The sequence below is a fragment of the Primulina tabacum genome, chromosome 4, assembly GCF_025594145.1.
Source record: "Primulina tabacum isolate GXHZ01 chromosome 4, ASM2559414v2, whole genome shotgun sequence".
NCBI classification, from domain to species: Eukaryota; Viridiplantae; Streptophyta; class Magnoliopsida; order Lamiales; family Gesneriaceae; genus Primulina; species Primulina tabacum.
Genome location: NC_134553.1, coordinates 15,990,476 through 16,062,564, shown reverse-complemented (window position 1 = coordinate 16,062,564; position 72,089 = coordinate 15,990,476). Strand labels below are relative to the sequence as shown.

The following is a 72,089-nucleotide window of genomic DNA, read 5'->3' as shown; positions in this document are numbered from 1 at the left end:
CTCTTGACCCTGATCATGTCCCACCTGTTGTCATGCACACATACAAAACAAGACAACAGCCGGATAACTCCGGTAAGAATAAATCCCAGTATAAATAATGTATACATGCAGTTAACTGAAGTACCATAAAAGCATGAATTATATCTTATCACATGTAGCATAATCAAACAACATGTATCAATACCAGTCTGTAAATAAAACATGAATCGTAATCTACGAACCATAAATCAATACGGATCTGTAAATCAAGTTCTAGTCTCGATATCTAAGACTCAACTCATCTCTCATTCTAATCTAGGGATCCCGATCTAATTTAGACTTTGGTATGCTGTATCGAATGTCTACAATAGACGTCGATCTACATCTAAGCTCATCGATACACCGTAAGTCTAGAGTCTACGCGGTTCTGACAAAGACTCGGCGATTCTGCCCTAGCTAGGCTGATCTGCCCTAGATTCAAACTCTTGCTCTGCTATAATTCAATAGACTACACATATCAATCTGATAATCTGCAAATATCAATGCAATAAAGTAAAGTATGTGATTTTGGGAAACTCAAGTCAAACCTAACTCGAGTTGTGCAATCCCGAATCAACATTTATTTATACCTTTCTCTTCACGATCTGATGAAGAGAAAGTCTCGTATTCCAATCTGTCCATACCCAGTCTGGCAATGACAATCGCATAAATACAATATCAGTATACCATTCAATTCAATACCTGTTCTGATCAATATTCAAATCGAATACATAATCTGATCCATATCTGAACAAGGCACAATCTAATTCATATCAATGATATCACGATACAATCGAAATCATTACTGAATCTGATCAATCTCAATCAATACTGAATCTGATCAATATCAATCTACTGATGTTTCGACGGCATAACAATACAGTCACGATAACCCCGTCTATTTCAACACCACCGATATAATACCAGAATTCATAACCAGTATCAGTACAACTCATAATCTGAATAATAACACAACTTTGATATAGAATCTCAACTAATTCAACTCTGAAATTCATAACAATTTCATAAACAATCTATTCTTTAATCTGACTTCGATTCTATGATGGCTAACATGTCAAGAATATCATATATGAATTTCATTTAATTCTGACCACATCATAATTTCAGAACATGTCTAAACGTAACAAAACTTACGTCTAGTTGTAGCCTGCATTGCTAGGAACTCGGTACCGAAGTCGGATTCAAAATCAGACGGACGGATTTTGCACAAAAGGCGTAAGGATTTTTGGCAATTTCCTCGACTCTCTCTTTCGATTTCTTCTTAAGATTAATGTTTGTATGTATATATATATATATATACACGTCGCTCATACAAACCAAGTGGCAATCTTACGTTTTGCATGCCACGCGCATATGCGCGCCCAAAATCCGCGCATATGCGCCGGAAGCACTGTCCGGCTCCTAGACTACTCGCGCATATGCGCGCACTGACATCGCGCATATGCGCGAGACCTACTGTCTCCGCATATATCCTGCACATCGCCTCGCGCATATGCGCGAGACCTACTGTCTCCGCATATATCCTGCACATCGCCTCGCGCATATGCGCGACTCATCTCCGCGCATATGCGCGAGACTCTCTGGAGTCACTCGCATAGGCTTCGCGCATATGCGCAACATCTTCCGCGCATATGCGCGAGGTCTTCTGCCTGTTTGGCGCATGTGCACGCATCCGGTCGCGCATGTGCGCCGATGCTACTGTCCTCGCACATCCATTTTCACACGCGATCTCATTTCGTGTCTCGGTTAGCCCTTTCGTAATTATCTCGATTAAAAATCACTAATCGTATTAATTATTGCCAAATCATTTCAGATTAATCTCAGATTACGTTAATCAAATTCTCGGGCCTTACACCTACTGCCGGTTGCGAGAAGCTCACGAAGTCACGCATGAAGTCCGTAAGTTTTAAAGTTTAAAAATTCTTTCATGTAGTAATCTTCAACGTCATGATTTCAACATGTACATGTTTAAGTTCGATTTATGTATATCTTATGATATGGATATTATGTTCATGCTTGTTGGTTTACGTGTTGGGTAAATTTGGAACATTATGCCTTCTAGACGTATGATTGCACGTGGAGCAGGTGTAGAGGACAGAGAGGCTCGGGATGGGGAGAGGGCCACTCCTCCTCGCCCATCTCCAGATATGCAGGCACAGATGCTTGCAAGAATGACACAGTTCTTCGCATAGTTTGCGGGGAACAACACTGGAGTAGATACGGGAGCGAGGTCCAGTCCAGAGGCAGTGTATGAGAGGTTCATGAGGATGGATCCAAAGGAGTTCTCGGGGACTACTGACCCGATGATAGCTGAGAGATGGATTATATCCATCGAAGTGATATTCACATTTATGGAGCTGCAGGATGCAGACAGAATCAGATGTGCCACCGTTCTGTTGACAGGGGACGCCAGGCTGTGATGGGAGAGTACATCTGTGGCAATAAATGTGCAGACCCTTACTTAAGAGGGCTTCAAGAAAGTGTTTTACTCCAAGTACTTCACTGAAGAAGTACGCTCCAGCCTGACCTGCGAGTTTATGACTTTGCGACAAGGAGACAACAGTACATCAGAATTTGTAAAGAAGTTTGAGAAGGGGTGTCACTTCGTGCCCCTAATTGTGAATGATGCCCGGGAGAAGCTGAGGCATTTCATTGATGGTTTACGGCCGATCTTGTGCCGTGATTTTAGAGTTGCTGGTCCTACCACTTATGCTATTGTAGTGTCGAGGGCCTTGGCGGTAGAGCAGGACCAGAGAGATATTGATAACGACAGACAGGGCAAGAGGCCCTATCAGGCACCCCAGCAGGATCACTCATAGCAACAGCAGTTCAAGAGACCTTTTCAGGGACATCAGGGAAAGAGGTCATTTCAAGGACCGGCGAAAAGCAAAAGGTCATATTCCGCAAAATAAGGCTCCTCAGAAGCCTGGTGAGTGTTCGCCATGCATGCAGAGGAGGCGAACCCAGACACGACTATACTGACTAGTAATCTATCTAACTCAACACCGTATTATTTTTGCCTTTCATGCTTCAAAATGTACTTGGGAATAATAGTATGTTGTTTCGTATTTTGGAGACTTTTGATAGAGATTTCCAACTATGCATGATGTTAAGATTAGTATTTTGGGGTATAAAGTTTATGTGTTGTGCTAATATCCCTTAGAAAATATCTTCATAAAGAGAGTAGTCATGAAAGTCTTGTTAGATTTCGGGGCCACTCACTCTTTTAACTCAGAGATATTCGCTAATTATTTGGACGTCCAGTCCATTGGACTTGACGTGAGCTACTCCGTGACAACCCCATCAGGGGAGGAGTTATCAGCTACTAGCGTGATCAGAGATATCGATCTTGAACTACAAGGCCACATGGTTTACACCAATCGATTGTATTGTCAATGCCAGAGTTTGATATTATCTTGGAGGTGGAATGGCTGATGAAGAACATAGTTCTAATTGACTTTCAGAGAAGATCAGTGTTGGTTAGACCGTTGGGCATGGAGCAATTTCTTTTTGAGCCGGACAGGTAGAGAAGTTTTTCTCGCATGATCTCTTGCATGCAGGCACAGAGACTTATACATAAGGGGTGTCAGGGAATTCTTGGTCAGTATTATTTCAACACCTGACACACCCACCCCGTCGATATTTGATGTACTAGTTGTCAGAGATTTTCCTGATGTTTTGCCCGACGACATCACAGGCCTTCCACCAGAGAGAGAGGTGGAGTTCGCCATCGACCTTGTGCCAGGCACTGTGCCAATCTCTAAGGCACCATACCGTTTGGCTCCAGCGGAGATGTTAGAGCTCAAACAGCAAATTCAGGAGATCCTAGACAAAGAATTCATCCACCCTAGTTTCTCACCATGGCACACACCGGTGTTCTTCGTAAAGAAGAAAGATGGAAGCATGAGGTTGTGTATCGATTACCGAGAATTGAACAAGGTAGCGATCAAGAACAAATACTCATTACCAAGGATCGAGGACTTATTCGATCAGTTACATGGAGCTACAATGTTCTCTAAGATAGATCTACGTTCTGGGTATCACCAACTAAAGGTAAAGAATGCAGATGTTCATAAGACACATTCAGAACTAGATATGGACATTACGAGTTCTTAATGATGCCATTTGGACTGACGAATGCTCCAGTGATTTTTATGGACCTAATGAATTGATTATTTCAGTCCTACCTAGATCAGTTCATCATAGTATTCATTGACGACATTCTTATGTACTTGAAGAGTCATGAGGAACACAGTCGACATTTGGGTACAGTTTTGCAAGTCTTGCAGATTCACAAGTTGTTTGCAAAATTCAGTAAGTGTGAATTCTGGTTGGAGAAAGTAGTATTTTTGGGACATATCATATCTAGCAATGGCATTGAAGTGGATCCAGATAAGGTGGCCGCAGTAAAATCGTAACATCCCAAAAATTTGAATGTCCACATGAACCACATGCGTGTAAATTATTAAATTTCTTTGGTATTTTATTAAATTGTTTTAAAACATTAAATGCATGTTTAGTTCATTAATTTGTGTTTTAATTCATGGCTTATTTAAATTTTTATACATTAAGGTTTTAAGTTGAATTTCACGCTCGAACGAGTAACGGAGACTGAGGATAATTAAAGAAAAATATTTTTATTGAATAATTATTTTTATTTATTTAATATGAGGTGTTTTTAAGTATGATTTTTGAAAATATACCTTGGTTGGGTATTTTTACCTTCGGGTTATATTTTTAGCTGGCACGCAATTTTCATCGTTACAGGGAAATTTTTGAGGGGTCGGTCAATATTTTCAAAGATGTACCTAAACGAAATATTTTTCGGAAATGATTTTGGCTTGATGGGTTTGTTTGTATGCTTAATGGGCCTAAAACCTTTTTAACTCATTTAAATATTATTATTGGCTCATTAGTATACAATTATATTAATCTAATCACTACACTAATCATACCCTAAACCCCTCCACAAGCTCACGGCCGCCCCTCCCTCTTGCAGCAGCACTTTTTAAAAGTTCTCCATCAGCAACCACCGAAATCCCCCTAATTTTCAAGAAGAATCCTTCCCCGCCTCTCCAATGCTCGGTCTACGTCTCGTTTGTTTGGTTTTTCGTGCGTTTTAACGCAAAGGCATGCCTGATATCTCTTTTTCTCATCATTCACATCATTTATATGCTGAAATATTTGTAGATGCATGAAAAATTATTTATATATCTTGAGGTTTTGTTTTATGCAAGGATTTGATAGGAAAATGCAACTTTTTTCTTCATTCTCACGTGTTCTACCGTTTGTGCGAGGGGGCTGCCAATTTTTGTGTTTCTAAGGGCTGTACACAATGGTGAGAGGGTGTCAATAGGCTGGAGTCGATGGTTGGATGGGTTAAGTCGAGGGTCGATCGTTTTTTTTTTGTTGAAGTTTGTCACCAAAACCCGTCACCCTCGAAAATTTTGAATTATGAGACTTATAGGTTGGTTTTCTGGAAATGCGTTCAACATATGATTTGTAGCACTTTGTGTTATATTTGATTCGATAGCACATTCGTATTTTCTGATAAAAAATGAGGGAGATGATTTTTATCGTAAAGCCGGGCAAGTTGTGAAATTTCTGTGTCACCAAAACCCGTCACCCTCGGTTATTTTGAATTTTGCAACTTATAGGATGATTTTCTTGAAATATGTTCAACATATGATTTGTAGAACTCTGTGTTATCTTCGATTTGATAACAAATTCGTAATTTTCTGATAATAAGTGAGAGAGATATGATTTTATCGTAAAATCGCACAAGCTATGAAATTTTTGTGCATACGCTGGATATTTCAAGCAACCTTTGGGCTTGTTTCCTGGGTCATAAGTGGTCTGAAATGGGTTTTTTATAGGCCGATCATCTAGGTTTAAGTCATGGTTTAAGTTGAAATAGTTTTGGTTAAGTTTCGAGTTGATTCAGGCTAAAACCAGGACTCCGGTCCAAGTTTTAAAACGAATCGGTTAAGTTTTGAAACGAGCTCAAATTTACGTCTAAGAAATTTTTTTTAATATATTTTGGGATGTTTTAAGGTGTTTGGTAAGTTTCGGTTCGAAATGTCGAGGTCCAGGGGTAAAACGGTCTTTTTGGGATTCCAGAGGAAAAATGGTCATTTTGCACCGGAATCGAGATTTTAGTCCTGGCAGCGTCCTAAGCACAAATTTATCATGCTTTTAAATGTTTATGCATCATGTACACAATGTTTATGAAATTATGAAAAATACATTGCATGCTTGATTTTAAGAAAATTTACGTATATGCATGATTTTGATAAGTGATAAAAATGATGATGTTTTTGAAGGATAGGAATCAGTTTTGACTGATGATATATGTATATGATAATATGATTGGAGATATCGTGAGGGAAAAGGCACCGGAGGGAGCCTGTTTACGGGAAAAGGCCTCAGAGGGAGCCCGACGATCGTATTTCCATTGTCATGATATGGTAGGCCATGGCTCAGTTGACAGGTGAGAATGTCGCTGATGTCCCTGCCGCCCGGTACCGTGGTTATACGTAGATAGATCCATTGAATAGAGCTGATACGAAAGTCACAACTAATGAACTGAATTCACCAAAGGAAATGATGTATAATGATGAACGATGATAATGATCAACTGTTGGAAAATTAATTTCGGTTATTTGACAAACTGAGCATCTAACTAATCTAGAAGAATGATAGAAACTGATCTAAAATATGAAAACTATCGGTTGCCAGTAACTGACAGATAATACGCAGATTTTTAAAGGCAACTGAACTACGCAGACAACTGACTAATCAGTTGTAACTGATCAGTTACTACAAACAGTTGCGAGCTTATCAACTACAATCAATCAGCTGATCCCTCAGCTTTACATGTCATCAGTTATGTAATAAGACATTCAACGGACAAAAGCTGACTGCAACAAGTAGTGAGATCGCAGCATTTTAGAAAAGCTGCAGTGTACGACTGTCAGAAGAATGTTGACGTGGCAAGCAACAGATAGAAATGTTCAAATTGTATTTATATTACCGTTGGAGGGAAGCTTATAAATAGCAGAGAAGAGCAGCTGAAGAAGAACTCTGAACTTTTGAATGCTTTAACTCTGAATGACTATCGATTTTCTATTCAGTTACTCTGCTGAAATCCTTGCAAACATCAAAGCTCACGCATATTGTATACATTCATAGCTTTCAGGCTATACCTCGAGTTTTCAAACACAAACTATAATACTCGATCTTGAATAGATCAATTGTGTTAGATTATTTCAGTTCTATTGAGTACTGTAAACAAGTTTGTAACTAAGAGTTTCAGTTTGGCATTGTTAAGTCTAAAACTGAAGTGGGTCTGTACAACTGCTTGTATCGATCAAAGTCTTTTAGTGTATATCATATCCTTGAGATAGAAGGGGTGACGTAGGAGTATTTGAAATCTCCAAACATCCATAAAATCTTGTGTCATCGTATTTCAGTTTATATTCTATTTATCAGTCAGTTTGTTTCCGCACACTGTTTTTTAACTGATTGATATTGATTTACAAGATTCACGAGTATCACTTTATCACTAAACTGACTCATTAGTCGAAAAGGTTTTGAAAATCGTAAGTTTTTATTCAACTCCTCCCTTCTAAACACTTTTCCACCTTTAACTGATCCTATCAAGTGATATCAGAGCCATTGAATCTTGTTTCTAAATATTTCTATATACAAACTGATCAACATGTCTTCATTCAACAAAATTCCAATGTTCTCCAAAGAAGATTTTGATGCTTGAAAAATCAAAATGCAGACTCATCTAGCTGCACAAGACGATGAAATGTGGTACGTTATCACAGACGGACCCATGAAGATATTGAAGGCAAACACAGCTGTTGCCATAACTGATGGGACACCACATCGTACTGAAAAATCCCGAGATGAATGGACAGCTGAAGACAAGAGAAAAGCCAACTTGGAGAACGTGGCTAAAGACATCTTATACCAAACAATGGATAAATTCACTTTCAGCAAGATAAAAATGTGCAAAACTGCAAAAGAAATTTGGGAGAAGCTGATTCAGCTCTGTGAAGGCAATGAGCAAACCAAAGAGAACAAGCTATATGTTTTTGTTCAAAATTGACAATATCAAGATGAAGAGTGGAGAATCCATGCATGAATATGATGAAAGAATGACCAGCATAGTAAACGAACTGAATGCACTCGGAAAGGTGTATTCAAATAAATGGGTGATACTGAAAATTGTCAGAGGTCTTCCCAAGGAATGGGACATTAAGATCATGGCAATGCGATAGTAAAAGGACTTGAACAAGGTCAAAATTCATGATTTATTTGCTGACTTAAAATCCTACGAGTTTGAGTTGCAAATCAGATAAGGGGAACCTTCTACATCAGCTACTACAACTGCCTTAACTGCTGTCAAACTGGAACCAACTGGTTCAGTTGACAAATATGTTGATCAGTTAAGTAATGACACTGTCATTATTCGTCAAAAAGTTTGGAAGATTCACGAGAAGAAATCAAGAAAATTTCCAAAGACAATATCAGAAAAATCACTTCAAAGAAAAACCTAACGCTTGCTACAACTGTGGCAAAACTGATCATTTCATTGCTGACTGCCCCAAGTCTAAGAAGGATAGTCGAGGCTTAACTGAAAATGGAAATAAATCCTATGAGCACAAGAGAAGATCGAAAGATGACAGGAAATCTTACAGAAAGAAGCATGAGGTGCTTCTAGCTGAGGAAAGCAAGTCAAAATGGGCAGAATCTGACAGTGAAGATTCAGAATCTAAGAGCTTGAGCTGCTCCAGTGATGATGATGAAGAATTCAAGTGTCTAATGGCTGATGACACAGAACTAGAGTCAACTAGTCAACAAGTGACAGGTGCAAATAAAGAATCAACCTGGTATTTGGACAGTGGATGCTCGCGTCATATGACAAGGGTTGCAAGTTTGTTATCCCAACTGATCAAATACACTGGTCCAAATATCAGTTTTGGGGACAACTCCAAATGTAAAACTGTGGGTAAGGGTAAGCTTATCCATTATAACTTTACTATTAAAGATGTTTTACAAGTTGACAATTTGAAGTATAACTTGATTAGCATCAGTCAGTTATGCGACAATAAATTCTCAGTTCAGTTTGACAGACACACTTGTTCAGTTAGAGACTCAACTGATGAGGTCATCCTAACTGGCAATCGTTGTGAGAATACTTATAAAGTCAATTGGACTGAACAACCTTATGCATCAGTTTGTCTTAAAGCTTCCAAATCTTCTGAAAACTGGTTGTGGCATAAGAGATTGAACTACCTAAACTTTAAATTTATTGCCTATCTGAGTAACCATGATCTTGTAACTAGTTTGCCAAAAATAGATTTTTCAAAAGATAAAATTTGTTCAGCATGTCAGTTTGGTAAGCAAGTAAGATCTTCATTTAAAAACAAGGGGTGTAAATTATCTTCCCGATGCTTAGAACTGCTACATATGGATCTTTTTGGTCCTATACCAGTCATGAGTTTAGGGCGAATAAATACATTCTAGTAGTTGTGGATGATTTTTCAATATTTACTTGGGTAATTTTTCTCAAATCCAAAGACCAAACTGCTGCACAACTGATTAAACTTTTCAAAAGACTATTAAATTAAAAATCAGTTGGGATTGATCGAATAAGGTCTGATCGAGGGACTGAATTCATCAATCAAAATCTTTCATAATTTTAGAAAATACTGGAATCAAGCATGAACTCTCAACAGCAAGAACTACTCAGCAAAATTGTGTAGCTGAGAGAAGAAATCGGAACCGTAAAAAAGCTGCTAGAACAAAGCTTGCTGATTCTGGTATTTCTCAAAGGTTTTGGCTAGAAGTAGTAAACATTGCATGTTACACTAAGAACAGATCAATTATTAATAAGAATCATTTGAAAACGCCATATTAGATTTGGCATGGACGCAAAAGTGTGGTTTCTTATTTCAAAATATTCGGCTGCAGATGTTTATTCTTGATAATGGAAAAAATCATTTAAAAGCTTTTGATGCTAAATCTGCAGAGAGAATATTTCTGGGATATTCTTCAGTTAGTAAAGCTTACAGAGTTTTTAACAAATGTACTTTGAATGTAGAAGATTCTATTCATATTGTATTTGATGAGTCTGTGCTAACTGATAAGCTAACTGATTCAGTTGAGCTAGTTGATCGCTTTACAGATATCAGTTTGGAGGATGATAATGAAGAAGAGAATCATATTAATTGAAATATTCTTCAAACACCAGAACCAGAAGTGCTGGATCAATCAGTTGAACAAGAAATTGTTCCTGATAATCAGTTGGTGGAGCAAAATGATAACAATCAGTTACCAACTGATACATATTCAGTTGCCAACTGAAGCAGTTGCTGAGATGGATACAACAAATACTGAATACAGATGGAAGAAATCACATCCACAAGAATTGATGATAGGTAATCCATCTGATCCGGTAAGAACTCGGATTCAAATGTTTAATTTATCTGTTCATTCTGCTTTCGTTTCCCATCTGGAACCTAAGAAAACTGATGAAGCTCTTGCTGATCCTAACCGGATAAATGCAATGCAAGAAGAGCTAAATCAGTTTACCCATAACAATGTCTGAAACTTAGTTCCAAGACCAGTTTCTAAAACTATTATAGGTACAGTGGGTATACAGAAACAAACTGAACGAAGATGGTTCAGTTGTGCGCAACAAAGCAAGACTTGTAGCACAAGGATATATGCAAGAAGAAGGAATAGATTACGATGAAACTTATGCACCAGTTGCAAGTCTGGAAGAAATCAGAATGTTCCTTGCCTATGCATCTTTCAAGAACTTTAAAGTCTACCAGATGGACGTGAAGAGTGCATTTCTGAATGGTCAGTTGCAGGAAGAAGTATATGTTGAACAACCACCAGATTTTGTTAATCACTTTGTTCCTGATCATGCCTATCATTTGAACAAAGCCTTGTATGGTCTTAAACAAGCTCCAAGAGCTTGGTATGAAACTCTTTCAAAATTCCTTGCTGATCATGATTTTACTGTTGATCAGTTGATAAGACTCTGTTCAAATTAACAAAGAATGATCATATTTTACTTGTGAAAATATATGTTGATGATATTATAATTGGGTCAACTAACACCAAATTATGTGAGAAATTTGCCAAGCTAATGCAAGAAAAATTCGAGATAAGTATGATGGGTGAACTGACATTTTTCCTCGGTCTGCAAGTGAAGCAACTGGATATTGGTATCTTTATCAGTCAGACCAAATATACAAAGGAATTGCTCAAGAAATTTGGCATGGAAACATGCTCAGCTGCAAATACTCTCACGAGTTCATCAATCAAACTAGAAAATGATCAACGGGGAATATCAGTTGAGACGACACTTTACAGAGGTTTAATAGGTTCATTACTGTGCCTAACTAATAGTAGTCCTGATATTATATTTATTGTTTGCATGTGTGCTAGATTTCATGCAGATCCTAAGCAATCGTACTTTTTAGCTGACAAACATATTTTAAATATTTTAAAGGCACACAAAATGTGGGCTTATGGTATGCTAAGAATTCCTCTTTCAATTTAGTTGGATATTCAGATGCAGATTATGCAGGATGTAAGCTATATCGTAAGAGCATCAGTGGATCATGTCAATTTCTAGGAGACAGGACTGATATCATGGTTCAGCAAGAAGCAAACATCCATAGCAACTTCCACAACTGAAGCAGAATATCTTGCTGCTGGAAGCTGCTGTGCAAAAATGATCTGGATTCAGCAACAACTGAAGGACTATGGAGTCATTGCAAAAGAATCACCAATATTTTGTAATAGTACAAACACGATTGCAATTACATACAATCCAGTTCTTCACTCCAGGACCAAGCATATTGATGTCAGGCATCACTTCATCAGCGATCATACTCTGAAGAAAGAAATAAGGCTGGAATATATATCAACTGAACAACAAGCAGCTGACATCTTCACCAAACCATTACAAGAGACTAAGTTTTCTCATTTTTTAAATATTCTTAATTTAATTGATTTATATTAATTATATCAATCCTTAATAATGATATGTCGGTTGTTATTCTTATTCAGTTAGTCAAATATAAGTTAATAATTGTTCAGTTAGTCATTGTCAGTTAGTTAATTATTTGTCAACTGATATCAGTCCATATGCAGATAAGGAATGAACATTGAATTGAAACAACAAGTTTATTGATAAAATCTAAACCAGGTTACACGATTCATCTCATGTTCAGTGGCATCTTGCCAAAAGGACAACCAATTAGTCAATTCATGACTGTTAATTCTCCTGAAGCCTTCTGAAGAAGAAATACTCTCCAGCACATTCCACTTCTTCATAAGCATCAGATGAATAAGAACATCATCAGTGACAAGCTCTGAAGTATGGTTGACTTCAACACGCCTCTTATACTTTCTTGCAATTGCTCTCTGCTTGGCCATAGCAACTAATCCATCACGTTGAAACGTTTGGAGCTAGTGTACCTTGGTCCAAGTGGACATCACCTTTGAAAAGACGAATTTCTCAAGAGACTTCATTAGTTTCTCTAAACGACGAGGTGTCAGTGCAGGATGAGGGACGTTGGAACTACTTGAACTATCCATCAGTGCTTAATTTTTATTATAGAATGACAATGATCTTATTTATAGATAGTTCTTAAAGAGACAGGAAGAAGACGAAGAAACATCAGTTACCAGAATGGACTTAACTGATTCAGACTAAGTTTTCTCTACTGTTTCTTTTATTTATAAGCATTTATTGCGGGGAATATCGAATATGAACGGTTAACTGAGAAGACAATAGTCAGTTGGTCTTTAACTTAAATGATTCAGCTTATAACTGATCACTTTGTTGCAGACCTAAATGATCTTCTCCAATAAGTTAACTGATAAATCTATAAATATTCCATAATAAGTGATGTGACTGATTATTACGCATTTAATGTACGTCTTTCAATGAATAGTGTTTTAAAACGTGGTCCTACGTAGCCCATTCGAATTCTACACACGCTTTTATCACACGTACACACGATTTCATTCAATTTATCTTGGACTGACACGAGTCCAAAAATTTGAACAGTCACATACAAACGTACTTATCCCCGCCTCATTTCAGTTTTTTTTCTTTACGCGCATTTCAATCTCCAGAGCAAATCAATACACTGAGATTTCTTTCTCGCAGATAATCAATCCTTCAGAAATGGCAAACCAAGTTCCAGCATATTTGTTGAACGATATTGCTGTTGATTTTGATTCAGTCATGTCTGTTCAAGACGAGGCTATCAAAAGTGTGTATCAATGTAGAGGCTGCTGGACTGACTTTCTTCCCAAGAAATCTATCCTAAAGAGATTCAGGATCTCTACGCCAACGGTTTTATCTCTGCTGACGGCAACATCATTTCCACCGTCAATAACCATTTGCTGATGATCGACGAAGACTCCTTCAACAACCTCTTTCAGCTGCCAACTGATGGGTTAGCAAATATTTCTGAGGTAAAATCGTCTGATGTTGAGGAGATGCAAACTCTCCTGTCTGCCGATGGTCGAAAAATCAAAGTCTCCAATCCTAAGAAGGAAGTCAAGCCAAAAATATAGTTACTGGCGGATATAGTGGCCAAAGGGCTTCTAGCCAAAGCAGTATCTTTTGCTGCCCTCACGTTGGAGAAATTTCAAGTCATGACTGGAAAAAGACTGAACTGGAAAGGTATCATCTTCAATATTCTGAAGAACATGTTTCAGTCTACAAAACAGTCGAAGGGTTTTGCTGTGCAGCTCATCTATCTGCTGAAGAGCAAGAGCTTAGTGGGTGACTCATCTGAGAGGTCATCCAAATTCAAAATCTTCAATGCCAGGAGTGTTCAGCTGCCGAAACTCAAGCTAGACATCTCTCCTGAGCAGTTTGTCAAGGTGAAAAAAGAGATTGGGACGCAGAGGGCTCCCAAATCAGTTAAGAAAGCCAAACTGACACTTCAGAAAAAGGCAATCAAACCTAAACTGATTGTCAGTGAAACTGATTCTGAAAATACTCCTTCTCCCAAGATCGCCAAAAAGCCCAGAACTCAGAAAACAAAACCTTCAATCGTTGTGGGCACCATCCCAACTGAGAGGATGATGCAATTTGGAGCTGAACAGCCGATCAAGGCTACTCCACTGAGAGCAATACCGGTTGGATCTTCAACTGATGATTAGTTACCTTCACCTGCTGCTCCTCTCAAGAAGACTATCACCGAATCTGGTGAAAAGAAGAAATCTTTTGGAGTTAAAGCTCCACTCATCACTATCTCTGGGCCCAATTTATTTGCCAATTGCCAGACCTAAAGGGATAGTGATCAGAGAACAAATTGATACAACTAGGTCAGGACTGAGCATTCCTCATGTTCTAACTGACTCAAAGGGCAAAGAAAATATTACAGAAGAGCCCGGACCAACAAACACCATTAAAATCCATATTGACCTCATCTAGAAAGAGGTCAAGGACTTTTCTGAGGCTAAGCTCAAAACTTATGATGAATGGGTAAAGTTTAGAACTATCGTGTTTGCCAGACAACTGCAAAGAAATCAAGTTTTGAAGAAATTTATTGCCCTGGAAACCATTGTTCTAAAATTGGTCAAAGCAGCTTCAATGGCTCAAGCATTGCAGAGGAAGAAATATTTCTTTGATCAAGTACGGGCAAAGAAGCTAAAACAAATGGTTCTTCAGCTACGCCAAAACTTTGATCCCACCCGTCCAACTTCCTTTAATGACAAAGCAGTTTATGACCAGCTGGACACAGATCTCTACAGATGGAAATTAAGCATTGGGAACTACATCAAGTACTAATCATTCCAGAAGATTCCCAAGATCGTTCATCAGACGAGGAAACTAAACAGTCAGTTCAACCGGAAAAGCCATCCGAGGAACCAGCTGCTAAATCTGCTGAGCAAGTAACTGCTCCTTCTTCAAAGGATGCACAATCGTCAACTGATGATCCTCATTCCTCAACTATAGGATCTCAACTTTACATTGATGATGAATTATCATTTGCAAACATTGATGAAGTTATTAAATCAGTTGCCGCTGATATTCAACAGACTACTACAGAAGCAGTTAAAAAATTATTCGCAACTAACGAGCCAGCTTCACAAGCTACGTTTCAACCAATTGAAGAGCCAGTTTAGTTGACTGCCACAAATGAACAGACAGTTTTTACAAGAACTGAAGAAGCAGTTCAGTCATCCACCATGACTGAACAAACATTATCTGAAGACGTGACAGCTGTACAGCCTACCCTAATTTCAGCTGAGCAACCAGCTCAAGTAACAGCTAAATATTTCAGCTGATCAACCACCTGAAGAACCTTCAGACTCTACTGGTGTTCCGAATTCTTCTTCTTCTCCACAGCTTCAACAGGAAGTTATACCAGAAGATACCTCAGAAATGGTCAATCCTGTAACTGAAACAACTGACGGGGCCCTGGTGATCTTCAATCAAGAAAATACGGAGCAGGAACCAGAAACTTCTAGAGCCATGTCTCCTGGCATATCAATAGAAACTGAATCTTTATTTGAAGAAATTTTAGCTATTCAGACCAACCTCGTCGGTGCATTTCTTATATCAAGTCAACCCAATTTTCGCACACTATGAGGTTCGACTCGATAAGGGAAAATACCAAGGGAAGACTGCAGCAAATCCAAAAGGACGTAACTTCATTATTTTTCCAAATTGAAGAACTTCGAAAAGACAGAGTGTCAGCTGAAGCTCATTTCAAAACTCAAGCCTTGGTCACAAGAAGTCTTGATTTTCTGGAAAGCACCGTCTCCAAGAGAATGGATTTACTGCAAGATATCCCGATGAATGCAGTTTCAAACCTCTCCTGAGATGTGCGGGTCTTATCCAAAAAGGTTGATGAGTTTGACAAAAAGGGGGAAGAACAAGAAGAAGGAAAAGATCAGCCAGAGACATCTTCAAAGTTGATCAAGAAGAAATAGAAGAGTATTTTTGGCAGATTTTTTTTGAAGATTATTCAGTTAAAAGATTCTTTATTCTTTGTATGAATCTGTACATTGAAAAAGTTATTTTATCTACAATGAGTTTAGTTGATCGGTTTCAGTTCTTACTTTTTAAGTTTTATCAAACACCTAAAAGGGGAAAATTGTTGGAAACTGAATTTCGGTTGTTTGACAAATTGAGCGTCTAACTCTAGAAGAATGATAGAAACTGATCTAAAATATGCAAACTATCGGTTGCCAGTAACTGAAGGATAATACGCAGATTTTCAAAGGCAACTGAACCAGCAAATGAACTACGCAGACAACTGACTGATCAGTTGGAACTGATCAGTTACTACAAACAGTTGTGAGCTTATCAACTACAATCAATTAGCTGATCCCTCAGTTGTACACGTCATCAGTTAAGGAATAAGACATTCAACCAACAAAATCTGACCGCAACAAGTAGTGGGATCGCAGCATTTCAGAAAAGCTGCAGTGTACGACTGTCAAAAGAATGTTGACGTGACAAGAAATGGATAGCAAGGTTCAAATTGTATTTAATATTACCATTGGAGGGAAACCTATAAATAACAGAGAAGAGCAGCTGAAAAAGAACTCTTGAACTTTTGAATCCTTAAAACTCTGAATGACCATCGATTTTCTATTCAGTTACTTTGCTGAAATCCTTGCAAACATCAAAGCTCACGCATATTGTATACATTCATAGCTTTCGGGCTATACCTCGAGCTTTCAAACACAAATTGTAATACTCAATCTTGAAGAGATCATTTGTGTTAGATTAATTCAGTTCTATTGAGTACTGTAAACAATTTTATAACTAAGAGTTTCAATTTGGCAGTTTTAAGTCTAATAAACTGAAGTGGGTCTGTACAACTGCTTGTATCGATCAAAGTCTTTTAGTGTATATCATATCCTTGAGATAGAAGGGGTGAGTAGGAGTATTTTAAATCTCCAAACATCCATAAAATCTTATGTCCTCGTATTTCAGTTTATATTATATCAATCATTCAGTTTGTTTCCACACACTATTTGTTAACTGATTGATATTGACTTACAAGATTCTCGAGTATCAGTTTAGTTATCACTAAACTGACTCATCAGTCGAAAAGGTTTTGAAAATCGTAAGTGTTTATTCAACCCCCCCTTCTAAACACTTTTCCACCTTTAACCGATCCTATCATCAGCTGTTTTGACATTTAATGATTTCATATGGCACGTCCGCATTTACGCTTTTTAAGCTTACGAAAGGTATGTTGATTACAGTATTTTTTACTGCTGTATGCCATGTACATGTACTTGCTATTAACGTTACAGGTGTGTTGAGTTTTTAGACTCACTAGGTGTGAATGATGCAGGTGAGCTTATTGATGTGGAGGCTTGAGGTGATAATGACTGAACGGACGGGGCTGGTGGCGCACGTTAACCCGAAGACCTTGTATTCTTCCGCAATAGTATGGTTTTATGGGAACACGTTTAAACAGTTTTTAATTGATTGATGAAATTATTTTGTTGAGGGTTTTTGTCAGATTTTTATATGATGTACGTTTTATATTTTAAACGGTAAATTGTTTAGGTTGGTTACTCATTTCATAATTTTAACAGTAGTTATTTTATTCAGCAGTGGGATGATTTTACAAAATGTATGTTTTCAAATTTTATAGTTTTAAAAAAATGTTCAGTAGAATTTTAAAATAAGTAGACGTTTCGAAAAAAATGGATTGAGCCGAAGAACGCGTCAGATATCCGCAGTTTCCTAGGTTTGGCAGGCTACTACAAGAAATTTATTCAGGGATTTTTCTCGATTGCGGTGCCACTCACTTCATTGACTAAGAAAAATGCTAAATTTGTATGGAGTGAGGAATGTAAGAAGAGTTTCGATACTTTGAAGCAAGCTATTATCACAACGCCAATTTTAGCTATGCCATCAGGATAAGGCAATTTTGTGTTATACATCGATGCTTCTAAGCTCGATTTAGGCGCAGTATTGATGCAGCATTGTCGGGTTATAGCATATGCCTCTAGACAATTGAAAGTGCATGAGAAGAACTATCCGACTCATGATCTCGAGTTAGCTGCCGTTGTCTTTGCGTTGAAGATATGGAGACATTATTTGTACGACGAGAAATGTCAGATATTCACTGATCACAAGAGTCTCAAGTACTTCTTCACGCAGAAAGAGCTGAACATGAGACAAAGACGGTGTTGTAGTTAGTAAAAGACTACAATTGCGAAATTATCTACCATCTAAGGAAAGCTAATGTTGTGGCAGATGCTTTGAGCATTAAAGTAGCAGTCATAGCACAGCTGTCAGCACAGAGATCTCTTCTGTCAAAGATACAGAGGTTTGGCCTAGAAGTTTATCTTAAGGTCAGAGCCCCCAAGTTGTCTAATCTGACAGTTCAGTGTTCTTTGATAGACCGAATCCGTAGAAGTCAGCCTTCAGATGAACAGTTACAGAAATGGAGACAGAAGGATGAAGCCAATGGCAGTGTACTCTACACAGTATCCGATGGTATTGTGAGGTACAGAAGAAGGATGTTGGTGTCTAGTGTTGATTCGATCAGACAGGATATTTTGACATAGGCACATACCTCCCCGCATTACATCCATCCAGGGGGTACCAAGATGTATAAGGACTTACAGATGTTGTATTGGTGGCCAGGGATGAAGCGGGACATTCGCCGATTTATATATGAATGTCTCACTTGTCAGCAGGTGAAAGCAGAGCATCAGAGGCCAACAGGGATGCTTAAGCCACTCCCTATTCCCGAGCGGAAATTTTTCGTTGTTGGATTGTCGAGGTCAGTCAGAGGATCTAATGTCATTCGGGTTATAGTGGATCAACTCACTAAATCGGCACACTTCTTACCGATGAAGATGACTTTCTCCATGACTCAGTATGCAGAGCTCTATATCCAGGAGATAGTCCGATTGCACGTGATCCAAGTCTCTATTGTGTCTGACATGGACCCAAGGTTCACATCGTCCTTTTGGAAGCGTTTATATTCAGCTATGGGGACGAAGCTGCTATTTAGTACGGCATTCCACCCTCTGAAATATTGTCAGTCTTAGCGAGTGATTCAGATATTGGAAGATTTATTGCGAGCATGTGTGATATATTTCCATGGGAATTGGGAATCGAAACTACCCCTAGTGGAGTTTATCTACAACAACAGTTTTCAATCATCTATAGGTATGACTCCCTACGAAGCACTGTATGGAAGGAAGTGCAGATCGCCGATTCATTGGGATGAAGTCGGTGAGAGATCAGAACTTGGCCCAGAGATTGTTCAGCAGACTGCAGACGTAGTGGTCAAGATCCAAGACAGGATGAAGACCGCACAAAGTCGCCAAAAGAGTTATGCTGACAAGAGAAGAAGGGATCTCAAATTTGCCGTGAGAGATCACGTATTCGTGAATATATCACCCATGAAGGGTGTTATGAGGTTTGGAAGAGAGGCAAGCTGAGTCCGAGATTCATTGGGCCATTTGAAATTCTCGACAGAGTTGGGAAACTTTCTTATCGTGTAGCTCTACTGCCGAATCTAGCTAGAGTACAAAATGTATTCCACATTTTGATGCTGAGGAAGTATATGACAAATCCTTCGCATGTTTTGAGTTCTGAACCGTTGCAGCTTGCTCCAGATCTCTCATATGAAGAAAGACCTGTCCGAGTTCTAGACAGACAGGAGCAGAGACTTCGGAATAAAGTGACCAAGTTGGTGAAAGTCCAATGGCTGAATCAATCAGTGGAGGAGGCTACTTGGGAGGCCAAAGCAGATATGAGAAGTCGCTACCCAGAGTTGTTTGGTAAGATTTAATTTTGAGGACGATATTTATTTAAGTGGGGGAGGAATTGTGGAGCCTAAAATTAGTACACGTAAACCCATGCATTTATTTAATTGGTAAATTATTTATTTAATTTTAAAAAAAGATTTTTAACGGTGCATGATTTATGATTCGCACTATTTTAAATTATTACATGTTTATTTGATGCACGTCAAAATGTTTTCTGGAGTTTTATGTTTCAGGCGAATATTCGATACCGGATCGGGAAAAGAAATTAATGACGATTTAGGCGATTTATGAATAATATATTATATTATTTCAAGTCAAGAAAATTGATATTTTAAATGATTTATGAAATTTTAGCATTTTAAAACCTAATTTTTTATTTATTAGGTAATTTTAAGATTTTAAACTTTTCCAATACTAATTTGATCATTTGGAGTTTTTAATCTTAAGGATTTGATGCTTAACTATTTTTATTAAATCTTTGAGTTAGATTAGTAATATTTTATCACTAATTATATAACTAAGCATTTTATTAACTCCTAATTAACTCCCTAATTATCCCACTCACACACACACACCCATCGACACACACATACTCTTTGTATTCTTTTTTCTTAAGGATCTAGGGTTCTTAGAGTTACACCAGCAGCCACCCCTTTCTATTGCAAATTTTTGGAGATTTAAGCCCTTTTTTCGAGCAAGAATCGTGTAGAAAGCGTCTTCCGGTCATCTCCCGTAATCCATTGCGTCGATATTCGTTATCTTCGTGCGTTATAACGCAAAGGAATGTATATTCTTTCATTATCTGTATCGATCTTTTCATAGTAAATATTTTTATGCATATTGTATGTAAAATCCGGTTATGTTATGCAAAGTTCAAGCAATGCTGTTTGGAACGATTTTGAAACAGTTTTTAGATATCAAAAACCGAATCTGCTGTCATTTCAAATCCTGCGAATTTTCAGTTGGTTTTCTGGAAAAACTTTCAACATATAAAACGTAGTACTCTTTGATACCTTTGATTTGATAGTAAATTATGGACAAGAGACGAGTGAGTTATGATCATTTTCGTGTGACTGCTCTAACTGTGTGGTTATCAAAATGCGTTCTTCATGTTTTCTTGAGGTTTATTGGTTGCATGATTTGTTGGGAAGCGCCGGGTGATCACTGCTGCGTTTAGGTATGTCGTGTGTTGTGAACAAACGTTTTTGGTGTTTTCGTTCGGGTCAGTAAGGGTTTGATTACAATAGAAGTGGTAAAGAAGCGAATGGGTAGAAAATGACCATTTTTGGGTTTGAGTCGCGCAGGGTTAGCGCCGCAGCACTGTATCTGGAGCGCTGGAGCGCTTGAGGTTCGTGGGATGTAGTGCCTAGGTGCTCAACCAGAGCTGCAGCGCTACTCTGTAGGCGCCTAGGCGCTGGTCCAGGAATGGGGGAGCTTTAGGTTCAAGTGTTATTGTCTCGTTTGGGTATTAATACGTCGTTATGTCCAAGTTTAGTGAAGGTTATATTAGCCGTTACGAAGTTTGGATAGGAAACGCTGCATTATGGTTTAAGCGAGGTCCGTGTCTTCCATTACTTGAGAAATGTTTATACTCCTTATGAAGATTGTTTCAGATTTCGAGTTCATGGTTTAGTATGATGATTAAACATGGTCAAGTCTCGAGGGGTCTAGGAAGTCATAAGTTATTTAATTACTTCGGAAGTGGGTACGATTGTTAAGGTTAAGTTATGAAATTTAAGTTGCATGAATAATGTGTTAGTATGTGCAGCAGTCGCCCAAGCGAGATCTAAAGAAGCCCTCAACGCTATGTAAGTATGTTCGACGTGCAAAAATAAAATGTTATATGTTTTTGAGGTATACGAATTGTCTTGTGACCAATTTTGAACGAGTTTGGAAGCCGGAGAACATGTCCGGGGATCTTTCCACCCGGTAAAGCATGATCGGGTTTTGATCAGGATTGGGAAGCCGTAAAGCATGACCAGGGACCAATCCACCCGATAAAGCATGATCGGAGATCTTATGTATGTGGCAGTGAACATCTCTGCCAGCCTAGTACTATAGTTTAGTCTGATCAGGCTCATTATGTTATGGGTCACTTACTTTGAAACATATTTATACGCAAAATGATGATGATTATGTATGTTTAAGTATGTATGATGCAAGCACGTTTATTAAAAAGTTTATGAAATGATGACGCGTCTATACTTATTTAATTATGTTCCGAGTTTAAGTATATATGAACTACTTTTAAAAGGCATGTGGTTTTATTATGTATTACTTGCTATTTTCAGTTTATACATGTTGAGGCTTTAGACTCACTAGACTTGATCAATGCAGGTGATGACGAGTATGAGGAAGCGAGAGACGGGACCCAGTGATTTGGCTCGTACTGTACAGAAGACTAACCTGATGACCGCTTAAGTAAAAGAATTTTTATGCACGTTGAACTCATTTATTCTGATTTCTACCCTTATGTGGTGAAATTTTAGCTCTTGGTTCACGACACATTAATGTCGATTTTTTTAGGTATATTTTCATTAAAATGTGAAAAACTTACGTGATCTAACGATGATGTGATCTAATTATGATATGGATACTGGGAGAATTCCTCCAGTGTGAAGGATATACCAACTCTAAGAAAAACTCCACTTGTAATGTGATGAAAGGGTACGTTACATTAAAATATTAAATGAAATGCCAATTACAACAAAATATTTCGCACCTAACATGGACAACACAATCATGGCAGGAAAATGATCCAAGAGAAGATATGTTCAATAAAGAATACAATTCCAAGAACATGGAGTAAGAAGATGAGCTACCTTATTAATGATTCATGCTTCCACAAAGCAGGCTCTGAGACCGTTTTCGTGATCGAAAATTACCTGAAGGCAATTCCTTATCCTCTTCATGAGGAGAAACTGCATGCAACAGGGACTCGGAGAAAGGCTCACTTATGGTCCGCATGAAGAGGTTCAGATTTCGTTGATACTTCTCAATTAGAAGATCGTTTTTGTTTGATTTGTCTCCTGAAATTTGCGAAATTGCATCGTTGAAGAAATTCGATTTGTTAAACTCCACATCTTCGTCGGACATGTATAGACTCTCTGGAAAATTTTGCATAGCAAGATCATCATATTCCTCATCCGACTTGGTGAATTCCTCGTCCACAGATCCTTCGATCTGCCAGTCAGCAAACAAACCTTAATCCCAAACCACCAAGGTACATACAATGGAAATTTTGTGCGCTTTTGTTGTTACTTGATATCTGATTTTAACATTTAGAGGCACACAATACCGAAAGAAAATATATTCAACTGGTTAATTATCAAGTTTGGATGTAATCCACCCACACGGACAAACAGTGAAAGCATATCGTGGCATGTTATATGAAATTTTTCCAACTGTACCACGTGTATGTACCTCTTCTTCGAGATGTTCCTTTCCATCACTAAGATCCTCATCACTGTCCCCCTCAGGAGGATCAACCTCTTCATCACTGCCTTGTACAGATCGGTCTTCCTTAGGCTGAAAAAAGAACCGGCAAATGATAAAAGGGACCCCAAATAGATTAAAAAAAAAAATTACCTTAGTTTTTCGCAGGTTAAAAGGTCAGATTCCGAAGACATACTGAAGCTTAAAGTTTCAGTACAATTTAACCCAGTTTTCTCGTAAATAAATTTCCTAAACCAGTATATGTAGATGTGGTAGATGGTTTTGTAACTCACCTCCTTAGAAGGTCCATTGGAGATCCTAGGAGAGCTACAGTATGATGAAAAGTGTCTACTACTATTTTCAGTTAGGAAGCCTCTTGATTCATCCACGCTGCTGGCGCTACTCGTGCATCCGGTGTCATTGGGCCAAGAGCTAATTCCGAAGTGACCAAACTGCAAATTGACCGGTTCAGCTTTACCTATCTGCAATGGCCCATACATAGGTGTTCCTACTCTGTTTCCCTTTGCATGACACGCAGTGGGGTTGCCATTATCATCCGTTACTCCAACAGGCCATGCCTTTGCCACAGAACCATCATGATTCAAAAGTGCCATCAGTTGACGACTAGAACCTTTCCTTTGGATCAACTGAAACATTCCCTTGGAGCTCAAGGAATTGGCAGTAAGCTGATTCCTGTACTCCTCATCAACAATGGCAACCGTGTTTCTGATTGGATCATAAAGCTGCTCTCCTGCCTGACGCCTTCTTAAGCAGCTGAAAACAGTGGCATGAATGGCAGCTACACTTTTATCAACATTTGTATTGTTTATTTTTGGTACCAAATGCTTATCTGCTCTATCACAAAGATATTCTTGAATTCGTCTGATATTCCGTATATATTTTACATACTTGTTTTTAGCAGGATCCAGTGTCATGTACTTCGCTCGAACTGCAAATCTTTCCAAGTGCTTATCCTCATTAGAGATATATATCATGAATGGTATAATTGATGGGTGCTTCTTCATGAGCCCCATCTGCATGAAAATATCAAATTGTGATCAAATTTTAATTCCTGAAATGGAAAAAATAATTCTTTTTAAACTTGAAAATCTTAAAACTGATCATATGAATTATTACCACGAAATTGAGACTCAAGTGAACGCCTTCCACCACCACTGATTCTTTCCGATCTTCCCATGATGTAATTAAACGGTCAAGGCTATCAATTACCATTTCACTTTGTGCCTTGAATCCTTCAATCGCCATCTGTTTCGAACTGATCAAATCACTGGTGTTCAATTTCCCTTCAGATTTTCCAGCTGTGGAATTTCTAAATGCCTCATCCTTAGTTGTTGAAGTGTCTGAAATGCCAGCAGATTTCTTTGCTTTCCTTTTGCTCTTAGCTTCTGCAACAGCCACGGGGTCTAAATGTTCCCCAGCATGGTAGGTTGAAGCCCATAGTAACGGATTCTGTTTCTCATCAACAAAGCTCCTCATCATATGCCGAATTGAATCCGTAGATATAACTGTCGTTAAACCCAATCTGCTACCCTGTAATCATGCTCTACTTGAATAAGTCTATATGAACTCGTGTGACAATTCAAAAAGTAAAATTACCATGCGTAAAAAGGGATGTATCAGCATGGTAACAAACATCATTAAAAAATTCTCAAATAAAAAATCTGAAAACAGAAACCTGTGATATTTGATCCCATACCACCGTAAGACCAATTTCACAAGAAAAAATTTAACATAAGAAAGCTTATGAGATGAGTACAATGTGATCATTAAACAAAGACATATAACAACCAGATGCTCGAAAAATTACTCAAAATGAGTAATATAAACAACTCAATGAAAGAAACTAAGCAAGCATCAATTTGAAACCAGATACAATTTCCTAAGAAATTTTGGCACCAGAACAACATACCAGTAAGGCAGATAATGTAGATTTTCCACAGCCACTAGTGCCACACAACAACACTGTCATAGATTCTTTCCTTTCTTTGATTCTGAAATAATCGAGCAACAACTAAGAGAGGAAAAAAGGGTGGTTTAATATAAATATGAAGTTTAAAAAATAGAGTAAAGAACTACAATTGGAAGCAGGAAGGAAAAAGCAGTAATTCGATCATATATGTTGATAAAAGTACACCGACTATCAACCAAACACTCAACACGAGCTTCGAAAAATGTTCTTTCTAAATGTAACCGTCAGATTAGCACTCTGAACCTTACAAGTGTATAGCTTAGATGAACATGTACCTGCAAGCTAAAAACAAATCAGCCCGTTGATACGGCCCCACATACTTGTATTCAGAAAGAGTTTCACAGACCAAATCTAGAAAACAATTTCTTTTAACGACGACAGTGGTGCGTCTTTTGTACAATTCAAATGGTATGCTTTTACTCCTATCTTCCTCTACATCTAATTGATCAACATCTGCTTTGTCCAACCAGTCATCACAGCATTCAGTATCCCTTTGGTTATGGAATCCAGAATCTTCTGACATCATAAAACGCGCAGAAGCCAACTTGTCTACCATTGTATCACGTCTCAATATTTCAAACACACTTTGGCTAATCTGACAAAACAAGAATTGTATCACCATATAATAAACCAACAGCTGGTGGAGGTATAATACGCATGCTACGAAATCCTTCTAAAGAAACCTTAAAAAACTATTTTGAATTGAATACAAGGTACCCAGACATAATTTGGAAACAAGGCATGATTGAAAAACTATGCTCTATAAGAAAAGGATATATCTAACTTTGACATGCATCAGGTCGTCCAAAATCGCCTATCCAGAATTACGTTAAGCCTATTAACCAATTTGGCTTGATCTGGTGAAGTTTTTACTCATGTTGACCCAGAAATTCGCCTACCACAAATATATTTCAAACTAATGTCAAAACAAAAGGATAGAACAACTTATTAGTTTCACAAAATTCAGTCCCTTGATCATGAATCAAGAAAGTGGAAAAATCTGGAACTACAAGTCTGCTGGGGGAAAAAGCACATTGCAGCTACCGAAAGAACAGCCCAAAATTCAATTCTCATAAATTGTCATATTAGTTTATCAATTTCGTCGTCGCACATTTCCCGCACGAATACTGATCCATGCAGACCACAGAAGTAGCAATTCAAGGAAAAGCAGTGACCTTAAAGGCATGTCGAGGCTTGCAACCCATGAGTTGCAGAGTGCTCTGGAGAACCGACCGCGTGTACCGAAAAGACGACGCCACGTCATTGTCCACCACCACTACGTACAGCAGCTTCGCTACACCCTCCGCCCCCGCCATTAGTCAGGCCTATTCCACCGCATGCACAACACAAATACGTCAAAATTCAGAAGGAAATCAAAAATAGAAAGCATTTCCCCATTCTTAGTCCCAAACCACGATTCAGAAATCAATTATCATCACAATGCAGGTACGTATACACAAGAAGGAATCGAATTAACCTCCAGAAGAATTCTCAGGAGCTAGGGTTCGATACACTCGTGGATATCGATGCGACCACCATGTAAATGGAGATTCATTGCCACCTGTTTCCACGCATCGCAGCTCCAAAGCCTCCACGAATCAGTCACCTCTCTCGTCTATAAACCACGACGGACTTTCGAAATGACAAATTTTTTTTCCGAAATGACAATTTTGGGCCTGCCCATGATTTTTTTTTCTTTTTTTTAAAGTTGTTTTTGTTACACTATTTTATATTTTTATTTTTATATTATATTCATGACAAATTAAATATTATTATATTAAAATTATTATTTTTTATGGGATATGTATGTTCCGTATCACAAAATTTATTTATAAGATAATATTACATAAATTTTTGTATGTTTTTACACAAAAATATTATTTAAATTTTGGAACCTTATCCTTGTCAATAGATTAAAAAAAAATTCCTATTTTTAATATATAAATTCTTTTCTCAATCTAAATCTAAATTATGGTTGGTGATAATTTAACTTATATATATTAAGAGATGGTCTCACGGATTTATATCAATAAGACGAGTTGACTCGATCTATATTTATAATTAAAATCAATATTTTTGACGTTAAAATAATATTTTTTTCATTAATTAAATTCATTCAAAAATCAATTTCATAAAATTGATATATAAAACCGTCTCATATAAATTTTATTTGATAAATTTATGTGTGACGATTGTTGGATTCGGAGAGAGAAAATAGTAATTTTAAAAGAGTTAGAAAAAGAATTTAGTGGATAGGTAATATATAGGTTGATTAAATTTTCATTAATACAAGTAATTATATATGCAAACAGGGCCAATATAGTTACTCGATGGATAGCTTTACGAGTACTAGTGATCCAATGCACATATTGCTTACTTTTATATTTGTTTTTTCTCAAATATATCCCTAGCTTTAGATGGAGCCAAATTGGTCCCTAAATTTGGTTTTTTTAGTAAATAATTTAAAATATACTTATATTTCCAAAATTAATTGTACCCAAGAGGATGCTCTTTTGCAGCATTCACTGCCAGTTTTTTTTTTTTTTTATGATTTTTATTTTAGAACTTGATCATACCTCTTATCTAACAATGTGTTGGTTTAGTTTTTAAAAAAAAAAAATAAAGAAAGATGTACGTGTATCAGTCTACTTATTTTTTTTACTATTAATATGATTAATAAAAAAATAGTGATAGTGTAATAATTAATAAATTTGATATCCAACTCTATTTTTTTCATATGTGAACTAATATGAAAAACAAAAGTAAGTTGATCGATATTGAAACGTCTTTAACTCGTTTTTTTTAAAATGTACAATTTTTTTCTAAAATACCTCTCGGACGAACTATATTCATATATATATATATATGTATGTATATATATATATATGTATGTATATGAACCATTAAAATAAATTCAACATTTATTTTACTCAAAACTCATAATTGGAGTAAAATTCAAAAAATCGTAAATGTCAAACCAAACCTAAAACTAGTATTTTTTAAAAAACAACATAAACGTCATAATCCTCTCAAAAACCACTTTTACCTCCTAAAGTCATCAAAATCTTTACGGTAATGTAAAAGTATAAGTGAGCGGAAAAACTAGCAATGCATAAGTCATCGGGTTAGTGCATCATTCGCCCAGCCAGTTTATTCATTCAACCCTCCTGTCTGAACATCAAAATCCTCACATGCATCATTCACACCTAGTATGTCTATTGATTCAGCAAGTCTTAACCATAGTAACAAGTAATACGTATATCCACATGCAACAATGAAAAATAATTTTAATAAAAATACTTTTACATGAACATGAATAAACTTAAACTTTTTCTTTCATCACATACTTGTCCGTTCATCATATACATATACATTTCCTTTTGGGGTGAAATCCGTTCGTTAATTGTGACCATCCTTTCATCTTTCAGTCGATTGATCAATCTCGGTTGTTGAAACGACCTCGACTTTTTTAAAAAAAATAACTCGAAAATATTAATTTAAAATACTTAACATTTTCATAACCATAATAAATTATCATTTAAAATCTCAAGTGCATAAAATAAATCATAAATCATCGACTAACCAAAACTTCCTAAATTGACATTTGAAAAGATCAACTAACAATAAAAATAAAGCATAAAAATATATTTAATAAAAATCATTAACATGATCTTTAAATTCTTTATCTAACAAGCTAGTGCGGAAACATAAAGGTCTTCGGGTGTGTACTGCTGCACTCGATCCACTCAAACGTCAGTGCCTCCCATAAATAATCAAATCATGCATCATACAAAAATAGTGAGTCTAAAGACTCAGCACGTTCTAAATATGCATAGCAAATAATATATACAGTCACATCATTAAAAATCATACTTTTATTTAAAAAAAACTTTTAAACATAATTAAACCATTTAAAAATAGCCTTAAGCATAAATAAATCTTTTAAAAACATTTAAAAATATCTTTAATTATCATCATAAATCATATATCATAAAATCATTTTAATCATAAAGATTTCAATCATATATCATTTTGGGTGAAGTTTGATCCATGAAATGACTAGCTTTTATCCTCCGGTCGACTGATCAGTCTTCAGCTCCACATGGACCATGGGGGTGTGCACTAGTCTCCACCATGGAAATACGATCGTCAGGGTTCTCTTGGGGGCCTTCTCCCATTGACGGGTTCTCTCTTGGATCTTTTCCCATAAATGGGTTCCCTCTTAGCCTTTTCCCCTGACGACATCCCCATAAAATTGTAAGTTCACCGTCCTCATATAAACGGATCTCCAAAAAATCATATATCATATGTCACAGTCAATTCACATCCCTCAAAATATTTTTCTTTTTCTTTAAAAATCATAAAATAGCATAACTTCCAAAAATAGCATTTTAAACAGTAAAAATTACACAGTTTTACCATAAATCATAAAAATACATATTATCTTCAAAATCATCTTAATAATTAATAAAATATCAATTAACAAGCATTATGATCCTTCGGGACGCTGCCAAACTTTTTCATTTTTTCCTAAGTGTGAAATTACTGTTTTGCCCTTGGACGTAAAAATTCTCGATTTTAGCTTTTTCTCATTTTTAATGACAAGAGATTATGTTAAATAATTATTTAAGCTTAAATATAACTTTTCATAATTTATAAAGCTTAAAATTAGGCTTTTCAATTAATTATTTAATTAACGTTTCGTGATGCGATTAAATATCGGATAAATCCAAAACTCAATATTTTGATCCCAAATTTTAAACATAATATTTTTATTATATATTCTATCTTTGTGAGCCATGAACCACACCCGTGGACCCATGGTTCTAATTTAATTCTTTTAATTCGAAATAATGAACCATGATCAAATCACCCGAGCCAACTCCCAAAATACTCGAGCCACGCCCAAGCCACCTTGAGCCACACCTAAGCCAACCCACCTAAGAAGCACCTCCTGACCAAGCCCAGCCCCTAACTGATTTCACTGATTCAGTTGAGCTGGTCAGATGGGCTTTTCATCAGTTGAACTCTTCATCAGATGGCCAGGCTTCTGAAGGTCTTGTGCTGAATTACCTATCAATTAAACTGGTCTTTGATATTTCAGTTAGACTGGTTCAGTTTGGGCAATCAATCGGCACTTACAGTTTGTGTCTCGATAGCTTCAGTTTTGGTTCGGTAACTCATCAGTTCGAAGCCTGATCACTTTCAGCTTTCTGCATACTTAGGTAAACTCGTTAGAAATAAAACAATAAGTTTTGTTAACATTAAAATCAAGATTGCGAACATGAAATGTTCCAACAACCTCCTCCTTTTTTATGATCACAAAACTTGTTAAAATAAAGTGATTTTAAAAATAAAACCTTTTAAGCAGAAGATAATTCTCCCCCTTTGTGAGAATCAAAAATATTTAAAACATTTAAGCAAATTAAAAGGAATTTTCAAGTCGAGGTATAAACGGTTAAGAACAATTAAAGGCTCTCCTCAAGAACTGAATTAAAAAATCTCCCTTAAAAATATAATCATTTACGCGTTTAATAAAGTTTTAGCATCTTTTAACATTCAAGCAATTTTTGCAACAAATATTAAGATAGAAGTTCAGTTACATAGAAACTAACTAGATAAACATGGTATATGTTTAATCAAATACGCATCCCTTGTATCATACATTTAAGCACACCAAGATGTGTAAGGGAAATTGCTACTACAATAGCAAATTTTAAAAAACATCAAATATCTATCAGTTTATACATAATAGAACTAGATATACCAATAACTGGTTGCCTTGAACGCTTGAAATGTTGCATCGATCTTGAGTTTCTTAGCCAGAAGAACAGCTAATTGCCTTGGACTTGATCTCTGTGCTGTCTAACTGGTCTAGCTGATGCAAACTGGACTCAACTAATATTGAACCGCATTGATCATCTACTTTGATATGATATGGCAATGAAGCGACGGTATACTGCTGACGATTAAGCTCCTAATCATCTAACATTTTAGCTAGTAGTTGAGTTTCGTCTGTTGATCAGTTGAACCGATAGCTTAGCAACTGAAATCTGATCCGCTGAATAGTTTAGCTATCCTGGTGTCAGTTTGAACACAAAACCCTGCAAGCTGCTAAAACAACAAAATTAAGGAGTCGAGAGAAGTGGCTACAATGTTAGTTGCAAGTCCAAAAATCTTCTCTTTTCCCACGACAAACTCATATAAATTTTTTAAGAGGATTTTTAATACCATTTTAAATACCTTCTCAAAACCTATTTTAAAATACCATTTTTAAAATGTTCTTCTTAGAATAGCTAGCTCTGATACCAATTGATGAGATCGGTTATGAGCACCTACGAGGGTGCTTCAAACAAAATATTCTCAATGAGCTACAATAGCTCGTGTTCTAAGAATGGAAACATCGATGAATTAAATCGAGTTTGGTTTTAAACCAAACAGAAAATACTCGAAGTAATCATTCGTTAAGAAAGCTGATCTGTTTAAAGCTTATAGCTTGTGTCAACTGATTAACTGAACAAAGGAGGATCAATTCTTGCATATATTAGTTCAATTATGGTGAGAACCGAACTGATATCAGCTCGAACTGATCAAATCAGTTTAAAACAATAGTTAAACAGTTAAATACATACGATATGTTTATGGATGTTTGGAGACTTCGACTGCTCCTACATCACCCCTTCTACCACCTCGGGATGGATCCAATAGAAGACTTTGATTTATACAACACCTTGTACAAACCCACTCAGCTTAGAACTTATGCTACTGCCTAACTGAACTCCTAGTCTACATCGAAGGCAGCACCTTTCCAGCCAACACTTGTTTAACGTCTATGTGTCAAAGACTACATACAGAAGTTTAATGCCTTTGTGCAAGACTCACTCAACTTTTCAATACGCTCTATTCTCTGTGTATATGTGAGTGATGGTTTGTGCGTATGTGATAAATGATCTATCAATACAACACAAAAGTGTTTTCACACACTGAGGGAATTGTGCTTCTAATCTAAGCTGATAACACATTGAAGTGTTCCCTCAAATCTAGGCTGGTTGCTTCTTGTAAACTGATATGAATTGAGCGTGCCCTATCTTCTTCTTTCTGTTTTTCACACATTTTTTGTTGATGGTATTTATCTTGTATTTATAGAAACAATGTGATCGTACATCAAGACTCATCAAATGTGTTCGTTTCAGTTTGAATATGTTCCTAGAAATTTGTGTCTTGTCTTTTCTGACAGCCATTCTGGAATGTCTCGAATTTAAGCTCTGCTGCAACGTTCATTATTGTCCTCTGATTGGACAATTGCTTTCCATAATGCGCACAGCTGGATTCCACTTAGATAAGCTTATCTTGTTCTACAAACTGGTCGGCTCCTAAATGATGCTCTAAACCGGTCAGTTGAACTGGTGTGGTGAAAACAGTTGGCTCGCCAGCTGAACTTATTTCACTGATTAGTTGAGCTGGTCAATTGGGCTCTTCATGAGTTGAACTCTTCATCAGCTGGCCGGGCTTCTAAAGGTCTTCTGCTGAATTACCTATCAATTGAACTGATCTTTGATATTTCAGTTGGACTGGTTCAGTTTTGGCAGTCAATTGGCACTTACAGTTTGCGTCTAGATAGCTTCAGTTTTGGCTCGTTAACTGATCAGTTCGAAGCCTGATCAGTTTCAGCTTTCTGCGCACTTAGGTAAATTCGTCAGAAACAAAACAAGTTTTGTTAACATCAAAATCAAGATTGCAAACATGAAATGTTCCAACAGATTGTAATATGTTTTGAGGTGTTTTTAGGAGTTTGGTTGGCTTCGGGTCAAAATTTTGAGGTCCAGTGGTAAAATTGTCAATTAAGGTTTCTAAGGACGAAATGGTCATTTTGCACCAGGGTCGAGTTAACAGTCATGGCAGTGTCCTGATCACAAAATTACACGTTTTTAATGCATATTCTATCATGAACATGACCTTTTACAGAATTATGCAAAATATGTTGCATGCTTGGTTTTAAGAAAAATTTATGCACATGCATGATTTTTATAAGTGATGAATATGATGACATGTTTTGAAGGAAGTGAGTTGGTTGTGACTAATACGAATATGATAATATGATGATATGTAATGCCAATGCTCAGTGTATGGAATAATGTCGTCGATGTCCCCGCCGCAAGGTAGCATGGTTATACATAGATGAATCCATCGAATACAGTTGATACGAAATTCATACTAATGAACGGAATTCAAACAAAGAAAATGAATACGCATATGCTGATATGTTGATACATGTTTTGGACACGTTACGCTTTGACACGATATGTTTAAGTTCATGCTTTTAAGATCATAAAATGTATGTTGTTTACAATAGTTTTCACTGTTGCATGTTATGTATATGTACTTGTTATAATGATTGTGTTGAGTATTTAGACTCACTAGGTGTGAATGATGCATGTGAGCATGTGAGCATATTGATGAAGAGATTGGAGGCGCCGAAGACTGAGTAGGCGGAGTTGGATGTACGCACGCTAACCCGAGGTGAAACGTCCTGTCCTTTTTATTGCTTTAAAGGTACTAGAAATTTTTTTTTTTAAAACCTCACTTAACATTGGCCGAACCATAAAATATTTTTGACATCATTTTAAAAAAAACCATCAAACTGCTATTTAAAAATCCAAAGAAAAATATTTTAAAGCATAAAATTGTCAAACATTTTACCAAACCTAAAAAGCAATAATTTGAAAAGAATAGCCCATACTAAACCTCTGAAAAATCTCTCAAAGGCATAAATAAATAAACTTAAAAATCTTTAACTTAAATCATAAAGCATAATGCGGAAAATGTAGCGCTGGTTCTCGGGTTGTGTGCGCCTTCAGCCCAGTCAAATCACTCATCAAGTCCTCCCTCAATACCACCTACATCCATCACACCTAGTGAGTCTAAAGACTCAACACACCATAATCTTGATAACGAGTAATACGTAATACAGTCAACATATAACGGTGAAAAATACTTGTACTTAAAATATCGTTTTCATGAAGATGCATAATCATAAACATTTTCGTAAACATTTTCATGATGCATAAAACTTCAACATAAACATTTTCATAACATGCAAACATGAATTTTCTTTTCCTCAACATGACATGACATAAAACCTTAAACATAATCGTGAACATTTCCTCTTTTTTCTTTTTCCTTTGTTGAATTCAGATCGTTAATTGTGACTTTCCTGACATGACATGACGATGGATCCATCTACATAAAACCACAGTACTGGGCGGCGGGGACATCAGCGACACTCTCACCGGTCAACTGAGCCTTGGCCTAACATGATCGAATAGAAATACGATCGTCGGGGCTCCCTCTGGGGCCTTCTTCCATAAATGGGCTCCCTCTGGGGCCTTCTCCCCTCACGATATTCTCATTCTTCCTCAAACCTCATAACCTCATATTCGCAATAATGGAAACACGATCGTCGGGCTCCCACTGGGACCATAACCCTCACGACGTCGCCATTATCAACGAATTAGTCACAATCACTTCACTTCCTTCAACATTTTTCATTCACATCACTTTATAAAAATCATGCATAACATAACATTTTATTTTCGAAACCAAGCATGCAACATGTCTTTTAAATGTCTTCCTTAAATCATAAAAATCAAATAGACATTTTAAAACCATAATTTAATCATAAATATTTCATAAACATTTAAAAATAATCATAATATCATAAAAACAGTATTTAGGGCACTGCCATGACCTTTACTAATTTCCCGGTGTAAAAAGACCGTTTTACCCCTGGACTAAACTTTTTACGTTTTCGACTTTTTTCTTGATTTCATGACTCTAACATATCCCAAATAATTATTTAAGCTTACGTGAATTTTTCCATAATTTTATTTGGCTTAAATGTTAGATTTTTTTTTCAATTATCTTTAATTAATTGTTTTAACGGTGTTTAATCCCGAAAAATACCAAACTTTAATATAAAATTCCTAAATTCTAAATTTAGTCTTTTTATATTATTTTAGCCCTTATGGACCATGACTCGACCCCCGTGAGTCGTTTTCCAATTTTCTTCTTTTTGAAAACCCTATTTGACACCTAAACTTCGACCCCGAGCCAACTTCCGATTTTCACGAGTTACCCCGAACCATGTTGGTCCAAAACTTGCCCAACATCTTAAATTAACTTACTGGACCCTAACTTCATCAAGGAAACCATTCTAATGGCAAAAACGTGGACCCTCTATACACGCCTATGCTGGCCGAGAATTTGGGTATGCATGGACTCTAAGATTTACGCATGCAGGGACCTAGCCGATGACTCTAGTCACAAACCAACCTGATGTGCACCGCCTAAGGACCCTAAGGACCAGACCTGACCCAGCCCAGACCCCCTGAACCGCGCGCCCAAGCTGGTGCGAAGTGCAGAACCCTGCACGCGATCTCCTGGATTCTCGGGTAGGAGTCCCTCATGCAAAGGACTCCTCGCCGCCTCTCAACTCGAGTCCTAGCATGGCTAGGACTCTTCCCTGATCTCCCCCACACCCCTGGACAAGAGCCGCACCAAGCCCGACTGTGAGGACCCCTAACCGAACCCATGTTCTTCCCATGACAGCAACTTACGTTTTATTTGGTGCTCTTCAATTTCCAGTGTGTATGGTGCGCTTACAGGACCCTAACTCACGTGTAAACCCTTGTAAATCATGGCCTAGATCATGGCAGTCCTTAAACAACATACAATCATGATTTAAGAATCAAAAACCTTGCTTAATATATCATGCTATGATCCAAAACGAAAATTTAGAAAAGTGGCACTTGTTTTTCTTTCATGTTTTTCATGCATCCAATAATTTAAACATTAATATGATATGATGGATGAGAAAAGGGAGATTAGGGTGTGCCTTTGCGTAATATACGCTCGAATATACGTTGACGACGAAGAACGGAGCGCAACGAAGACGTTGGCTAGCTTTTCCTTGAACCCTTTGAAAAGTCCTTCAATATGCTCTGTGTGTGTGTCGTGTGTGTGGTGTATTTGCTTGGGAGAGAATTTTAATGGTGCAAAAGAGGTGGGCGAGAGTTTGAAAAGGGTTTGGGTGGGTTTAACTTATTTTATAGTTAATTAAATCTTTAATTAAGCTTAGGCCCAATAAGCTCACCAATTAGGCCCATTCATGTTTAATTAGAATTTAATTAAAATATTAAAATAGTTTTGTTAAAATAAATTTGTGAATTTATTAGCCGGGTTGCCAAAAAGTTCGTATTTTTGTTGAAAATCCAACACCGATAAAAATTACGTCCCGACATATAAAATCATCTCAAAACCCCTTATTTTCAAAAATAAGAAAAAGCATCACCCTTATTTTAAATAATTAAAAATAATTATTTATTAAAAACATTTTCTATTTTCCAGCCCTCGGTCTCCGTTCCTCGATCGCGACTCGAATAACCTTTTAAAAATTACATTTTAATGCAACTATATAGAGAAATATATTTTAAACATGTAAATATGCATAGCATAATTAATTTATGCAATTAAAACATTTAATTAAAATACAAGAGAATTTAATAATTTTTATGCATGTGGTTTGCGTGGACCCACAAATTTTCGGGGCGTTACACGAGGACCATACTTTTTCCGCACATTATGTTTTGAGTTAGGAGTGAGTATTGATATTTTCATAAACTTTCTTTTATATGTTGATTGTTGTCAGGATTTTCGCAGATTTCATTTATGAATTATTTCAAACGACAATTTAGGGTTTGATGGTCGTCTCAAATTATTTTAAAAGGTATAATTTTCAGCTGTTATTGCATGCATGCATAAAAATGAAATTTTCGAAAATCAGCTTGCAAAAAGAAAAAAATTCTAGTAGACGTTTCAATTCAAGACAAGATTAATCGCTTTGATACCACTTGATAGGATTGCACTTGGAATGTTTAGAAGGATGTTGAATAAACACTCCGGCTTTTTGCAATCTTTTGGATATGAATCAGTTCTTTGATTGAACTGATCCTGAAATCTTGTTTGTCAATATAAATCAGTCAACTAATGATAGCACGGAATTAGACTGAAATATAGATTGAATGCTTAAGTTGATACGCTGCAAAAACTTAATAAATGATATAATAGAACACACAAGTTTTTATCGATGTTCGAAGACTTCAAATGCTCCTATGTCACCCCTTCTATCTCAAAGATATGTTTTTCACTAAAAAAAACTTTGATGTATTACAACATAGTATAATAATCCACCTTAGTTGGCATATATACTGCCAAGCTGAAACTCTTAGTTTTCCAACAATTTACAGTAGATAAACGAATAGCTCTGAAGAGTAGCGTGAATACTACGAATAAATACAATGAAATAAGAGCTACAATATGCGATTTATAAATTGAAAAATGCTTGAGAATGTATCGTAATTGATTGATGTTTGTAGATAGTTCGTTCAATGTTTTTCCACCAACCCTCTTCAACTGAATCGATCAGCTATATATAGTCTCGGTTTTTAAAGGTCACATTGAATGCATTTAATGACTAATATCCGTTGAATCGTCGTTTAGTACATGCAGATGACTTTATCTTACAATAGTACGAAGTATCAGATTGTTCTGCTCTATTTCACATATTCTAATTTGGTACGAACTGTCAGTCTGTCGGATGATATAACTGATGATGTGGCTAACTGATAAGGAGTTAAACTAGTCGACAAATCAGTTCAGCTAGAAACTATCAGTTCTAGCTGATGTCTTTTCAGTTTAGTTACGCAAAGTCTCAATTCTAATCTCCAATTTGTTTACTGAACTTCGTGTAATCGATTTTAAGACATATTTATACTTATAAGAGCTTCAATTCTTAATCCATTCAGTTACGATCTCTTGATTACGTCCGATCAGTTTGGTTCTTCATTTCTCTTGCAGATTTGTTTGTCAAATACTGAAATTCATAAATTCCAACATGAAGGCTTCTTTTTTGTCTGGTAGCTCGAATTCATAAGCATTTAGATCTACAAATAAGTCATGTAGCTCGAGATTTTTGAGGCCTTTTGATTCTCGCATGGCTATGGTATTAACATCCAATTGTCTTGGAAGGGCTCTCATAGCTTTCAGGGAAACTTCTCGATTGTTGTTTTCTTTCCCAAGAACAGCCAATCCGATCACAATGCCGTTAAATATTCATTAAACATGTTCATGGTTTCTCTAGCCTTAATCTTAATGTTGTCAAACTTCTGAATGGCTATCATCAACTTGTTCTCCTTGGTATGATAATTTCTTTCACAAAGTTGAATCAGCTTTACCCAGATTTCTCTAGCTGCTGAACAAGTTTTAAATTTACAAAACATATTTTATTAAGAGTTTTATAAAAGAAATCACTGGACACATTTTTCAAATTGGCTTCTCTTGGATTCTCAATATTACGTGGAGCTTTGTCAGATATGGAACCCAGCCAGTCAGCCTCAGATGTTTCCGATTGTCAGAGATTTCTTAGACGTTTTTCCCGAAGATGTCTCTGGTATGCCACCCGAGAGAGAGGTGGAGTTTTTCATTGAGCTTATGCCAGGTACGGCTCTGATATCCAAAGCGCCGTACCGACTAGCACCGACAGAGATGGCAGAGCTTAAGTAGCAGATACAGGAACTTCTGGACAAGGATTTCATTCGCCCTAGCTTCTCACCTTGGGGCGCGCCAGTCTTGTTTGTTAAGAAGAAAGATGGCACGATGAGGCTTTGTATTGACTATCGGGAGTTGAACAGGGTTACAGTAAAAAATAAATACCCACTTCCGAGGATTGAGGATATGTTTGACCAGTTGCAGGGAGCTTCGATTTTCTCCAAGATTGATCTGCGCTCTGGTTATCACCAGTTGAGGGTGAGAGATGCTGATGTTTCCAAGACTGCTTTTAGGACTCGTTATGGCCACTACGAGTTCCTTGTGATGCCGTTCGGACTGACGAATGCGCCAGCAATCTTCATTGATCTCATGAATCGCGTATTTCAGCCGTATCTTGACCAGTTTGTGATAGTGTTCATAGATGACATTCTCGTCTACTCCAAGAGTCGGGAGGAGCACAGCAGACATCTAACCACAGTGTTGCAGACATTGCAGAAGCACAAATTATTCGCAAAGTTCAGTAAATGCGAATTCTGGTTAGAGAAGGTGGCGTTCTTAGGCCACATCATTTCTAGCAGTGGTATTGAGGTAGACCCAGCAAAAGTTGCAGCAGTCAGAGATTGGGTTGTGCCTCAGAATGCATCAGAGATCCGCAGTTTTCTTTGCTTAGCAGGATATTATCGGAAGTTCATTAAGGGATTCTCTTCGATTGCAGTTCCACTCACAGCACTGACCAAGAAGAATGTGAAATTTGTTTGGAGCGAGGAGTGTCAGAAGAGCTTCGATACTTTGAAGCAAGCTCTTACCTCAGCACCAGTTTTGGCCGTGCCGTCAGGGTCCGGTGAGTTTGTACTGTATACCGATGCTTCGAAGCTCGGTCTTGGCGCCGTATTGATGCAGCATGGGAAGGTAATAGCTTATGCTTCTAGACAGTTGAAGACTCATGAGAAGAACTACCCTACCCATGATCTAGAATTGGCGGCCGTAGTTTTTGCCTTGAAGATTTGGAGGCACTATCTGTATGGAGAGAAATGCCAGATCTTTACCGACCACAAGAGCCTCAAGTATTTCTTTACGCAGAAGGAGCTGAACATGCGTCAGAGGCGTTGGTTGAAGCTTGTGAAAGACTACGATTGTGACATTAGCTACCACCCGGGTAAAGCTAATGTAGTTGCGGATGCATTGAGTAGAAAAGTCGCAGTCATGGCTCATTTGACGATTCAGAAACCTCTTCAGTTTGAGATACAAAGGTTTGATCTCGAGACTTATCCTCGAGGTAGAGTTCCTCGTCTATCTACCTTGACCATTCAGTCTTCCCTTATGGACCGTATTCGCAGTGGTCAGTCAGCAGATGAGCAATTGGCACAGTGGAAGAAGAGAGATGAAGCCAAGGGCAGTGTCTTGTATTCAGTCAGTGATGGTATTGTGAGATACCAAGACAAGATATGGGTTCCTAGCAGTGATTCTATCCGAGCAGACATCTTGTCAGAGGCCCATATGTCCCCGCACTCCATTCACCATGGGAGTACGAAGATGTACAAAGATCTACAACTATTGTATTGGTGGCCTGGTATGAAGAAGGACATCAGACGATTTGTGTCCGAGTGTCTGACCTGCCAGTTAGTGAAGGCCGAGCATCAGAGGCCAGCAGGTTTGCTCAAGCCTCTCCCTATTCCCGAGTGGAAGTGGGAGAATGTTACCATGGACTTTGTGACCGGATTGCCGAGGTCAGCCAGAGGATCGAATGCTATTTGGGTGATTGTAGATCGCCTTACCAAATCAGCGCACTTCTTGCCTATTAAGACGACTTTCACCATGGTTCAGTATGCAGAGCTGTATATCCGAGAGATAGTCCGACTCCATGGTATTCCAGTTTCTATCGTATCTGACAGAGATCCCAGATTTACTTCCTCGTTTTGGAAGAGTTTGCATTCGACTATGGGTACGAAGTTGCTGTTTAGCACAGCTTTCCATCCGCAGACAGATGGGCAGTCAGAGCGAGTTATTCAGATCTTAGAGGATCTTCTCCGTGCTTGCGTCATTGATTTCTCCGGGAGTTGGGAGTCGAACTTACCATTGGTTGAGTTCACCTATAACAACAGCTTCCAGTCTTCTATTGGTATGGCTCCGTATGAAGCACTGTATGGCCGCAAGTGCAGATCTCCTGTCCATTGGGATGAAGTAGGAGAGAGAGCAGAGTTGGGTCCAGAGATTGTTCAGCAGGCAGCAGATGTAGTAGTCAAGATCCGTGATAGGATGAGGACTGCTCAGAGCCGACAGAAGAGTTATGCCGATCAGCGGAGGAGAGATTTAGAGTTTGCAGTGGGCGATCATGTCTTTGTGAAAGTGGCACCTATGAAGGGTATCTCATGAGATTTGGGAAGAAAGGGAAGCTCAGTCCGAGATTCATTGGACCGTTTCAGATCCTCGACAGAGTTGGGACGCTAGCTTATCGTGTGGCTCTTCCGCCGAATCTGGCTGAAGTACACAATGTGTTCCACGTCTCCATGCTGAGGAAGTATATGGCAAATCCTTCGCATGTGCTGAATTTCGAGCCGTTGCAGCTTACTCCGAACTTGTCTTATGAGGAGAAACCGGTGCAGATCTTAGACAGACAGGAGAAGAAGCTTCGGAACAAGCTGGTTAAACGAGTCAAAGTCAAATGGCTCAACCATTCTGAGGAGGAAGCTACGTGGGAGTCTGAGCCGGAGATGAGAGATCGATACCCCGAGTTATTCGGTGAGTTCTAATTTCGAGGACGAAATTTCTTTTAAGGGAGGAAGGATTGTAGAACCCGTAAATTAGACTACGTATAAGCCATGCATAATTCTAGTATTTTAAATTAAATTGACTTCATTGCATGATTATTTTAATGATTTTCTTTGAAGTTAATTATTTTATTATTTCATGCAGTAGTTTGATTTTTCAGTTATTTCAGTGAGGTCGGACTGGAGTTGGAACTTTGAGATAGAATTTAAGATTCGATAAATATTTCCAGACATTATTTTAGCTAGCAAGTAAGTTAATTTAAGTTAATAAGGAGGTTTGAGGATTTAATTTAAGTTACTTGAGGTGATTAAGAAATAAGCTCATTTAAGTTACTTAATTAAGGGATTAATTCACTAAATTAATTAAAGGATTAGTGAGGCTTTTAAGGGTTATAAATTTACTAGCTAGAAAACATTTTCCTTCCATTTATTAGATGAATTTTCGGCCACCCTTATAGATTGAGCAAGGATATGCCAACTCACCTTTGACCAATTCTTTGTCATTTTTTTTAGCATGATAACATTTTTAATTATTGATCAACCTTAAGTAGTTTATTAATAAGCAATATCCTAGTCTAATTATCATGGATAATATCGGCCATACTCCCCCCAAAAAGACTTGATCAAACCAATTCAAAATTTGAATGAGAGGTAGACTTGGTCTTGATTTTCTTCCCTACATTTTGCACCCATTCTCCTCACCCTCTTAACCACCATTCCCCCTCCCTTAGTCTCGAAAATCAGAGCCATTTCAGAGTAGAAAATCGTGACCCTCATAGCTAGAAACAAGAGAGAAAATCGAGCAAGAAGCAAGGTAGGAAAGAAAATCGCTCCACCTCCTCCGCGCCGAGTCGTCGTATTCTTTCGTTTTTCATTCAAACGAAAACCAAGGCAAGTCTAGATTCTTTCAAACCTCAATCAAGTCCTATTATCATTATTTTTACATTACATGATCATCATTTCCATTCAAAAACCGAAACACACCAAGAATTTTCAGAAAAATATAACATGCAAATTTTTGGTTCTACCATGCTTCACGATTGGTATGTTTTGTTTCGATTTCAGGGATGGCTCGTTCCAGGGGCTCGAAGCTTCATATGAACATGTACTAGGACATGTTAGGGTCATGATAGAACGTTGGTTCCAGTCCCATACACAATAGAATTCGTCAATGACAGCACATCCCCCATGAGTGTCATATTGAGCTTCAAAAATTCAGTTTTGTTGTCCAAGGGTAAGGATCTGATCATGGCTGCCCTAGGGGCCTATAGCCATGGTTGGATCACTCCCCTAGCATGTCTAAGACGAGACTAAGTCGCCCTTTTGGTGGCTTGGTCCATGGCTCATCGGTTTTCAATTTAAAAACAAGAGCAGCCCCTCCCCTCTCGGCCCCTTCGGTTTTTGACAGCATGGGTGTGTTCGAGTTTTGTGGAATGGTATGGATCTTGGTTGGCCTATGGCCCTTAGCCACGGTTCATACCATGCCCCTAGATGTCTAGATCGTGCCATGGTCAATCAATGGCCACTGGAACGAGTCGAGACAGCAAGCGAAGCACAACACCACACACGCACGCATGAGGGCCCTCGGTAAGAGCTTTTGGTTGGTTGCTGGAATGGTGAGGATTGTGGCTGGCCTAGGGCCCTTAGCCATGGTTCAAATCATTCCTTGGGATGTTGGTAAGAGTCTCTGGTCGGTGGTTCACGCCCCAATGGCCGGTAGTCTCGAAAACAACACAAGATACGCGATGGTACAGCTGCTGGAAATTTACAGCAAGTTGCTGTGTCGGTTCGGAGGCTCGTTCGAGTTCTCGGTCAGCTTTTAGCCTATGGCCTTGGACTGGACAGTGCCTCATCGAGTTAGGAAGGTCTTGTTTTTGACCCTTTGTGATTCGGATCATTTTTGAGGTCGTACGAGAATTTACGGTGCGATGTGCCAAATTGACTCTCGAAAGAGCGTTTCTTGTTTTGGCCTCCATTTCACCTAGATTTCGACCCTTATCATTTTAGGAGCATTAGTTCATAATTTTAAGCGTATTTTAATCATGACTATACGTCGGTTCAGTGTCGGTTCGGGTTGGTTCGGAGTCATGATTAAATACGAAGTCGTTAGACGTAATTGTCGCATTTTCAAACTTAATTGCATAGTTTGGTCAAGTATAAGCTATTGCATATTTTTCATGGTATATTTAGGTTGCAGCGAGCCTAGGAGCGATCCAATCCAGTTGGTAAAATATACAGGATATTTTCATTATGCCATTTAATTATATTACGTGCATGAAAATAGAAAATACTTATTTTTGAGATTTATGCGATATTGCTTGTGGTCAATTCACTATTATGGGAACATTATTTTATACGGTCGCCAGTGACCGATCAGTTCAGTTTGGTACCACCCGATCGCCAGTGACCGGTCAGCTCAGTTCAGTTTGATACTCCCCGGTAGCCAGTTACCGATCAGTTCAGTTCAGTGCAGGGGCCACAGGCGTAGACCATAATCTCAACAGAAAATTTTTATCAGTTATTTCAGTACAGGGCTCCAAGGAGAAAACATTTTCACTACGATTTTCAGTTCAGTTATGCACGTATTATAATTGCTCAGTACAAGTTATTTTAAGTATGCCTCATGACATGATATTTTATCCATGCAAATTACATTTTCTCGTTACCTACGATATTTGCATGCTGAGTCTTTAGGCTCACTAGACTTGATTGTTGTAGGTACTGATGAGGCCAGGGCCGAGGGCGGGGACCAGTGAGCCAGCTTGGGTCGGCAGTAGTGGCACCCGAGGACCTCAGTTTCAGCACATGTCATTTTATGCTCAAACATTTTTACCAGTTGTTGGACATTCTTTGAATTGTTATTTTTGGCAAACTTTATTTTCTTCCGCTGCTATATATTTTTTTTAAACATTGAACTTGATTCATCAGTTGATTTTATGGATGAGGCACTCCATTTATTTTAAAAGAAAAATTTTTAATTTTCCGCAAATTTTCAAAGCAAGGATTTTTTGGCCTTTACATGAAAGGTGTCTCTGCATCTGAATTTTCAAATATTCATATTCTTCTTTAGAGAACATTGAAATATTGTTAAACGAAATCATTTAAATATATAAAAATATCGGAGTCCAAGAAAAACCGCTCTGATAACACTTATTAGAATTTTAAAAAAAATTGTTTAGAGGATGGTGAATAAATACTTTAAAATTTTCTTTGAAAACTCGAGATGACCTTAACATTTGTCAGTTTTTAAAGCATTTTTTTAACGGCTAGACATAACTAGACAATTGAAAATTTTTTTTAAGTGAGGAAATGATTCGACTAGACTAGTAATGATATATATTTAATATTAAAAAATCTTTTAACAAAGCAACTATTTATATAATTAAGATAGACAGAAATATAAAACTTGAATTAAATGACACAAGTTTTTTATGGAAGTTCAAAAGCAATATCTTTCCACGTCTCCCTTTCTTCTACTTAGAAAGTTGTCCACTAAAAGACTTTGATTTATATAATATTTGTACAAACCCACTTCAACTAGGACTTATCACTGCTTATACTGAAACTTTTAGTATCACCACAATAACAATTAAATATCTAGTTGTCTATGGAATTCTCGGTTCAGACGTTCAAACATATAAAACTTCAAAAACTTCCAACAAATAGCTTGGGCGGCTAGAGTTATAAAGATAACACAAAATGATCCTCGATGATCTGTTATAGAGGATAAGTGTGTGCCAAGAACACTTTTTTGCTCAAGATAATGATACGTGCTTTGTATTCAATGATGGATCAATAAAGATAATGAATTTCAATATTGCAATTGTTGGTACTGAGGGTGCACCTCCAATGATTGAAAATCCTCGCATGGAATGAACCACCGAGGATATAAAAAAACACATTTTAGCAAATGAAATTCTTTAGGGTTTGTGTTTGTTACGTCCTCATAGACAACAAACACTAAATTGGAGGTTGAATCAAAAGTTAGTTTCATGGCTTTATGGACATTTCAAGTGTTACAAGAGGTTGGAGCAGTTTCCTATAAGCTGAAACTTCCAAATTATGGAAGGATTCACAAGTCTTCCATGCATCATAGCTGAAAAGAGTAGGTAAAGTTATTAAGTTGAATCTCGACTCCCAAAGGAATTATAGTTCGGTGTTCTTCCATCCTCCTATACTCCAGCTTATAAAGTGTTGGGAGTGCGCAGAATTAAACATGGGCATGGACAAATTAAGCAAGTCTTAATTCAATGGGAGGGCAAAACACAAGAGAAACAACATGGGAGAGAGCAGAGGAAATCAAAATTCAGTTTCCAAACTTTATCCTTGAGGAGACAACTCTTGTTGACGAGGTTGGCATTGACAGAGATGGAGATATAGGGTTTAATACCATGGGGCAAGAGAGCAGCCCAATTTATAGGGTTTACACTAGAAAGCCCAATATATATCCATGGGGCAAGACAGAAGCCCAATTTATATGGTTTACAGCAGAAGGCCCAAAGTCCAATTAAGATAGGGAGAGTCATTTGCATTCACAAGGGGAGAGAAGATAAAAATGGGTGATTTTGAAAAGGGAGTTATAAAAGTTATTATTGAAATTTACGTTCCTTTAGGGTGAGGCAAGGAAAGAGAAAATCTTAGATTTTATGTAATTTTCCAAGTCGATTTCATTTGAGATTATTGTATTCTGATAAAAAAAAAATTGTTAAAACACGCTTCAAGAGTAATATCCAATCCTTGGTGTAGTATAACTAATTGTTTCATATTAAATATATAAAATAATCCTGATCGTGTTTTTATTTTTAGATTATTTGAATAAAATAGACTAATTTTTGTGATTTGATCTTCTCTATCTTTGCTAATAATTTGAACCCAAGACCACTCGGGTCTTGAGGCCTCACCTTTGCCATTAGGCAGGGCCGTGCTTATTCAGAGTCAAATGAGTCTAATGACTCAGGCTCATCTCTTTTTTGGAGCCTAAAATTTTTAAATTTTTTTTTATATGTAATACTAGATAGCCCAAAACCATCTTTGTTGTCCAAAAGCTATGTCATGTTTTGGAGTATTAAAAATGATATTAATGGATCAAGCAATAAGGTGTAGGCAGAATGTCCAAAATTTAGTAGCCCAAAATTTGCCTAGGCTGCACTTCTGAGATGGATCCAAGCAATAAGGTGTAGGCAGAATGTTGAAGAAGCTCATAATGAAAATTTTCCTGGTATTTCCAAAAGGATTCGAATGACACAAATTTAAAATTTTTTTAAAAAAAGTTAAAAATTTCCTGGTTTGAATCCGATTTTGAGTTTCATACTACATATAAACAATAAATAAAACATAATTCATTTTAATTTCACAAGAAAAAACAATATTTATTATCAACTATTAATGGGGATGATTTATTTTCGGAGTTAACATTCTTAAGGTGCTCAGAAACAAAATCGGCCATTGATGTATTGAATTACTTGAAGAAAATGGATGAGTGTTTCCCAAATGCTCATATTGCTTATAAAATCTTGTTAACTGTCTCGATCACAGTAGCAAGTGCAGAGCGAAGTTCATCAAAACTTTTCTCCGATCAACCATGTCACAAGAAAGATTGAATGGATTGACTATGTTATCGATTGAGAAAGAAATTACTGAACAACTTGATTATACAGACTTGATTAATATTTTTAGCTCTAAAACTGTCAGGCGTTGTTTTTTAGTGATCATTTTGGACATGTTTGATATTTTTATTCATTTAGTTTTTTATATTGTCTTTAACGTATTGATTTAATTTGAAAAATTGCTATGAAACTAAAAAAAATATGGACACACATCATGATTCATAGGCTTCTTTTTAAAAGTTAGACTCAGGCCCAAATATTGTTAGGATCTTGGAGAAAATTATTGTTAAAAAGCTTATGGGCTAAAATTGAATATTTTCTAAATTTGTAGTCAAGAGGGATAAAATATTGGATTCCGATTTGAGTTGTGCAAATTAGAGGTGGAATTTATAAACTGTAATAATAATAAAAAAATAATTGAAGTCAAGAGGGATAAGCTACTGGATACAGATTTGAGTTGTGCACATTTAGAATTAGAATTTATGATTATTATTATTATTATCTATACTATATTATTAAATTTGAAACTCTTAAAATAATTAACTTTAAGTTTCATGGTATGTTTTAATAATTATATATATTAGTAAAATGTTAAAAATTTAATGTAAGTCATGTGTAGGTTAACAGATAGAGCTTTATTTTCCTAAGCATCAAGTTGTATGTTCAATTCCTACTTTGCTTTTTTTTTTTCTCTTTCTTATTTCTGTTTATTTTTTTAGTTCATATATCAAAATTACAGTGTAATCCATCATTATTTCTTATAATTATATTTTGATTCTTATTTTAAAATAAACCAAATAAACTATGTTGTGTGTGTCAGTGCACTAGTTATAATGAAATCAGATGAGACTCAAGAAACTGTAATATATGGCCAATTTGATGGTGATTTTAATATTAAAACACAATATTAGAGTTACCTTGTCTTCAGTTCAGTATCAACATAAACTCAATAGACTGATTAAAATAAATATAACAACACACAAGCAAGCCTTATCACAATAAATAAATCGATTATTAATGCAAGTACGATTTATTCTGTATAAATATATATTTATACAAAATATATTCTAATTACGGGCAACGTACTATATATATATATATATACACCTTTTGGGCCTACATTTGGGTTTCATACGTCGTGCGTTGGGCTTGACTGGTGAGTCAGTTTTGAAATATTATTTACTAGTTACTACGTTACTGATTTCCAATTTTTTCTCAAATTTGTTTGAATTTCTTAAACTATATTATTTTATTAAGTTTGATATACCTTAGATTAACTAACTTTGGTATCATGATCTATTTTAATAATTATATATATTAATAAAATATTAAAACATTAATATAACATTATATGTAGTTCAATGGATATAGTCATTGTTTCATGAAATTAAGTTATAGGTACAATTCTTATTAAGATCATTTTTTATTTTTTTATATTTTATTTATTTTTTAATTTATATATCAAAATTATAGTGTAGTGTCTCACTATTTTTTATCATTATATGATTTTCATTTAAATATAAACCAAATAAATATTATAAACGCAACTATAAGTCGATGTATTAGTATTTTAAGAAAACTCCTTAGATAAATACTATAGTTTTTAAATGAGAAAATCTGAAATTACTCTCATAAAAATGCTAAATAGTTCCCTCCTCGCAGCCCTAGCACTGGTCTGAATAAACTGGAGCTCAACCCTTCTCTGTCGTCCCTTTCCACTAACCTGTAGGCTAGCCTTCGGTCGCCTCTGTCGTCACCGCAGCAGGTATCATTTCCCTGTTATCTTTTCGATTTTGATTTCTGGTGAGATTTTGATGAGCTTTTTGTTCGGTCTGTTTTGTTGTGGATATTTATTGTTATTTTAGGGGGGTTTTTTTGGTCAGTGAAGGTGCGACTCTTTGTTTTGTAAGGTATTAATTAGGTTTTGACTAGATTTTATTAGGTTTAACGACTTACTTGTGCGTGGTGATGAATTGAGCTTTTGCAGAACTATGGATGATAGTTTGTATGACGAGTTTGGAAACTATATTGGGCCTGAGATTGAGTCAGATCAAGAGAGTGACCAGGAGGACGAAGAGGAGGAGCTGCCCGACAGGATAGAGAATGAGGGGCATGTGTCTGATTACGAGCATGGGCCTGGAAAGTCAAATGGGTGGCTAACCACTGCTGAAGATGTTGATATGGACAGTCAAATTGTCCTGGCTGAGGACAAAAAGTACTATCCAACTGCAGAGGAGGTTTATGGTGAAGAAGTCGAAACTTTGGTTATGGATGAAGATGAGCAGCCGCTGGAACAGCCTATTATCCAGCCTGTGAAAAATCTCAAGTTTGAGCTGGGGGTTAAGGACTCGTCAACTTATGTGTCAACACAGTTCCTTCTCGGTCTTATGTCAAATCCTTCTTTAGTTAGGAATGTTGCTTTGGTTGGCAATTTGCATCATGGGAAGACGACATTTATGGACATGTTAGTTGAGCAGACTCACCACATATCTACCTTTGATCAGAACAGTGAGAAGCATATGCGGTATACTGACACAAGAATAGATGAGCAGGAGAGGAAGATTTCCATTAAGGCTGTTCCAATGTCACTCGTTCTTGAGGACAGCAATTCAAAATCTTACCTTTGCAATATTATGGATACTCCAGGGCATGTTAACTTTTCTGATGAGATGACTGCTGCTCTCAGGCTTGCTGATGGTGCAGTGTTAATTGTGGATGCTGCGGAAGGAGTCATGGTTAGTTGATTGTTTGCGGTAACTTAATTTATTTTGCCTAGATCTTTATTTTCTTTAGAAAATTATTGTGAACAAGATTGAAAGTAATTGATAACTGATAATTTGTGCCCCGATGCTTTTACTTTGTTTATTGTTTTTGGACTTTCCCCTGAGTTTATATACTGGTAGAAATTTATCTCTGTTTTCACTTTGGCATGATTATGCATGTGTTTAGCTGCTATTGAAATCGTGTAATTTTTAAAATAATGTGATATTCTACTTGGATTCTTTGTTACAAAAACTGAAGCTAATTTTGTCTTTTAGTTTTCTGTTGCACTGAAATACTGGTGTTCTTTCATCCTTCTTTCTACCTGTGATACGAAAATTCAGTAAATAGATATCACCATATTACTTGGTTTGTTTTCTTATATTTTATGGTGTCATGTTGTTTTTTTTTTGCCTTACTTCAGTATGGTGTAATGTTGTTTCTAGACCTTCTGGTTTATCTTTCCTTTATTAGCTTTGCATTTTCAAAACTTAATTATTTATTTATCAGCCATGGATTCATGATTACTAGCCAATTACCCATTACAGTCACCTTTGGCAGTAAGCTTATTTCCAAATACTCCTGATCTGTTGGTTTCAGGTCATATTTGTGTTTCAAACTATTTACAAACTGCTTCTTGCATTATAATATATATTGCCATATCTACTGTCTTAGCAGGTCAATACAGAGAGGGCTATACGCCATTCCATCCAGGAACGCATTCCTATAGTAGTTGTAATAAACAAGGTAATCTCTTCACCCTTATAAAATAAAATACACAAAAGGTGCAGCATTTTTTGGGTGCATTAGTGGCAGATTTGTAATTGTTTATTGCATAATTATTGCTATATGGTGAGATTCTCATAATAAATATGCTCATATGTTCATCTGCATGTCAGGTCGATAGATTGATAACTGAACTCAAGTTACCTCCGAAGGATGCCTACCACAAGCTAAGGCACACGATTGAAGTCATCAATAACCACATAACTGCTGCCTCCTCTACTGCTGGGAGTGTTCAAGTTGTTGATCCTGCACTTGGAAATGTTTGTTTTGCAAGTGCTACTGCGGGGTGGTCATTCACGCTGCAGTCATTTGCTAAGCTATATGTCAAGCTTCATGGTATTCCATTTGATGCCAATAAGTTTGCTCTGCGCCTTTGGGGTGATTATTACTTCGATCCCGATACCCGAACTTTCAAGAAGAAACAGCCGGTTAGTGGGGTGGAACGATCCTTTGTCCAGTTTGTTCTTGAGCCGCTATATAAATTGTACAGCCAAGTGATTGGAGAACATAAGAAGAGTGTGGAAGCAACACTTGGTGAGCTTGGTGTGACTTTAAGTAATGCAGCTTATCGGTTGAATGTGAGGCCCTTGCTGAGGTTGGCATGTAGCTCGGTATTTGGTACTGCCACAGGTTTTACTGACATGCTGGTTCAGCATGTTCCATCTGCTAAAGAAGCTGCTACCTGGAAAGTTGAGCACATCTATACTGGACCTAAGGATTCCGCTATTTACCGATCTATGGAGAATTGTGATACGTCAGGTCCCCTTATCATTAACATCACAAAGCTGTATCCTAAATCTGATTGCAGCGTGTTTGATGCTTTTGGTAGGGTCTACAGTGGTGAAATTATGACTGGTCAGACAGTACGGGTGCTGGGAGAAGGCTATTCACCTGATGATGAGGAGGATATGACAGTGAAAGAAGTGACCAAATTATGGGTCTATCAAGCTCGTTATAGGATTCCGATAAGCAAGGCTCCCCCTGGTTCTTGGGTTCTCATTGAAGGTGTGGATGCTTCTATTATGAAGACAGCCACGCTTTGCAATTTAGAGTATGATGATGATGTCTACATATTCAGGCCACTTCAGTTCAACACTCTTCCTGTGGTAAAAACTGCTACTGAGCCTTTGAATCCTAGTGAGTTGCCAAAAATGGTGGAGGGTCTTAGGAAGATTAGCAAGAGTTATCCCTTAGCAATTACAAAGGTTGAAGAATCTGGCGAGCATACTATTTTGGGAACTGGAGAATTGTACCTGGATTCTATTATGAAGGACCTTAGGGAGCTCTATTCAGAAGTGGAAGTGAAGGTGCTTGTGTATTCATTCTTTCCCTTTCTATTATCGTTGATGATAGATTTTTTTCCTTTAGTAAGTATCGTAGTTCTTCTAAGAGGTAACACTTTTTCTCTTCTGTTCTCTTATCAGGTGGCAGATCCGGTTGTCTCGTTCTGTGAAACAGTTGTGGAGTCTTCTTCTATGAAATGTTTTGCTGAAACACCGAACAAGAAAAATAAAATTACCATGGTAAGAAAGCAAACCAACAGAGGATTGTAATTCTAGAAATTATTCACTTATTACATGTTAATTTCTAGATTGCTGAACCACTAGAGAGAGGACTTGCTGAAGATATTGAGAATGGTGTTGTAAGCATCGATTGGCCTCGGAAAAAGCTTGGTGATTTTTTCCAGTCAAAATATGATTGGGATCTACTTGCTGCTCGATCTATTTGGGCATTTGGTCCCGACAAACAGGTTTACTTTCCACTCAATGCTCTATACTAAGTTTGTATCAACTTTAGGAGACCTAGCCCTTGAAGTCTGTGATTGAGTTGTTTCTTTGCGTGCGCTCCCTTTGAAGTCTGTGATTGAGTTGGTTCTTTGCGTGTGCTTTGTCTATTTTTTCAATATTGATAGTTTTGTAAATGCAGGGACCTAATATCTTATTAGATGATACACTGTCAAGTGAAGTGGACAAGAGTTTGCTTAATGCAGTCAAAGATTCTATTGTTCAAGGGTAATTAAATTTATAACTCCTGCATTTTCCTGATTGTTTTGTCTTTAGTATTGTGCCTAATGTACTTTGGACAGATTTCAGTGGGGGGCTCGAGAAGGCCCACTCTGTGACGAGCCTATCAGAAATGTGAAGTTCAAAATAGTAGATGCAAAAATTGCACCTGAGCCTTTGAATCGTGGAACCGGGCAGATTATTCCAACTGCCCGGCGTGTGGCTTATTCAGCTTTCCTCATGGCAACACCTAGGCTCATGGAACCAGTGTACTACGTAGAAGTAAGCATTCTTTTAAATCTTCACACGAGTTAAAAACTCGTCTTTAGTTAGCCAATTTTAGTTTACTAGGTAGCATTGTCTTTTTTTGTCGAAAATTAAGCAATTTTGTATCTGGTTGATATGAATGCTATGTAGGTGGATTAGCTAGCATTATACCCCATACTACCCAAGAAGTGTGCTGAATATGAAACTCGAATAAGTAAATCAATTAATGCCTCATTTCTTGCAACAAATTTTCAGAGTATCACTAAATATTTTTTAACTGTTATTTCAGATTCAGACACCAATTGACTGTGTTTCTGCCATATACACGGTGTTATCGCGTAGGCGTGGCCATGTCACTGCAGATGTTCCACAACCCGGGACACCTGTCTACATTGTTAAGGTCTGGGAACTCGTTCTTTGTCATATGAAACTTAATTTCTGCTTTATAATCAAATTATTTGGTGCGACTAAGCTCCTTTTTGACTTGGATGACATCCTTCTGTTTTGTACACTTTTAGGCATTTTTACCAGTCATAGAGTCATTCGGTTTTGAAACGGACCTAAGGTACCATACACAAGGCCAGGCATTCTGCTTATCTGCGTTTGATCATTGGGCTATTGTCCCTGGAGATCCGCTTGATAAAAGTATAGTTCTACGCCCATTGGAACCAGCTCCAATCCAGCATTTGGCCCGTGAATTTATGGTGAAGACAAGGCGTCGAAAGGTATATCCTCCAGTCTCCACATTCTCCACCCAATTTGTGATGCATAAGAATTTTATTTTCTTGGAATCGTACACTGTATTTTCTACTTTCCATGCACCCGTACCGCTCGTTTGGTATCTCTGCGTGCATCATGAAAACATCTTTCTATCCAAGTTGGATACAAGAATGGTTAAAAAGAAGATAATTGTTTTATGTGTGGACTCAAGAATTAGGACAGGGCCGGGAGACAAGTCCGGAGTACGTCTCAATAAATATTTGGGAGATGAAACTTACATGTTTAGTTGGGACGGCGCTTGACTATATGTTGGTTGAAGATCACTTACCAATATAGTGGGATTATTATTATTTTTTTTTTCCAGGGAATGTCTGAAGATGTAAGCATTAATAAATTCTTCGACGAGGCAATGTTTGTCGAACTAGCTCAACAGGACGCTGATCTTCACCTACAGATGATCTGAAACATTGGGTACTGGACTAATGGCTAATGCATCCAATTACAACTTATTTTATTGGAAAGCAAAAATTGTGCACAAGTTGTGAAAATATCTCCGTTTGTATTTTTGTATTAATTAGGTTTCTCTGTTTTTTTTAATGATATTATTGAGGTTTCTTACTGTTTACTGTTTAGATGTTATATTTTGTTATGGGAGAGTTAAATCGACAAATGGAGAAATTAATTTCCTTACGAGTATTTTTATATATTTTAAAACCTCTTTAAGAAAGCGAGTACATGACTTTGCTTGAACTTGGTTAGCAAGGATGTTTTCATCTATCCTTTTTATATAGATCTCTATTTGATATCAATTTGTCTTACATTAGGTTATGTTTGGTTGTTAAAATAGTACAATTTTATTAAAAATTTTGTGATAATTTTATGTATTGATTATTAATCTCGATCAATCCCATCACTCAATATAAAATTAGAATATTATTTTTTATATTATTATTTATTTATTTTTATTAATTATTGAAAGGCTAAAATATTTAATTTAACTTCTTTTCTTAAATTTAATGAATCAAAATTAAACATTATTTATTAACCGTTATTTTATGTTGTACTCTAATTTTTTAGTAATGACTATTATTTATCTATACAATCTAATCAACCAAACTTAACCCAGCCTTTAAAGGATTATAATTTTTTAATAATAATGTTTTTCAGTTGTAACTAAAATTTCAACACAGATTTTATAATATGGACATATTTTGACGGTTTAGTTAATTTTTGTAGTATATGTCAAAATTCAGTTAAATAAATAGAGATTGAAAATTTGATCTAAAGATATAATTGGTCTGATACGTACTACCTATACAATGTTATGAGATAGGTTATTGGTGTCATGATATGATATGATCACAAATGATATGATATTACCATTAATATAAAATCAAATAATTATTCTAAAATACCATGAATTTCCAAAATAATAAAAGCACGCCTAAATAATTATTTATTTTATAATAAAAAATCTCATAAAAATTTATCTTTTAAAATTTTAATTTTAATATAATTTCTAAAATTTTAAAAATAAATATAACGTATCCAATAAAAATGAAAATTGCTCACAAAAGTAGAATAATTTTTTTAGTTAACTTGGAGCAATTCATAAACATGTTCTCATAGTTTCGGTCTATTCACAATCAGCCCAAAATAGTCCTCATAGTTTCTGGTATTAACTTGTTTTGGTCCGGAATTCAAATTTTATTCTTATCGTTTTTTTATCTCACATTCTTCTGTAAAATAAATCAAACCTCATACTTTTTTGGACCGAAACGTCATTGTGTCGTGTCTGTCATATTTTACAGATTGCTCTTTACAATCTAACCATACAGTCGCAACTGATGGTTGTTATCCCAGATTCCTTCAATAACATCTAGCACAATTTTTTTCGTCTCATACTTCAAGGCGTAGAGAAATAGATTTAATTTGAAATAAGCATAACGCTGAGAGGGGCAAAAGATTTGGTGAATTTATTCAGACATATAAAATATAATTAAATCAATAACATCCTGTAGATGAGGAGAACTATAAATCACTGTAAAACATATAACATGCAATCATGCAGGTGATAGCAATAAACTATTTAAAATATAAAAGCTTATAGACTTGAGGCTTGAAGGTTGATGTAATAGCCAAGCTTGGTGAACGGTACGGTTTAAGATTTAATATATGTTTATGGACTATTTGGTTAAGTTTAAGTATAGTTTTGATGTTAAGAGTTGCGATTTATGGTTTATAGTATTGTTGGTTTTACGTGTTATGTGGTTTTATTGTAGCGTCGTTGCGATTTAATTCATGGTAATTTGTATGTTGAGCCAATTGGTATGATGTCAATGGGAGTGGTTAGATATGACATAGAGGTTCAACTTTCTTGTTGAGAGTGTTGCCGAATTATGAGGAGAAGCGACGTTGCGATTCGATTTTAGATGCAAAGTTTGTTGTTGGCTACAGAGGTGACCGCACCCGCGGTCAGTTAGACACCGCACCCGCGGTGTTTGGGCAGAGGCAAGACCGCACCCGCAGTCAGTTTTGTAGCGCACCTGCGGTCGACGTTTTCAGATTTTCGGTGGTTGTCCAGTACGATCAGCGCACCCGCGGTGATGAAGCTAGCGCACCCGCGGTGCATGTACAGTAAAAGCGTGTTTTCGAGATTTTAGTGATATAAGACAAGAGTTGGCTCATTATTTCCTCATTCTCTCCACTCTTCTCGGTTTGCAGCTCAAGGAGGCAGTTAGGGTTCTCAATTTCTTTCTTTCCTTTCTTTGATTCAAGCTTATTGTTGGATTATTGAAGTGAGAACAAGGTTCCTTTGGGTTCAAGGAGCTAAGGTAAGCTTGTGGTTTTGTTTATTCTTGGATTTTGGTGTTGGGGAAATCATGAGTTTGTTGATGGTGTTGGTTTTATGGATTTAATGGTATGGTTGTTTGATTATTGGGTTATTGATGGTGCAATACATGGTTTATTGTTGTAGGTTTTGTACCAAGAGATTAGAATCAAGCTTCTTGTTGATTGTAAGTGGAATTCATTTCCTTGTGCTCACATGATAATATATGTATGGTGTTTCAATGGTTTTAACATGTTATTCCCTTTCATTTGATTCATGCTATGTATTAATACACTTTGTTGTATATTAGAGGCATTTTATGTCTCAATTATGTCAAAGGGAATACAAAAGAAAAGAGTATGCAAAGTGTCTGGTTTAATGCCTAAAAGAGAGTTTAAATGATTTATTGGATTGATAGATACATAGTCAGAGATTGCATGCAATTAGTTGATCAACGACCATAGGCTTATATCCCAACAGAGTAATCGATTTATATCGATGGGATATAGGTACAGATACAGAGATACTATTTAGATATCAATCCATCAGAGAAAAGAGAAATACCATCGTTATTGTTATTCATGCTATGATATTTATGTTTCAGAGTTGATGGTATTTAATGTTTTCAAAGCCATGTTTTACAGAGTATGATATGTATCCATTGCTATGTAAGAGTTCCACTTGCTGAGTTTTGTACTCATTTCAGTTATTCATGTGATGCAGATAAGAGCGACGAGCCAGGACGTTGATTGGAGCCGAGGTCATATGCATAGAGATGGAAGGAAGAAGGCTATTTTGTTAGCATTTTGACATGATCAAAATGATATTTTGTATTTTGGTGTAACACTTGATTGATCATGTATCTACTTTTGATTGTAAATATTTTATGTCAAGAAAATTTTAAATCCTTCTTCTCTCTAAGTAAATTTTTAATTTTCCGCTGTGTTATTTTATAAAATCGGTCAGAGGTGTTACATTTAGTGGTATCAGAGCAACGTTCTTCGGACCAATGCATATGACTTCGTCTACTTTCAACAGTCCGGGTATGTCTTCTTCCACATCTATTTATTGTCATTGGTTGATATGTATTATGTGAGCACATTGTAGGAGTAATGCCTCCTAAGAGAAAAGCTACAGAGGGTGAGGATAGCTCCTCATCAAGAGTTGTCGGCGAGTTCGGAAAGATTGAAAGAGCAAGCCAAGGTTCACAGTGAGCAGATTCAGCAGTTGCTCCGTTTGCAAGGTACAGGTCAAGGTAGAGGCCAAGGGAGAGGCCAAGTGACTCAAGCAGTTGGAACCGATGGGATATTTACTGCTTTCAAGAGGATGGATCCGCCTGAGTTTGCAGGAAGCACTGATCCATTGGTGGCCGTAGAGTGGATCAAAGCACTTGAGGCGATTTTTGATCATCTCAAATATGAAGACAAGGACAGAGTTGATTGTGCAGTATTCATGTTAGTCAAAGCTGCACGTATTTGGTGGAATGCTACCAAGGTAGGTGTGGATGTTCCGGCATTGAAGTGGCAAGATTTCACTGATCTTTTCTATGACAAGTACTTCCCAGATGCACTTCGACCTCGGAAGGTGACTGAGTTTTTAGAGTTTCGTCAAGGAGGTTTGAATGTCGATGAGTACATTCTGAAGTTCGAGGAGAGCTGTCTATTTGCCCCATATATTGCCTCCAATGACAAAGACAAGGGTGCTCATTTCATTAGAGGTCTTCGAGCAGAGATCAGAAGGGACATCAATATGTCTAAAGCGGTGACATTTAAAGAGATTGTGGCTAAAGCCTTGTTAGCTGAGCAAGATGAGAAAGATATTGCTAGAGAGAGACAGGCGAGGCATCAGGCTATTGCTCAAAGAGGTTAAGGTTCGAGCCAAAGAGGGAAATGCAGTTTTAAGGGGAAAGACAAGCTAGAGCCGAGTTCTAAAGCACCGACTGTCCCATTTGATCCTGAGAAGCCGTTGTGTCCCAAGTGCAGTAGGCATCATGGGGGAGAGTGCAGATTTGGTACTCACACTTGCTATCGATGTGGCACTGCAGGCCATATTGCCAAGGACTGTCCAAGAGGCTCAAGTAAAGAGAAGGTGCAGGGTCGCATCTTCACCATGACGAAGGAAGGTATAAACCATGATTCTTCTGTGATCTCTAGCACTATTTTAATTTCAGGCAGAGTAGCTACGACATTGATTGATACAGGTGCTACTCATTATTTTATGTCTGAAATATTTTTGAGATCTTTGGATTTAGTTCCTTCTGTTCTTCCCCTCCAGTTTAATGTTGTATTGCCTTCGGGAGATGTGTTGTGCCCGACGTCTATTGTGTATGCGTGTTCCGTTCAAATTGATGAACGAGTGGTTTATGCCGATTTGATTGTTATTCCGATGGTTGCGTTTGATATTATACTTGGCATGGATTGGCTATCGACTTATCGTGCAGTGATTGATTGCGTTTCCAAGACTATGAAATTTGCAGATGATGGAAATAAGGAAGGTATGCTTGCTAGTGCAGGTACTTCGCTGGTCCTACCTTTTATTTCATGTCTTGAGGCTAAGAAGTTGTTGTTTAGAGGTTGTGATGGGTTTTTGGCTTCGATTGTTGATATGGATAGAATTGTGAAGTTGAATATTGATGATATTGATGTTGTGAGAGAGTTCCCTGATGTATTTGAGGATGATGTGCCAGGGTTTACCGCCGGACAGAGATGTAGAGTTTGTGATTGATCTAGTTCCGGGTACGATTCCTATTTCTAAGGCTCCGTATAGAATGGCCCCTACAGAGATCAAAGAATTGAAGACTCAGTTGCAGGATCTATTAGATAAAGGTTTTATTCGGCCGAGTTCTTCGCCTTGGGGAGCTCCGGTTCTTTTCGTCAAGAAGAAAGATGGGTCTTTGCGGCTTTGCATTGACTATAGAGAAATCAACAAAGTGACGATTAAGAATAAATATCCATTGCCTCGAATAGACGATCTTTTTGACCAACTACAGGGGGCTACAGTGTTTTCGAAGATTGATCTGCAATCTGGCTATTATCAGTTGAAGGTTAGGGAGTCTGATATCCCTAAGACGGCGTTTCGGACCAGGTATGGTCATTACGAATTTCTTGTGATGTCGTTCGGTCTGACTAATGCTCCTTCAGTATTCATGGATCTTATGAACCGGGTGTTCAAACCGTATTTGGATAGCTTTGTCATTGTTTTTATCGATGACATTTTGATTTATTCCAAGACCAGAGAGTTTCACATAGAGCACCTCAGAGTTGTTCTTCAGTTGTTGAGAGAGAAAAGGCTGCATGATAAGTTGAAGAAATGTGAGTTCTGGTTTGAGCAGATTTCTTTCTTAGGCCATGTTGTCTCGAAGGATGGTTTAGCCGTTGATCCAATGAAAATCGAGGCGATACAGAAGTGGCCTATCCCTACCATTGTATCAGAGGTACGCAGTTTTCTTGGTTTGACGGGTTATTATCGTCGTTTTATTTCAGATTTTTCCAAGATTGCCCTACCGTTAACCAATTTGACGAGGAAGACTGTGAAGTTTGAGTGGTCCAATGAATGTCAGAATGGATTCCAGGAGTTGAAAGATAGGTTGACGACAGCTCCGGTACTTGCATTGCCCAGTGGTACAGAGGATTATGTTGTTTATACCGATGCGTCGAAGAAGGGTCTCGGTGCAGTGCTGATGCAACGTGGAAAGGTTATAGCTTATGCTTCTCGTCAGTTGAAAGATTACGAGAAGAATTATCCTACGCATGATCTGGAGCTGGCAGCTGTGGTATTCGCCCTGAAAATCTGGAGACACTATTTATATGGCGAAAAGTGTGAAATTTTCATGGATCATAAGAGTTTGAAGTATTTGTTTTCCCAGAAAGAACTCAATATGCGACAGAGACGGTGGTTAGAGCTTGTCAAAGATTATGATGTGACGATTAGTTATCACCCAGGGAAGGCGAATGTTGTAGCGGATGCATTGAGCCGTAAGTCAAGTTCCTCTTTGAGCTCTATGATTCAGAAGCCATTGTTGTTAGATTTGCAACGAGAGGAGATAGCTTTGGTAGTCCCAGGAACCATTGCTCGCTTTTCAGCGTTGGTCATTCGGGCTACATTGACGGACAAAATCCGTAGAGAGCAGGCCATTGATGTACAGTTGACAGAGATGAGAGCCAGAGCAGAGGAGAGAGGTAATTCAGAGTTTGGGATGAATAAAGATGGTTTGATGACATTCAGAGGCCGTATATGCGTTCCTACTGGTAATGATATTCGGCGAGACGTCTTATCAGAGGCACATACCGCGCCATATTTGATACATCCAGGTAGTACCAAGATGTATAAGGATCTTCGTAGACTCTATTGGTGGCCAGATATGAAGAATGATATTGCCATGTTTATTTCTCAGTGCCTAACTTGTTAGCAGGTGAAAATCGAACATCAGAAACCTGCTGGGACATTGCTATCATTGCCGATTCCTCAATGGAAATGGGAGCACATTACAATGGACTTCGTGATTGGTCTTCCTAGAACGCAGAAAGGATATAACTCTATTTGGGTTATAGTTGATCGGTTGACCAAGTCAGCGCATTTTCTCCCAGTCAAGACAACGTATTCCATGAACCAGTATGCTGAAGAGTACAGAGCAGATATTGTTAGACTTCATGGTGTTCCTGTGTCGATCGTGTCTGATCGTGACCCTAGATTTACTTCAGAATTTTGGAAGAGTTTGTACAGAGCTATGGGTACACGGTTAGCATTCAGTACAACATATCACCCCCAGAGTGACGGTCAATCAGAGAGAGTTATTCAGATTTTAGAGGATATGCTCAAAGCTTGTACTATCGACTATTCTGGTAGTTGGGATTCCAAATTTCCTCTTGTTGAGTTCACGTACAATAATAACTACCAAGCGACGATTGGCATGGCACTGTATGAAGCACTTTATGGCAGGAAGTGTAGATCTACCTTGTATTGGGACGAGATTGGTGAGAGAAAGATGTTGGGTCCAGAATTGGTCCAACAGACAGCTGATGTTGTTGCTGTTATTCGAGAGAGAATGAAGATAGCACAGTCGAGACATAAGAGTTATGCTTATGTACGACGTAAGCCGTTGCAATTTGAGGTTGGCGACCACGTGTTCTTGAAGATTGCACCTCTTAAGGGTGTAATGCAGTTTGACAAGAAGGGAAAGTTGAGTCCAAGATTTATTGGCCCATTTGAAATTTTGGACATAGTTGGTGATCGAGCTTACAGGTTAGCCCTACCGCCAGATCTTGACAGAGTTCATAATGTTTTTCATGTCTCCATGCTCAGGAAGTATATTACGAATCCTTCCCATGTTCTTCGTCACGAGCCATTGGATTTGACGCCGAATTTAACGTACCAAGAGATTACAGTCCAGATTCTGGATCGCAAAGTTAAAGTGTTGAGGAACAAAGAGATCGGCATTGTTAAAGTCCTTTGGAGGAATCAGTTGATTGAAGAAGCCACGTGGGAACCAGAGGATGAAATGAAAGAGAAGTATCCTGAGTTGTTTGCACAGTGACGTCAATTTCGAGGACAAAATTCCTCTAAAGAGGGGAGATTGTAATAGCTAAGCTTGGTGAACGGTACGATTTAAGATTTAATATATGTTTATGGACTATTTGGTTAAGTTTAAGTATAGTTTTGATATTAAGAGTTGCGAATTATGGTTTATAGCATTGTTGGTTATACGTGTTATGTGGTTTTATTGTAGCGTCGTTGCGATTTAATTCATGGTAATTTGTATGTTGAGCCAATTGGTATGAGTTCAATGGAAGTGGTTAGATATGATATAGAGGTTCAACTTTCTTGTTGAGAGTGTTGCCGAATTATGAGGAGAAGCGACGTTGCAATTCGATTTTAGATGCAAAGTTTGTTGTTGGCTACAGAGGTGACCGCACCTGCGGTCAGCTAGACACTGCACCCGCGGTGTTTGGGCAGAGGCTAGACCGCACCCGCGGTAAGTTTTGTAGCGCACCTGCGGTCGACGTTTTTAGATTTTCGGTGGTTGTCCAGTACGCTCAGCGCACCCGCGGTGATGAAGCTAGCGCACCCGCGGTGCATGTACAATAAAAGCGTGTTTTCGAGATTTTAGTGATATAAGACAAGAGTTGGCTCATTATTTCCTCATTCTCTCCACTCTTCTCGGTTTGCAGCTCAAGGAGGAAGTTAGGGTTCTAAATTTCTTTCTTTCCTTTCTTTGATTCAAGCTTATTGTTGGATTATTGAAGTGAGAACAAGGTTCTTTTGGGTTCAAGGAGCTAAGGTAAGTTTGTGGTTTTGTTTATTCTTGGGTTTTGGTGTTGGGGAAATCATGGGTTTGTTGATGGTGTTGGTTTTATGGATTTAATGGTATGGTTGTTTGAATATTGGGTTATTGATGGTGCAATACATGGTTTATTGTTGTAGGTTTTGTACCAAGAGATTAGAATCAAGCTTCTTGTTGGTTGTAAGTGGAATTCATTTCCTTGTGCTCACATGATAATATATGTATGGTGTTTCAATGGTTTTAACATGTTATTCCCTTCCATTTGATTCATGCTATGTATTAATACACTTTGTTGTATATTAGAGGCATTTTATGTCTCAATTATGTCAAAGGGAATACAAAAGAAAAGAGTATGCAAAGTGTTTGGTTTAATGCCTAAAAAAGAGTTTAAATGATTTATTGGATTGATAGATACATAGTCAGAGATTGCATGCAATTAGTTGATCAACGACCATAGGCTTATATCCCAACAGAGTAATCGATTTATATCGATGGGATATAGGTACAGAGACAGAGATACTATTTAGATATTAATCCATCAGAGAAAAGAGAAATACCATCGTTATTGTTATTCATGCTATGATATTTATGTTTCAGAGTTGATGGTATTTAATGTTTTCAAAGCCATGTTTTACAGAGTATGATATGTATCCATTGCTATGTAAGAGTTCCACTTGCTGAGTTTGTTACTCATTTCAGTTATTCATGTGATGCAGATAAGAGCGACGAGCCAGGACGTTGATTGGAGCCGAGGTCATATGCATAGAGATGGAAGGAAGAAGGCTATTTTGTTAGCATTTTGACATGATCAAAAATGATATTTTGTATTTTGGTGTAACACTTGATTGATCATGTATCTAATTTTGATTGTAAATATTTTATGTCAAGAAAATTTTAAATCCTTCTTCCCTCTAAGTAAATTTTTAATTTTTCGCTGTGTTATTTTATAAAATCGGTCAGAGGTGTTACAGTTGAGCTGCAGAAGCTGGCGGTGGCACAACTCTATACAGAACCTTGCTCTGATACCAACTGAAACGTCTTCTCATTTTTAAAAATTCTACTAAAACACATTTTTTGAAAAATCTGAGGCGGAAAATGCACACGCTAAAAAACATTTAAATAATTTAAACATGCTTTTAAAATGTCATCTAACTTCTAAATAAAAATAACTTCAATTAGTTAAGTATTTAAAGAGAAATCAATCTCCTAGTCTGTGGGTTTGAAAGAGAAACTCGATCGGATAACAAAATTCTGATGAATCGACAACGTAACAAGATTCAAAACATTCTTAAACCCGTGTCTCATAAACATATTATGCAGAAGAAATGAAAGGTCCTCGGCTTCGCAGTGCGCACATCCAACTCTGCCTACTCAGTGTTCGGCACCTCCAGTCTCCTGATCAAAATTCTCACTGCATCATTCACATCTAGTGAGTATAAAGACTCAACGCACCTGCAACGTTATAACGAATACATATACATAACAAGCAACAGTGAAAAGTACTGTAATAAAAATAAGTTTCATGATCTTAAAAGCGTAAACGTAAACTTATCGTATAAATGCATAACGTGTAAAAACATGTCTCATCATAAACATCATATACGAATACATATTCTTGATTGAATTTAGTTCGTTAGTTGTGACTTTCGTATCAGCTCTATCATATCAGCTCAGCTCTATCATATCAGCTCTATTAGGTGGATCCATATACATATAACCTGGCGACGGAGACATCAGCGACAGTATTACCTATCAACTGAGCCTTGGCCTTACAGTCACAACCAAGTCTCATCCTTCGAAAACATCATCATTTTTATAACTTATCAAAATCATACATATACATAGTTTTTCCTTAAAATCAAGCATGCAACATATTTTCACAATTACATAAAAATTATATTCGTGATACATATAACATTTAAAAGCATGATAAATTTTTGGTCAGGGCGCTTCCAGGAATAGAAACTCGATCCGAGTGCAAAATGACTATTTTTCCCCTGAAAACCCTAAATGACCATTTTACCCCTCGACCTCTAAATTTCGACCCGAAGCCAACCAAACTCCTTAAAACACCTCAAAACATAATAGTAATCATTTATTAGACGTAATCTCGAGCCCATTCCAAAACTTATATGATTCGTTTTAAAACATGGACCGGGTTCCCGATTTTAACCCGAATCAACCCGAATTTCGACCAAACTTTTCCCAACTTAAACCATGACTTACCAAAACCTAACCAGTCCATTTGAACTCAATACCAGACCACTTGGAACCCCTATACCAACCTCGAAACCCTCTGAATTTTCTGCACACTTTGGCTAACCTTGTCCACATTTAAGCCTTTGGCTCGGTCATAGCCAAAACTATACCAGCCCCGACTCAAACCAGATTTCTTAAGACCCTAACCAAACCCTCCTGGAATATCCTAATCCTGGCCAACCAGCCCATTCACAGCCCATGTCCTTGCCCTCTCTAGATCGAGCCCTATATCTACCCGAACGTGACCAACTCATCGGCCACCCCTTGCTGCACCATACTAGACATCTCTTAACTCATCTAGGGCCTTGATATGAGCCTCCTAAACCCTCGGGACACAGCCCATAAGCTGCAAGTACAGCCCCTCGATCACCTAAGCTATACACACCCTAAAACTGCAACCAACCCAAACCATGAAGAATTCGTTCGGCCTCTTTCTGTTGTCACACCAGACCTGTTCGAACCACTCCTTGGACACATATAAACTCATGGATCATGCCCATCAAGCCTGGAACCTGGCAGCCCCTTTAAACATTAAAGAACACATGAATTACCTCAAGAAAATCAAGATTTTTCATGCCACTCATAAAAATGTGAATAAACCATTAAATAACATATTTTTCATGAAATTTCATTAAAAATAATTAATACGATGTGATTGATGAGAAAAGAAAGGTGTTAGGCATGCCTTTGCATATAAACGCATGAAAAAACACACAAAAGAGACGCAGAACGTGCACCGGAGAGGCGGAGAAGGAATTTTTTCTTGAGGCCTTGAGAGAAACTCAGTGGTTTGCTGAAGGAAAATTCGAATGGCAGCTGCTGTTATGGGGGAGGGAGGCTGTGGGTTTTAGAATATATTTAGTGTTAGATAATGAAGTGTTTATGTTAATATAATTGTATACTAATGGGCCAATAATAATAATTAAAGGATTTAAAATGTTTTTAGGTCCATTAAGCAATAAAACAATCCCATCAAGCCCAAAAATACTCCCGAAAAATATTTCATTTTGGTGCGTTTTAGAAAATATTGTCCGTACCTTCAAAAAGCCCCCTAACTCGTTATAATTTGCGCACGAGCTAAAAATATGACCCGACGAGTAAAAATACTCCACCAAAACCCATTTTAGAAAATCTCACTTATTTAAACCATGTATTAAATAATTATTTAATAAAAATATTTTTTCTAATTATCCCCGGTCTCCGTTCCTCGTTCGAGCGTGAAAACTACTAAAAGCCGCCCTTATGCATGAAACTTTAATAAGCCATGAAATAAACCACATATCCAAGAAATAATCATGCATTTAATGCATTAAAATAATTTAATTAAAATACTAAATAAATTTGATAACCTGAATGCATGTGGTTCATGTGGATCTTCAAATTTTTGAGATATTACATTAGAGACCTACAGGAAAGCTGAGACCGCTCCTTATTTCCGAGTGGAAATGGGCGAACATCACTATCGATTTATTGACAGGGCCACCAAGGACAGTTGGAGGGTATAATGCCATTTGAGTGATAGTCGATCGACTAACCAAAGCTGTGAGAACCCAGAATATCCGAAGTGAATCTTGTAAGAAATAAAACTTGAAGCTAAGCTCAAACTCAAAACTTTAATCTTAACAATAAAACTCAAATATAAACTTAAATTTTCAGCTAACATGACTCGAGGAAGTAGCTCCAAAGCTCGGGGATTAGCTCAACGGGAAGCTATGCTATAAAAAACCGCATCAATCAAAGAGTCGTCATCGGAGAATTAAAACCCCAGCTCAAGGACTCAATATTTTAGCTTAATGAAGCTCAACCATGCTTGTCCTAAAAGGACCAAAAAACGAGCTAAATGAGGAACTAAGGGAATGGACAAATTAATTGAGAAAGCATTGCCCATGAGCTAAAGGTTTGGACAAACTTATGGTGCAAGAGATGACCATTGAGCTAACCAAGAAAGGAGCTAAAGGACCTAAAGGTTTGGACAAAGTTATTATGCAAGAGATGACCATTGAGTTAACCAAGAAAGGGAGTTAAGGGAAGAGCTAGGAGGCTTGGACCAATTTATTGTGTAGGAATGGACCCTTTAGTAAACCAAGGTGACCTTTGATGCTTGGAATGGCTTTGAATACATTTATGGTTGCTTTGTGGACAAGGGGTCGGCCATGAGGAGCTCAAGGGACTAAAAATCCTTCTATAAATACCGCCTCAAGGGTTGAAGAAATGCACACCAAAAACACACAAAGAATTCGGCTCTCTTCCCTCCACAAAGCATCCAAAATTTCGTTCAAGGCAGGGAAAGAAAAAGGAAGAAGCTTCGTGCAGTTTGTGTACTCAAAAAATTATATGTCGAAGCACTGCTGGATTCATGACATAATTTACTCAAGTAATACGTCGAAGTGCTGTCCAATTTTCGGGAGCAACTTCGTTCAAGAATCAAGCCAATTTTCGGACCACGTCTTCGAATTTCGGTAAGTGGGTTTTTTACGTATTCATTTGTAATTTTAAACTTGGACCTGTATAACATGACATGCTTGAATGTGTGTCCATATTTTTTCGAAAATCAATGTCTTATAATTTAAAATTTCGATCGATGATATGTTCTTCAGTTTTTGATATTTGTTTATTTCGTCGCATTCGTTCGAAATTCTGATAAGCTCTGTTTGATAAATCTGAATTCTGTGATACACCGTTACAATTCGATTTGAAATGGAACGATAATTGTAATTATGTCTGGCCCCATCAATGGGTATAAAAATGTGTTCTGGACCCCATCAGTGGGTATAAAACCGTGTTCTGTCTGGCCCCCATCAGTGGGTATGAAACTCTGTTCTGGCCTCACCCTTTAGTCCTTGTTCTGACCTCACCCCTTAGAGGACTAACATATTTGGGACAATTTGACCATAGAAATGAGATGCGTAACAGTGTTGTATTTGTTCTGATTTGCTTCTGAATTGCTTCTGAATCATTTGATAATCTTTGTCTCATATTTGATTCGGTTCAGTAATGATAAGTCAAAGGTAATAAGTTTTGAAAGTTTGTTAAAGAAATGCTTTAAAGATTAAGTTCTATGTGTACCTTCGGAAATTTATCTACTCCTACTTGCTGAGTGTTTTCCCAAAACACTCACCCCATATAAATTTCAGATAAGAATGAAGAGAAACTGAATGAGAAGGAACAAGAAGCTTTCTGGGGATGGTGATCGATCGACAAGATCAAGAATCAAGATTTTTACCTTTCCGTTTGTTTAAGCTTCCGCAAACTCTGATGTAATTTTTAATCTATTGTCGTTGTAAAGACAATATTTAATTTATGAAAAAGACTGGTTTATTTGGCTTTTCGATACGAGACTTATTGTTTTCAAGTAGTTGTTAAAAAATGCCGGATGTCACCGACGCCTTGGTTCCGGGGCGTGACATTTAAGTGCTATCAGAGCCGTCAGGTTCATAATCTCGCTGGGAGTTTGATAGACAAAATTTGACGAAGGCAAAAGCCTAGTGCATTCCGACCTGAAACGAACTTTCATCCTCCTCTAATTCTTTGAAAAACTCGAGTTCTATCTCCAGCAATCATCTTATAAATTCTTAGTATCAAAAATTCCGATAATTCCATGACAACTTTGTTTTCTATCCTTTATACTGTTCTGACACTTCACCTCGATTTATTCTAGGAAATGGCAGGCTGACCACCCAAAAACAACCGTAACCCCCGCGGAGTCAATTGAAAAGAAAACGAAAATCCACTATCACCACCGAGGGTGAATCTCAGTCGAGAAGACATGATGCCAATAGCTACTATTGTAGCTGACACACTGCAAGGAATTGTGAACTCAACCGCCGACGCCATCCAGCCACCGCCAGAACCACAACCTCGTGGCATCAAGTATCACTATGAATCCCTCCGAATGAATCGAGTCCCAATCTTTGATGGGAATCATGATCCAGAAGTCAGTCATAACTGGCTTAAGAATGTTGAAACCCAACTTCATTTGTTGGAAATACATGAAGAGCTTAAAGTGGAAGTGGTGACACCGTTTCTGGAGGATCGGGCACGAAAGTGGTGGGAGACAGTATCACCATCATTGGCCGAGGTTGAGCATATATCATGGAAAATCTTTCGACGAGAATTTTTGAAGCAATATTACCCAGCTGAATTTCGTCTACAAAAGTTGAGCGAGTTTTGAAGTTTCAAACAAACATCGGACATGACGGTGATGGATTACACCTCGAGGTTCAATGATCTGGGAACCTATGTTCCAACTATCATGTCGGATGAAACCTTGAAAATGCACCGTTTCAAGAAAGGGCTGAACAGCCGGATTCAATTGGCATTGGTTGTTTTCAGACCAAACAATTTTTCATATTTGATGGGCGCGGCAATGAGCTCGGAAACTGATATCAAACACCGAGAAGAAGAAAACAAGAACAAGAGAACTTTTGTCAGTCAGTCTACTCAGAGTGGCCCCAAATTCAAGAGGCCAAACTATTCAAGCTGCCCCTCAAAAGAAACCTTTATCAATGTTGAAAATAAAGAAGAGAAGTGATGTGCTACTTGTCGACAGAATCACATTGGGGAATTTTATAGGAAGACGAGCGCTTGTTTCAAATGTGGAAAGATGGGTCATCGGATTAAAGATTGTCCTAAAAACAAAGACAAAGGAACTGTACCCAGCAAACCAAATGAAAACAAGACTAACTCTTGGGTGTATGCTATAACCCAAGAGGAAGAAGATAACACCAATGAGGTCGTGGCAGGTATTATTTTACTCAATGAAATTCCTGCTTATACCTTGTTTGATTGTGCTGCGACTCATTCATTTGTATCTGTAAGATTTGCTAAGAATTAAAACTTGGGCATGAAACACTTAGTGAACCGTTAAGAGTGGCGACACCTACGAGTAAAACAATTTAAACCCACAAGGTGTACCGAAGTTGTAAAATTTGTATCCGTAAACAGATTTTTGAGGCAGAATTGATTCAACTCAATATGATTGAGTTCGACATCATTCTCTGAATGGACTGGTTAGCCAAACACCATGCCATAGTAGACTGCCAGAAGAAAAATGTTAGACTCCAGAGTCCAACTAAAGAGGAAATCATATATCACGAAAAATCCAAACAACGAAAATCTCTTACATCTGCCTCACAAGCCCGGAAGTTCTTAAAAGGAGGCGAAGAAATTTATCTGGCAATGATCAATGAAGTCAAAGGAGAAGATTCCCCAAAGTTGGAAGATATTCCACTCATCCAAGAATTTCCGGATGTTTTTTTTCTGAGGACTTACCGGGCACTATACCCAATAGAGAAGTGGAATTTGAAATAAATTTGGTCCCTGGTGCTGCATCAATTTCAAAGGCACCATACCGAATGGTTCCAGATGAATTAAAGGAGTTAAAAGTGAAAATTCAGGAGTTATTGGACAAGAAACAAATTTGATCGAGTGCATCCCCGTGAGGAGCCCCAGTCTTGTTTGTAAAGAAAAAAGACGGAATCATGAGGCTATGTATTGATTATAGAGAGTTAAACAAAATCACAATAAAAAATAAGTACTCGCTCCCGAGAATAGATGATCTTTTCGATCAGCTAAAAGGAGTCAAGGTTTTCTCGAAACTCGATCTAAGATCAGGCTACCATCAGCTGAAAGTCAAATCAGAGGATATCCCTAAGACCGTTTTTAGGACAAGATATGGACACTACGAATTCACGGTAATGCCTTTTGGTCTAACAAATGCTCCTGTAGCATTCATGGACCTTATGAACCATGTATTCAAGCCATACCTTGATAAGTTTTTGGTCGTTTTCATAGATGATATCCTGGTGTACTCACCAAGTGAGGAAGAACATTGAGAGCATCTGCGTCTCACTTTGCAGACACTGCGAGAAAAAGGAACTCTATGTCAAATTCAAGAAGTGTGAATTTTGGCTAAAAAGTGTGGCGTTATTAGGCCATATAATATGTGAATTAGGGGTGTCAATGGACCCTAAGAAAGTAGAGGCAATCAAGGACTGGTCACAATCGAAAACAATAACTGAGGTAAGGAGTTTTCTGGGTTTAGCTGGCTACTATAGAAAAATTTTGGAAGGATTTTCTTCGATAGCCATTCCTCTCACCAAAATCACTAAGAAGAATTCAAAATTTATTTGGAATGAAACATGTGAGAAATGTTTTGAAACCCTGAAGACGAAACTTGCATCTACACCAGTACTAGTTCTTACTAAGGATGGCAAGAACTTCACAATATACAGTGACACTTCAAATGGAGGATTAGGGCGTGTGCTTATGCAAGAAGGTCAGGTAATTGCCTATGCATCAAGGCAATTAAAACCTTATGAGCAAAATTACCCAACTCACGATCTTTAATTAACGACAATCTTATTTGCGCTAAAGATCTAGAGACATTACCTTTATGGGGTAAGATGTGAAGTATTTACTGATCACCAGAGCCTCAAATACATATTTACCCAAAAGGAACTAAATATGAGGAAAAGAAGGTAGATCGAACTTCTAAAATATTATAAATTACCATCCGGATAAGGCAAATAAGGTAGCAAATGCTTTGAGCCGGATGAACATTGGGAAAGTAAATTTATTTTCTCTATCAGCGCAACCATACCTCAGAGAATCGATCAAATTAAAACAAAGTCAGGATCCCTTTATCACAAAGATTAAGGAACATATTCAAGAAGGAAAGACCCCAGAATTTCAGATTGATGAGAGTGGTGTTCTCTAGATGAAAGAACGGTTGTGTGTTCCAGACACCTATGGGATTCGGGAAGAAGTGATGGCCGAAGCACATAAGTCAAAATTTTTAGTCCATCCCAGAAGCACTAAAATGTACCGAGATCTGAAAAATAATTACTGGTGGAATGGAATGAAGAAAGACGTAGCTACCTTTGTTTCCAAGTGCTTAACCTGTCAACAAGTCAAGGCGGAAC

At 37.4% G+C, this 72,089-nt stretch overlaps 1 protein-coding gene and 1 pseudogene across 2 annotated transcripts; one reads left to right on the top strand and one right to left on the bottom strand.

The window, feature by feature from the left end:
- Positions 1-22,519: 22,519 nt before the first annotated feature.
- LOC142543155 (P-loop NTPase domain-containing protein LPA1 homolog 1-like) lies at positions 22,520-26,882 on the bottom strand (annotated as a pseudogene).
- Positions 26,883-48,878: 21,996 nt separating this feature from the next.
- LOC142543154 (110 kDa U5 small nuclear ribonucleoprotein component CLO) lies at positions 48,879-54,483 on the top strand. 2 transcript variants are annotated; one of them, XM_075650233.1, is made up of 11 exons: positions 48,879-49,026; positions 49,249-49,996; positions 50,700-50,768; positions 50,921-52,114; positions 52,232-52,330; positions 52,399-52,557; positions 52,734-52,819; positions 52,894-53,092; positions 53,367-53,477; positions 53,596-53,802; positions 54,162-54,483. In XM_075650233.1, the coding sequence occupies exons 2-11, from the start codon at positions 49,253-49,255 to the stop codon at positions 54,258-54,260; spliced, it is 2,967 nt and encodes a 988-aa protein (XP_075506348.1). In that variant the 5' UTR covers positions 48,879-49,026; positions 49,249-49,252; the 3' UTR covers positions 54,261-54,483. The 2 variants fall into 2 exon arrangements, with proteins under 2 accessions (XP_075506348.1, XP_075506349.1); XM_075650234.1 differs by having other exon boundaries at positions 48,893-49,026; positions 49,240-49,996.
- The last annotated feature ends 17,606 nt before the right edge of the window (positions 54,484-72,089 follow it).

Excerpts from the sequence above, each read along its gene's own strand:
- LOC142543154 (XM_075650233.1), top strand. The coding sequence starts at position 49,253 with ATGGATGATAGTTTGTATGACGAGTTTGGAAACTATATTGGGCCTGAG. Across the intron at positions 50,769-50,920 it reads TAGTAGTTGTAATAAACAAG|GTCGATAGATTGATAACTGA; the intron begins GTAATCTCTTCA and ends TCTGCATGTCAG. Across the intron at positions 53,803-54,161 it reads TGAAGACAAGGCGTCGAAAG|GGAATGTCTGAAGATGTAAG; the intron begins GTATATCCTCCA and ends TTTTTTTTCCAG.